Source organism: Diadema antillarum, unplaced genomic scaffold (genome assembly GCF_040938485.1).
Source record: "Diadema antillarum isolate AM-2024a unplaced genomic scaffold, OU_Dant_1.0 seq00001661_RagTag, whole genome shotgun sequence".
Classification (NCBI taxonomy): Eukaryota; Metazoa; Echinodermata; class Echinoidea; order Diadematoida; family Diadematidae; genus Diadema; species Diadema antillarum.
In genome coordinates, this window is record NW_027272361.1 from 191094 (window position 1) to 245661 (window position 54568).

Consider the following 54568-nt stretch of genomic DNA (forward strand, 5'->3'; position numbering starts at 1 on the left):
AGTGTTGAAGGGAGAACGAACATCATGGGTGATAGTAGCCGAAAATCGGACTCGATTTTCGCGTCTTTGGAGCAAACAGAAGAAAGAAAGACAGAAGAAATACAGCTGCCCCACACTTCAACCCTCCGACAAGTCGTTACGTCAGTGCACAGCTGCAGTCAAGATGGCAGGGAAAGGCGAGAGGAGGAGAGCAACCAGGCTTGAATTCTCTGTCTTGATATTCCTGTAGAAAGACTCTCCGTGACATGAGTGATGCGGAAGAAGACGTAATTAAAGGCGATAAGTACATCTCACACCAAACGCGAACACCTTGCACAGTCATTTTTAGCACCGTAAAAGCAGACAGGGAGTTTATGATAGTGGTGGAAAAGAATTGATTACGACGCGCACGTTGATGGTTTGCAAGAATAGTGGGGAGGAAAGATTTCAATCCATAATCTATAGCTGGACAACTTTTCTTTGACGAACCAGCAAGAATCTGATTGGTCGCTGTTGACTACAATTACTTGTGATCACGGAAAGAGAGTGGAGGATAGGTGATGACAACGGCTAGAAGTTCATTTCCTACATCGTCCACTTTGAATTAGCCCCAAGCTAGCACGCAGACGTTCCCGAGAGAGTTTTCACGCCATTTTCAGACATTGGAACAAGGAAGAAAGAGAGACAGAAAAAGAGGGGAGGGGTGGGGAAGAGAGAGGGGAGGGACGGAGTGGGCGAAGACAGCGATCAGTCTTTGACGAGTTCTTGATGAGATTGTGACCTAGTCGTGTGATCTGAATCGCTCAAAGTTTGATGCGAACGCACCGCCACTCGCTCTGTCACAACCAATCAGTGCACAAGGGTTACGAGTATTGAGAGCCCGGATGTGGTGATTAATCGACCCGCAGGTGATTGACAGACGGTAGTGCCGAAGCTCCGCCCACTCAAGCGGACCCTGCTTCTTTTTTCCCCTCTCAACTTCGTGCCTATTGTTGGCGCGTGAGTTTGTGGATACTTTGCACTGAGTGGGAACACTTTACCGTCTGCTCAGATCGTCTGCTGTAATGGTGTCTACTAATAAAGATCTCGCTAGCCAAGGATTCGGGGCTAAGTAGGCGCGAGAGAGGGCTGCCTTGGCACTAATCTTCAACTTCGCTCTGACATCACCTTGCAGGTTCTTGTTTGTTGTCATTTTCAGGATCCCCTTACTAATTTGTGTACACTCTTATACAAGGTCAGAATCGGAGCAGCTACCAAGCCGGTCGGTTTCCATTGATCAGGACCTACAATTTCTTCTTTAGGCTCGAAGGATTTTTTCCTCACATGTCTACCATCCAGTACGCCATGCCTACCAGCGGAGCGGGCTCGGGAGGTTTGGGGATGGTGAACCATCCCAGCCCGCTGGTAGCTCCAACTCCCATACAACAGCTACCTGGCCTCGCTGGACATCATCACAATCTCCTAACCCACTCACATTCACCTTCACATTCCAACGCTTCTCACACGCCGTTTTCTATTGACAATATTCTCGGACAAAGTCGAGCCGCTGCGCTCCAAAACATATCTGCCCTCTCACCTGTCGCCCACCCGACTACTCCAACGAGACCTACCCCGACGTTCCCCGGGCATTCATTTGGCCCGTCTCCATACGGACAGCCTCAACATCCTACCGGAGCGTACTATGATCCCGCAGCCGTGCCCGGCGGCCTGGCGGCGTCAGGACCACTCGGTTACAGCTCAGCTGCCGGATTTACCTCGCCCACGGCTATCTATCCGTACTCAAGGAGTGATTACACTCAGTCACTATTCGACCGAGTTGACCACTATCAGAAAGGTATGTTGAACCTTGCTTTCTCGGTGAACAAAATTGCACAATCATTGCTCATTTGGTATCGTTCATGCTATGTAAAACTGACGATGAACATCACTATTAAACTCCAAATTTTCACCAAGTACAATTGGCAATCTTACGTCCGTCGTTATCACACACATTATAAAGTTCGTTGATGACATGATGATAATCACGTATTGCATAAATTGGCATACATGGATTTTTACTGATAGTTAAACAAATTAAACAACGGATTAATTCACGTAATATGTTTCTTGCTAAAGAGTTAACATACTGTATACAAGTAACTAAGAGTCCGTTAATGACAAGTCATGATAATAATCAGGTATTGCTTGGCATGATTGGTATGCATGGTTGTTAATGGTAGTTAAACAACTTAAAACACGGATTAATTCGTGTAATATGTTTCTTGCTAAAAGTATAAACACATACACAAGTCATGAAATCCGTTGAATACATGGTAATCAGCAATATTTCATGAATGATAGGTGTAAACATGAATTGTTAATGATTATCAAAACAACTTCTAAAAGAGACTAATTCGCAAATTGTAAATTGAAAGTCCATGGAAAAACACAAATGCGAATGTTTTTCAGAGAAACATGGAAAAACAAGCTTAATTCCAAAATGCTTGCTTTGTAAAACTGGGTTGAAGAATCTCTTCGCAACGGTGATTTGATTTTGTGGTATAACTTAAATGTGACAGGTGTTTTCATGTAAGTTTTTATCAATATGTCTGATAAGATTTGTACTAGTTTCTAAGAAAGCATATAGTTTTATTGCACCATTGATGAATGTTTAAGGTTTCTTTCATTATTAGTTCATGGGGGAGTAACTGGCATTAAAAAAAGTGTGTGAAAATTCTTCGCCTACAGATTTACTTTCGCGAGAATCCTTCGTGAAACTTGAATATTTCCCTGCTGTGAACGAACTCTAGCTGTTTAAGCAGACCGAAGTATTAAGATGCGTTTGGGCATTATAGAGCTAACTGTGTTAGCATTGTTGTACTACCTAAGTTTAAGATTCAGACCAGGTCAACCGTCCACGGCGTGGGAAGAGGATAATATCTCATTTTCATTGTTTCTTTCTCAGAAACGCACCTCTGAAAGATCTGATGTTTAACTCATCCCAGCTAATAAGAAAGTTTAACTCTATGATAAGGAAACCTGATTCGCTGTGAAGACGATAATTTAGATATTCATGAATGTTTTATGATAGGTTCCTGTCATTCTGGGTTTTGTTTTTTCCTTTCTTAACTGTTTTGCCATCTTCTCATTGTCTTCTTCTGTTCTTCTCTAGCTGTAAGCTCATCTTTTAAAAAGAATATTTAAATTGCCCTGATTTATTTCTCTGTATGCCAAAAAGCGTGTCAAACATCTCATTTGCTATAGTTATCAGTTCACCCAACGTATCCCGCGATTATTAATCTTTTATTCTAAAGCTAAGTATAACTCAAGCACGCAGAGAGACACGTGTATTTCTCTACATCCAAGCATTTTAAATAATGTTTGTGGATACCTAAGATGAGTAAGTCATGGTTTACTTTCACCAGCCTGTCTCACACACAGATCACACGAGAGAAAAAGACATAAACAGAGTGTTACCGCAAAACGTGCCACTTTCCTCAGTGCTGAGATCATACAGGTCAAGTAAAACTTGTCAGAAATCTTGACATTAATTATTTCATTCAGCTTTTATAATTTCCATGCAAAAAAAAAAATGTCACTCCAAGTATTTTGCCAGGAACAAGGTAATAAGATGATAAGTTCATCAATCTTGTCAGTTCAGCCGTAGACAGAAGTAAGTAAAGGCAAAACTGAGTAAAGTTATTGTAACTGATTGACAAATTGCCCTATTATCGACGTAGAGCTCGAGTTAAAGTAAAGCTTAGTTGGTAAACATCGAGTAAAAACTGATGAAGTGTTATGCAAAGTGTTTAGCAAGTGATCGAATGAAATCTGGTATTTAAGGTCCTGAGTTGGTTGAGAGTTTGCAGAATTTAATCAGTGTCAGGAACAAATGGCATATTGTCAGGTACGCCTTGCTCCTGGTTCAGAAATTCCCCTGGCGGTGACGGTGTCCTGCACACTTACAAAATAGATTCGCAGGTCGAAGGGTGTGCTTTGTCTTAAGATTCCGTTTTCCGAAAGCTATATGCTCCCCTAACGTTTCATTGGTGGCAATTTTGTATCTAAACGACAGGAAATAGATTATATTGGCTTCAGTCAATTGCTGTCTTGTCTGGGTGGTATGATAGCCAGAGTATATGGAGTACGAGAGAGACAGTGTACCGGGCGCTGCGGGGACCATAGTGTGCAGCTACCACGCTAGATCACGCGGGATGTGAGGTTAAATAGTTCAGGATATATTTCTCGCGAACGATCGCTTCCTGATTCCCCTTATAAAGACATACACTTCAAAATGGCGATTATAGTATACTTTAAAGGCAATATAGCTGCCATGATTGCGCTAATGTTTGGCTAAATACTTCCGTTGCAGGTCTGTTAGCATAATAACCGACCCTGCGAAGTTTCCTGTATGCTGGCTACATCCACTATCAATTGCTCGTATCAATATTTATGTTGTGAACTGAGCGTGTCGCGTTAATTTTTCTTCGACGTGATTTGATTGCGTGCATTTATTCTCCCATTTCCAGGGCGATATTTTTCTTTCAAAGTGTAACCTTTAACTGTCACGCGAGCCTCCACAATTTCCTCTATAGCATTATTTGATGCAGTTTATCTATGGCGACCGCTTCCTCTATGATTCTGGAGCGACCAAGTATTTCCTCTTGTCAATAGTTTTTCATCGATATGTATACCAGGGTGCTGAAGCAGCAAACTCGACACAGGATGTGAGGTTTCATCGGGGAAATTAATTATTTGTATTATACGGTGACAATAGTTGTATATCCTGTATTTCGGAGTGTATATGGAAATACAAAACAAAACAAAAACTGAGCCATATGTTATGGCTACATCCACATCAAGTGTGGTTAGATAGATAAAGAGATAGATATTAGTTTATTTCGCCAAAATAAGATTGTTACATAGCAGCCCAGAGGCTGAAATGCATGCCATTGATGTAAATGCACAAACAAATCTTGGTACCGGTATATAACCTTTCATTGCATAGCAGTTTCTGCCATGTCCAACCGTGACACCAGCAGCGTCAGGTTGATACTAATTTATAGTTTAATTTTGTTTCTTTATGATAACACGAAGCTAAACAGAATACCCTGTGGTGTTAAGTTCAATAGTTTGCAAACATTAAGGGCACAAAATAAACATCACCCTTGCCCAACGATGAGGGCGTTATGACAAAGGTCGGCTTGTAATGAAGTTATGACTAATATAGAGTGAAGTGAATTCACGTTCAACGATATCAGTTATATTTCAAAGTCAATAACGGTCGTGATAATTAAATCGCATATTACTAGACTGTTGAAATTCTCCATTAAAGAGACTAAATGGATTTAAGTCATAAAGACTGCAACAGGAATATCACAGTGCTGTGTCTTTACCACTTATTTCCTGACAGTAGACTTAACCGAGTTTCCGTGACACGTTTATGTATTATTTCATATCAATCGTTCACGTCCCTGCCAGGAATCACGAGGCCCGGGTTATTCACCAGACACACACATGCACACTCGCATAGAAAAAGGTCCGAAAGAAATAAGTGAATTAAACGACTCGCCAACGAATCATAATACAGGCGTGATTCAGTCCCTATTTGATAATAATTCAATTCAATTCAACCATCAATTTGTTGGACCCCCCCCCCCAATATTAAACCGAAAACAAATGCAAACGTTTAACACACTTTCACCTTTCCTTTAAACGCCGTTTTAACGCAAGGCTCATAACACTGTACTGGAGTGAATCAGTTTCGCTTGTACCCGTGGGAGTAATTGTGTCTTTATCGCCAACCCGTGTCCCTTGCGGGGAGCAGCGGAAAGCAGCCCAAATTAACATGTCTATTTAGATTACTGGCCCAAATCAGTGAACATTTTATATTAGATTGCAGTCGATTTCGCAGTTATCTCCGCCTTCTTCGTTAAAAGCAGGGTTTAAATGTCACTGTTATCCTGAAAACTCCCCTGATGATTTTGAATTTCACCTCATGTGCATGCATAATGCCAATAACCGCGTCTTGTATCATTTCAAGTCCAGTATATGTTATTATGTTTGTCATTTATATGTATTTCTGTTGGATGGAAATAAAAACACAATTGAATTGAATTGAATTGAATTGAATTGAATTGAATTGAATTGAATTGAATTGAATTGAATTGAACTGAATTGAACTGAATTGAATTAAATTGAATTGAATTGAATTGAACTGAACTGAACTGAATTGAATTAAATTGAATTGATTGAATCATTGTAGATAATAAGACTGGTGTGGAAATCATCCCCACCCATGCTATTAACCATAAGAATCCCGATTAGGTATTATGTTTGTCAGTGTTAATGTGGAGGAAAAAGCAACGACAACATACAACACAATCAGAAAACCAAATGCATGCCTTGCGGTGCACATACCATTTTAGTCGTCGACAACATGAGATGAGATAGGAAATACAATAATAATGTTCTAATATCTGATAAACATCAAACACCAGTATCGGACAACGTAAAGAAAGTCAGTAGGTCGTATCCATTCGGTTTGAGGCTGAAAATGGTTTGCATACTGACAGGCAATTTGTGAATAACAGAGGGTATAGCGTTTAGCTACAAGTTTGTTTAATGCGAGTTTTAATATTTTATTGTTACAATAATGATAAACATGGAAAAGCGGGCATTTTTTGATCCCATAAAGATATGCAATCTTCATGTAGGAGAAAAGCAACAACAGGCAAAAAAAAAAAATGATAATAAACTGTTACGAGCAAGATCAAATCTTCTTAGCGTGCGACCAATATGTCAGCGTTGATACTGCAAGGCCTGGGTTGACATTCCGAACTGCGTGTGGCGGCGAGGATTATAGCAATCTATATTCAGCAATATTATTCGTCCATGACTGTTGGTGTTTCGACACAGCCCCCCGTGTGGGGATGGCCAATGTTGATAAGCGCTCGGTGGTGCCCTATCACACAGGAAATGGGCCATGAGAAGCACACATACAAAGTAGTGAATCACTTTCCGCCTGTAAGCTATCCTTTGTTTCAACTGTTTCCGGACTACACGCTATAGTTGGGGCTATTATGATCATCACCGAGGTTTCTGTGTAAAGCGCAAAATACATTCCAAAGTGTCTATCTGCGTCAGTGGGATACCCCCATCCCGCACGCCACCCCAGCAAACATCCCTGACCCCCCCCCCCCCACATGTGTATAGGAGTTTATTGTAAGTTCTTCATAAACTAGACCTAAATACGTGAACTTACTGTGTAAATTCACTTTCACAAAGACGTATGTCGGTTTACTGTGAGGACCGAGTGTTGTATGTCATTAACGCAGTGTGATACTGCAGGGCTCACGGTAACAAAGAGTCGAAAGTTCGTGGGGCGTATTTTCTTTTGTTTTGCTTTGCTTTTTGTTTTTGTTTTGATTCATATAATTCATAACCTCTCATCGTAGTTCATGAAGTATATAATTGCTGCTAAAGTCACTTCTATAATAGACGAGTGAAGGTCATTAGATACGCTATCGGATCTGTGCGCAAAAGCCGAAGTGCTATTTGTAATAGTGTGTAAAGTGTGTTTGTAATACGGACTATACGGTAAGCGCTTTATACGCCCATTTCATCCCCCTCATCTCCCTCCCCTTTCTCTCTATCTTCGATAATTCCTAATTTGATAATGGGTCGTCTGTGCCCTCCCCCTCCGATAGTTAATTCAGAAGGATCGTGTTGATCACATTTTGTTTTGCCACGATCCGGGAGAAAATCGTAAGAGAAGACGCGTCTGTTTCAGTAATCCCGCTTCATTACGAATCGTGCCAGTTTGGGTCATCTGTGCAACAGGTGGTTAGCTATATACCTCATGATGGCAACATTGCGCCTCGCGAGATTTTTTTTTCCGACGATCTATCAGGGTGCAGAGGAAAAGTGCAAATCAGATGGACATTGCAGACGATTTTTTTTCTTATCTAAATTCAATGCAGGATGAGGTTGAGAGAGAGATGCTGTATGTAACGCAGGAGAGATACGAAAATGTAATTTGCTAATTCCATGGCTTATTCATCGAGAGAAGAGAGGTACGATTCGAACAGAACAGGCGTACGACTACCCGATTTGAGTAGCAATATCGTTCTTGTTGGCGCATGAAGTGTAGTAACAAAATGGCGACGTCACGTGACAGTCATTTCTTGTGTTTATTTTGTCACATGTTACTGAATTATGCTTCTTTTTGGCATTGTCAAGTGCAACACTCGAGCTTCCAAAATACAATACAATTATTATGATCAAGAATTTGCTTTTCTGCGCAAGCATAGAATTTAGGATGTCATTCCCGAGAGTTTTTGCAGGAAAGAAAATGACAGTAAGAAAACACAGCAGAAATTCAATGTGTCATAACGCAGGCCCATGTTTTTATGGCGCACTTTACCGCAGCATCCGCATCAGCAACTTTAATCATCCACTTTTTGGCGCGTAAACGTTCATGCATTGTTTAGCGTTTTCCCGTCAAATCAGCCGGGAGAAAGAATCAACCAATATAACAGATATTTAGTCATCTTGTAGGAGGGTTCCTTACACTCGTCTAAAATCCTGTTTCGTGTTTTGTTCACCTCTGTTTTATTTGGCTTTTTTTTTCTCGCTTAATCAGAGGGGAGACGTGTGACGGAGTATATGAAGAAAACGAGGGAAACCGCTGTTGACGTTTATCTCAATCTCAAATCGAGTGGCGCGATATATAGAACCGACAGGGGGTATAGGGGTCTATACGGAAGCCAACAAGTCAGGTCTCATTATAGTATGAAGACATCAAACAACTTGTGCCAGTTGGGGAGAAATGTGGTCGTGTGACGTCACACCGTGGTGCGGCTGAGTGACAATGTGCACATATTGTTATTGTCTTTAGCATACCGGCGTGTAAATGTTATGATTTCCCCGTTCTGGTTCGTCGCAGACGCGCAGGTGAATTTAAGTCAGGATCGTTTAGAATAAATGTCACCAGCTAAAGGTCCGACGCTGCAGTCAGCGACGATTCTTTGCCCTGCTTCGACCCTGGAGAAGAAAAAAAGATGGCGTATGGAGTCAGAAATCTTATCTCCCCCGCAGTCAGGTTCAAGGTGGCTAGAGGCGAGGTGCGAAAGATTATCTTCCACTCTTTGATTTGATCCAAACTCTCACTGAATCTTCCACTGATGTTTCATAACTCAACTCGGACTCTGGGTGTCTTTTAAGTCAAAGAGGAACCCGATTTGAAATCGCAACAGTCCCGAAAAGACTTTAGCGCCATTGCTTTTCAACAACAGACAAAAATCATGTTACTCCCCCTCTATCTGAGTGACATGCTGGTGCACAAATCTGACAAACAAAAGTGTACAATGCAGAATGCTGTTTGTAAACTGTATCAGAAACGCAAACACATACTCTCACTTACAATCTTTCGTATAATGATAATAATACTTGTATTGACATCCTGATTTGTCTATTATTTCAGCTACATCGACCGGCTCTGGAACGATGATTATTTCATTAAAATTACAAGTCTAGACTGATCGTAACAATCAAGCTTCCCGTGGGCTGAAAAAAAGGGGGCTCTTCGCTTGACGGGAGGGTATTCCCCAGATAGCCGTTTCGTTGACACTGTAGGGTGACTCACCCCTCCCTACAGGTCCCGGGGACTGCGCCCGGGGCTCTGTCGGCCGCAAAAAGCCCCACCCGCTTATTTACGCTCCCCTTAGTCCCACACGCACTATTTTTCTACCGGCAATGGGTCGTTGCGGAAGCGACCCTTGCGAAGTGGGCTCAGCGATAATTTCCTGGATGCGTGTACAGCATCGTTAGTGAATGTCAAATTTACGTCGGGACCGACGGTTAAGTAGGGCTGGATTAAAGGATCATGCAAGAACAACACACAACCTGATTAAAGTAAAAATAATGGCTTATGCATTCAAAAGTTGTATGTGCACAATCCGCCAAAATTGAACAGCGTTGAAAGAAAAGAACCCTTGCAGTTTGAAAAAAAAGTAAACTCTCCCAGGCCACTAAATAAGCATATATTGTAAGCCATGTTCGTAGCATTAGCATCCTTTTGTTGTAGCTCCTCATTCTTTTCTTGAACGTTTCGTCATACCAAAGAGGTACTCTAACTACTTGAGTCTCTCCTTGGTCATACTAGACCAATTACACTCTGCCATGATTTTGACGCACACTCACACACCAAAAAAATAAAAAAATAAAAAAATAATAATTGTTTTTGGCAACCATTCCTTTCCCCTAATGCACCGTTGCTAGATCATTGCAAGACCACTATAGTTTGATGCGCAGAATACATCTTATTCTTGTTGATTCTTGTGAAATAGATTAACATTTACTGAAGCTTTTGTGTACGAATGGAAGCTTCGATGACGTCACCATCTCCTCTGCCAATTCGAGCGCTGTGATCACGACTCATGTCACTGATTCCCAAAGACTCAGGGAAACTTTAAAATTACATAACTTTCTTATAACATTTTACGTTTGAATTTGTTCGACTTTTACAACCGACTTTTGTTACAATGTTTCTTGACAAGAATGTTTCGGTATTGTTTCAATATACTTTGTTCATATCCACGATGTATTGTTTACATTATTCTTTTATCACAATAGAGTGTGAAGTATATGTTATTGTGTTATGCCGAAAAATGAAAACACATTCGAATTGAATTTTATTGAATTAATGAAACCTCCACCATTTTGTGCGTCTAATTTATCCAATTAACTAAAAACCAACTCTAGCATACGTTGTGGAATTGCACATTTTAGATGAAAACGATGATGAAGGAAAGAGTTTAAAGATGCAATGATCAGAATGATGACGAGGAGCTGAAAGTTGATGATTAAGACAGTACAATATGCCTTGTTCAAATAATAGTTGAAATTAAGATTAGGATCATTTCAATTCAGGTTACCTCCATTCTCAACCGATATTATAAGGATGTAACTGCCGAAGTGCATTTTGTTTCAAACATAACCACAGAGCGCATTATTGTAATTTTCAAACTCGAACATATAGTCGACGACCATAAAAATGGTTTTTATCTTTCGCTGGAGAAATGTCAATGAATATCATTTCACTCTGTCAATGGTAGGCGACTTGTGTATGAAGTATTGGAAGATATGAACACAAGCAAAAATTATAGCAAGGTGGATGGTGGTCCCGTCAATAAATGAAAACTTTACAGCGATGTGAAACTATAGATCATTCGGCGTTATACAAAGTAATTGAGAAGAATGACCTATCTGGAAAACGTCCAAAAATCATTCTTCTTTGTACAAAAACTGCAAAAGAGGGACAAATTGTACATACAAACTGAATACGAAAGCTGTGTTCCCGGTTTTTCGGTTCATGTTCGCATGTTTTGCAGGACACATGCCATGTCACTTTTTTTTCTTTTTAGAATTAATCATCCTTAATGTAGTTGGTAATATCTGCTAGGTATCCATCATGATTTTGATTGATGAACCATGCAATGTTTATATGGTGGTTGAATGATAATTAAGCAGCATGCGAAAGTCACAGCGCGTAGCTTTTATACTCGTTAATTTGTCATTATGATATTAAAAGGTGAAACTGAAATTGTTCCATGCCATACAAATTGGCGCTTATTGTGGGCTATCTATTAAAATGACAAAGGTCTCGAAAGTATGCGTATGCAGAGAAAGCCACAACGCATCTTTGGAGAAGCGAGCTCGCAACTTGACCGCTCTTGATTTTAGAATTGAAGTCAAGCGCTAACGCTTTTGTAAATAATGTGTGCCGCGGAAAGCGTGAGTCTCTGCCTACTAATAGCTCTGATTTGAAATAAATGGTAATGACATGTTACTCTCAAAGCGAGATTTAATTCGCAGGGTGACGTAAGTCTGTCTCAAACTGGTCTTGCAGCCAGCTGAAATAGCCGGAGAAGTCATAGTCTTATCACAAAACCGAAACTGTCTTCTCTGGTATGAGGTTATTAGAAATCGATCCAATTTATTGCCTGTGATATAACTGCAATCTATTTGATAAATACATAACCTACCATGATTGTAATGAGGTACTTAGTCACAATGGAGTAAGGATTGGTACTCTACTGTCATTAATTTTAAGTAAAACTTTCTTCACTCATAGCGTGGTGAGATGTAATTGCACGCTGTCACGAAATTGAACATGGTTATCAAACATGATGATAGTCGTTATAGGTTTTTTTTTTCAAGTTAGTTTGCTGCGATGGTGTAAACGTTTCAGCGTCACCTCATTTCATCCAAAATATTATTCTCGTCAGTACTGACAAGTAATGCAAACATTTTCAGGCTGGACAAGCCATAAAATCCGCTTGTATTGATCGCAAATCGAAATATCAAAAAGACCTACTTTGGTATTCTATATGATTTCCCCAGTCCGAATGCTGGAGGTCGTGGCGCATGGCACACGAGGTCTGCGTATATAACTTGGCATGCGCTCATGCTCATTATTGGCGGATAGATAACACATGGATTGATGAATGGCTGAAGAGTGAAGAGGTGGAAAACGAAAAAAGTTAAGGGGCAAGGATGTTCGGACGCAACAAGACCTCACGGCCAGTCCTCGCCTGAGTGCACAAACTCGAAGACACCAGCTGGCAGTTGACTGGTGAGCGAAGCTTGTTAGGCGCCACAATGCGTTTCGTCATAATCATACTAGTTATTATATCACCAGTTTAGATGTGTCACTCAGTGCTTTGCTCCAAGATGATTGTCTACCAATGTCTCTGTTGCAGTATACATCAACGATGGGATGAGACAAGTCAAATGTATGCCTCGGTTTATTTTAGGGGCAATATCGAGCGGAAATGGTCCGTCAATTAGCTATTCAGACTTGACACCGACAAGGGGAAGACTCCAACATTTCGAGGGACATGCGGCATGAAACGCCCCCTAAATGTAAACTTGTTTGCCCTTAAACAAACCACATAATGGCAACTGGCAAAAAAGAAAAAAAAAAGAAGGAACGCACAGAATTCGGAGAATGATTGGCATAAGATTGCGGCAATTATACAAATTGGAGAGGTTCTGCTTTTCCGCGCTGTTGTTTTTCATCGTCGGCAGGTCGACACACGAGTGTCGTCAGCGACTCGGCTCTGTGTTGACGACTGAGGTCCGGGCGAAGACGTGTCCCCAACGAGATCGGAAGTCTGACGGGGAAAAGCCGTCAATCAGTCGTGTCGCAGGGGCTTGAATGGTGCGAGAAGCGACTCTTCCCTCCATTGTGTGGACGCCGTTCGCGCTCACGACTTTTATGTGTTTGCTCCTCCTTCTTTTATCATAGCCATTGCTTGGTTGGCAATCTCAATATTTTCGCGGCGGGGAGTCGGCAGGTCTCATGCATTGTGTGATTGAGACCGCGCGGTGTCTCGCAAACTCGTCTCCACAAACACGCCCATTGTTCATCCCCCCAATCCAAACTCGCCTGCCTAATCAGGCGTGCTAAATGATTCATTTAAATAATTATATCATAACTAGTTGTTTGACTAAGTGTATGTATGTGTGCATATGTGTGTGTACGTGTGTGTGTGTTGTCGCAGTATGGTCATATTTCTTATCTCTTCGTGCTTCTTGCGGTGAAAAAGAATTGAAGATCAAGCCATCAGCAATCTCATGAACACAACAGCTACCAATATTACTCATTGATAAGGTTTTTGACTATAACTACGTGTGCACTTCAATCATCATGCACTTGTACAAATCGAGTGGAAGCTCAAAATCTATGGCAGATTACGATATAGAAAAGTGTTTATGTCGCTCAAAAAAAAAAAACAAGAACAACGATCATTTTTGGAGCACACGGCGCGAATTGAAAGAGATAATGGTGGAAGCAGCGAATAAAGAGAAGGACCAGTAATAGTGTCGGTGCGCTTTTGAAAACCGTATCCTCATTGTCCGTGAATAATATTGGAACTTTTTTTTTTCCAGTGGGGGAAAAAGAGGACGTCGTTTCGCTTTGGATAATTTCCGCTGTTGGGCTTATCAGACGAGTCCAATAGACACGATTATCCTCTACAATAACAGCTAAAATCGACGGCTAAATGGTATTTGCAAATGTTCAGGAGATACTTGTTTTGGGGTATCATTTCCTTGTGTACGAGCGCTTTACTGCCCGCTTCCGTAAGCGCGCCGTTATCTGGTCCTAGCACGCGGGTCGCGGCACGCTTTGGGGACTGGAAGGCAGAAACAGACCAAGGCAAAAGAGGCCAGGAGACAAAAAAGAAAAAAAAAGTGGAGGAGAGTTTCTCTCTCCCCACCCCCTTTTCTCTCTCCTTTTTACTTCCTGTTGAGTTAGGGAATCATAGACCGGAAGTTGCTTCATGGTTTCTTTGTTGTTTGACTCGGATGCTCAGCGCTCCCTCGAAACGAACAGAATGTACCCGTGTCGTCCCATGAGCCTACTTGCATCGTACCCAGTTTTGCTTTAGTTTTTTTGCCCTCATAGGAGAGAAGGAGAGAGATGGAATATCACGTAATTACCATAATGCTAATGGAATCTCACAAACTTTTTCACTGATTACGAGGCAATAAACTAATATGTTTCCCAGCCTCATGAAAATAAACTAGTGTTTTTAGATACTTTAGAAGCAAGAGGAAATTAAAATTGCAGACACAATAAAAATTCAAAACGTCGTTAGAGACACGACTTTTCTATAGATATATTGAAGGTCCTTTTATAATGCTCCCACGTTGCGTTTTTAGTTTTTTAGTTTTTTTCGCTCTTTTTTATATAGCTATCGTGCGCATTATTATATACCTTGCCAAAATTTATTTTGTTCCATGCATTTATTATGGAAGAGTTAAAACTTTATGATGGTAATCTTGAGAACGATGATAATGGTAATGATAGTAATAGTAATGATAATGATAGTAATAGTAATGATAATGATAATACTTCTACTACTGCTACATTTACGACTAATGATGATAATGATGATGATGATGATGATGATAATAATAATAATAATAATAATAATAATAATAATGATAATGTAGTAAACAAGAAGAAGGAGAAGGAGAAGACTATTAAAAGCCTGATTATATTAATCATTTTTATGGTTATTATAACATTTGTTCCATTCTCATGTCGAACGACGACGGTGGTTTTATTGGAGAGCAAAAAATATTCCTCAATTTTACCATCTTTTAAAAAGGGATGATCGTTGATCACAATAAAACTTCAGTGTAAAGGATATATTAGGTCTCTCCATTATAAACGAGAATATGTATCCCGTAAAGAACATCACCGATCAGTCACAAAATCCATTTACCTAATCAATTCCAAGCCCTAATTGTTACAAGCAATGTTTCACTGAGATTACGATGCCAAGTTCTGGAGAGAGAGAGAGAGAGGGGGGGGGGGGGGGGCAAGGAAGAAGATATCGATGGAAACTAAGAAGTGATTGGCGCGTACAATTGCAGGCACGATAAAAGCATTTAGGACTTTTTAAACGCTTTTCTGGTAACATGTATGACTCCAATCTACCAAGACGTTATGCTCAACAGACGAATTTTAACTGAAAATAACATAGAAAGAAACACTGTAAATTTGATTTATAATACAGCTCAATTTTTTTCCTTGTTTCGTTTTCGAATACATTGCACTCAGTATTGTTTGCAACTGTTTGTCCAAACCAATTACCACGTATAAAGCATGTCTGTCATTCTCTTCCAACTGCTCGCCAAACGCACCTAATAGTGTCATCTATCAATCAAATCAGGCCTGTAGATTTTTTTCTTTTTCTTTTTAAGTTGGTGTTCTGAGCAATATTTGCCAACTTTCGGATCGATTTCTCCTAAAAGAGATAAAAAGACCCTCGAAAATATCGAGCTAATTATAGGTTAATTAAAATTTGTTTTACCCGAAGATCATGTTAGACAATGGAGTTACGGAGAGTGCTTAATACAGCCGTGTTTCCGGTTCTGTCAATAATCATGAGCGGACGCGACAGTTTATAGTTAAAGACCCATAATGATAATTTTCCCCATTAATGATCTCTATTTGTTTGCGACAGTTTCTACTTCGCAACAGTCATTTAATTTGTGTGCCCAAGTCTGAGTGTGTTTGTGTGTGAATGTGTACCCGTCATCATCATAACACTCCTTGATGGTCGCCCCGCATGTCGGAAGAAAGAGAGAGGGGAACAAAAATCGATAGTTGATTGTTGTATACGCAAACACTAAGTAGGGAAAATGGGCGAGCTAGCAAAAGCCATCTCTTGCGCTGCGCTCCTAAAACTTCTGTGATATGGACAGTGGGCAAGTGGCAGTCGTTTGTCAATCTCGTTAGGATGGCCTTTGTCTTCATGTCTGCCTTGTAGAAAACAAAACAACAAATAGACACCGTTTGGTTCTTCACCGAAGATGGACAGTGGCTGTACAGAACTTTCGGTAGCGTGGTAAGAGAGGGAGAGAGAGACACATACAAGGATTTTATGTCTTATTATGGGTATATCACAAAGAGATAGCTCTTTGGGATATCACAATTATGTCATGCGCGTATGCGCGACCTTCTCGCGCATCCATATGGGGTGCAGTGCCGCGTGCAATAGACAATCATTTCACAGACACATGGACAAAAGAGAAGGGGGAATAAGACTATACTAGTATTTGATTGTCAATTTTCATTAAAAAGATAGTCATAAGATCAATTCAGTCGTGTTGAATCGTAGCTGAAACCACGTTTTAGTATTTCGTAAAAATGTGAGAAAACTTTCCATAATAGTCCGTTTAAGTCTGATTGAATTATTTGCCTCTTATAGCATCACAATGGAATCACTTTGCTTGAAATGAATGCGTTTGTCGTTAACATGAATAGAAGTTGGAGATATGAATGGCTACTAGACTTTCTGGCTTTATTTCATGCAATCAATCCATTTTCATCCATTTGGTGTTTTGTGCATTTGTAACACATATGCTTGCTCTTGATAACATAACTTGTGACAAGAGAGAGAGAGAGAGAGAGAGAGAGACACACACACACACACACACAAAGTTTTACTCATACACAAAGTCGATATTCTACTTATGGATAGACTTATGGCTTAGGTTTGAATCTCTTTAAAAAGTTTATGAAAATCGAGAAAAAAAATCCACTCGTGGTGTTAGCACTTTGAGAGAATAGGCAAATAAAGAACACATTCTATTTATCTGCTGGACATTGTTTTACTCAGGGTATTGTTTCAATCTAACCCGGGAGAAAAAGTTAGAAAACAGTCAAGCCCTGCATTCCATATACGATGTTATCTCCCAATGCGGGTAAAGAGTCTGGTATGACGTCATCCTTTGCATCGATCCCATACAGCAAGCTGAAATTGGCAACACAATGTTGTCTGGGATACTCTGAAAACAGTTGGGGAGAAAAAGAAAAACGACAACAGCTGTAACAGAAACATCTTGATGTTCACATTCTCCATGGTGTAACCTGGCATTTATTATTGTTCTGAGTCATCTTCAACCAACCAAACGTCACATTGCCTCCAGAGTTGATCGTGTGTTTTTTTTTTTCTCTTTCTCTCGAAGTGATGGTGATGTCTGGGAAAAGTTTGTCAGGTCACAGTTTTCAGCGATCTCGCTTCCTACACACTGAACCAATCCTGAGAGTTATTATCCAGAATCCGTTATTTCTGTAGTTACGCGAATGAAGGCGAGAGGAGAGGGGTGGGGGGGGGGGGGGGGGTGGGGCTGCTATGGTGAGGGGGTCAAGGGGGGCACAAGAAGTCTTATCAAAGGTTAATGGATCAAATTAGATTATTTAAAGAGATTTCAGATCCCGATGATACAGACTATCTGAGATCAAAACCATATCAAGCTTGATTTGATTTAATTAGATGTGATTTCATTAGATTAGATTAGATTTGGTATATTCACAAAATGCATATACATACATCATACACATAATATATGGTGTTTTATGATCACGCTGCAAAGTTTTCAAAAATGTCCCACTCTTTGACCGTTTGAAATGACTCGCCAGTATCTTCGGTTAGTCCAGTCGAAGACCCTGACTCTAGACGACAATCTTCGAGACCTATTCTAGCAATAGAGCACTACACTGGTCATTTAGACAATTGCCTTTAGAACCAAAGATAGTAAACATATTAATGGTCATCGATTTTCAACGCACGACGTTTACCCTCTGACGGCTCTGATAAATCTACAACTAAAAGAAGATGGACAAAGAAATCGCAGTTTTCGTTTTAAATGTTGGAATAACGATTTTCTTTCTTGGCTAATCCCCAAAGTGTATTTTCGACAAGCCACTTGCCCTGGATCGATACTGCACCAAGCACATTATTTCCTGGATTACGTAATTGGCAATTGTTCCACACGTGATGGACGTTTTAGCAGGATTGCTCTTCTGGCTTTCAGCCTTTTTTTTTTCTTTCACTACACTTTTGCTCTAAAAAAATTGATGCACTATATAAATAGTCATCCATGTTAGCAATTTCAGAAAAGGTGGATCTTTATAAATGTCTACCTCAACAAGACAAGTAAGTGGCAAATCGTGTAGGCAAACTTACGCTTTGAGAGCACCAATAATCTCCTGTTGTCCGAAGTATAGCATGTTGACCCCCCTTCTCTTTAGTTTAGAGTAGATTTTGATCAATTCTTGCGTTGCTGAAGATCAAAGCCCTAAAACGTATTTTCCCGTCAACCAGTCTTTTCAAGTCTTTATGATTTGAAATGTGTCTGTATTGTATTCATTTTGTAATGTATTTTTCTTCTTTCAATGAATATGCGAGTAGATCTCCTCTGTTTAATACCCTTGTTGATGTCCTGCATTACAATTACAGAATAAATGGGAAACAATCTGTCCTATATGTTGTAGATATTCACAAATGCTCATTTTTGTCATTCTCAACTGACTGTTTTATGGGGTGGTATTGTTGTGTGGGGGGGGGGGGGGGGATCTCACTTTCTATTTGACAGGACCGCATCCCTTCCGGCGCGTTCAAAACAGAGTGACTGTATGATTTGTTTAAGGTATTAGCTCCGAGATTTCTGGCAAATGTGCGAAAATTACACCACAAAGGATACAGACCCGAGAGGCTATAGAGCCGAAAACCTCTTTAACACTTATCACCTTCCCAGCAAATCTCGCATGAATAGGGTGCGCTTCTCCACCCATCGGATGACGAGCCGAGAAAGTTGGGTTAAGCGGTTGTACCCCCTTTGCGCGCTCATGATGTGTGTATGTGTGTCTATGTGTGCACAGTACTCTATTTGAGACAAACTGCGAAGTCAAAGTAATACAGTGTGAAAAGGATATAATGTTCCCCATGTGGTCACCGTAGGTGGCAACACGCTGACTATTTGGATTTGTCATCACTCCTCAATGGATGCCAGAATGTATGCATTGCTGTATAAAGTCACGTGCTTCACTCGAAAGGAATTCGACAGTCATTCGCTAGACGCCAAACTGATGTTTCTCTGACCACATATTCACTCTGGTCCTGTTTATAGTAACTGCTTTTGAGTGATAGCGCCTCCAAGCGGCATGTTCTAAAAATGGTTCTATAGTGTATACTAAGTAATAATCTCTGAAGAAAAAAAAAAGTTCAAGGTAACGTAGCAAATATGCAACTGAAATATTGATATATTTTCATATCACAATGAAGATACATTTGTTTCATATCCTTCTAATTGCTAAGAAAAACAAATATTTGAGGATGTTTTGGATGGTCTTCGTCATGTTGTATTCTCCAAGTTTTGAAGATGATTTTGTTTCTTTTCTAAGTCCTTGCTACAATGAACTAGGATCAATATTAATAGACACGATTTTTCTGGTATTTTTTCTTTTCTTTTGTGTGTGAGTGTGTGTAGTATTCGGAAACACATTTCTCGTCTGAACTAAGCAAGGTTGCCATTAAGTGCGTATTGGACACATAAAGAGTTAGGGAAGCTGTGTTGTTTATCGTTATACTATCAACTAGATTGTTGCTATAGGCACTGTTGTAACAGATTCATGTGGCCAAAGGACGTAGTTTTTTATTGTTATCATTCTTTCTTTTTCACGGTCACTGTTTGGACCCATTAAAAGGCAGACGGAGTGAAAAGTTGGCAAAATCGCTGACAATTATCCCCCAAATAAGTAGGCCGTTAATGCGATTCGACAAAAAAAAAGAAGTCATTTAAAACAAAGCAACAGCAGAACTTTAATGAACAATTTACGCCCGAAGGATAAAAGCCGCGCAATCATGCTCGAATAGCCTCAATCAAAGGCGGTTCTCCTTTTCATGTCTGCTTCGTTATCAAGATAATGAGATAATACGGGTCATCATTGACATGTTTGACGCAGTTAAAAACCCAAACAGTGGCCGGATTGGCAAATATTGCAGCCGCGTCGTTAACGTGCGACTGGGATTCGAAACAACTGGAAACGGTTGCTTGGAAAGGAGCTGTCGAGAAATCGGCAGAGCTTCTGTATTTGCCTTGGTAGGCAACAGTTTGTACGCCACTTCGTCTTCTTCTTTTTTTAAACGAGAATATACTCCCTGTGTTTGATCACCTGTGTTTAGGAAATATCAATCAATCGTTTGAGATAGGATTGCTTGTAAAGAAATGGGATGGCACTCTTAGAAATGAGAACGTTATTGGCAATAGCTTGGACAAAAATAACTATACCCTCCTTCACCAGGAGGCCAAAACAATCAGTTTTTCCAAGTGAACCAAAGAATTATCATCTTTTTTTTTCAACTTTTTGGAAAGTTTACGATGAATGATGGCAGAGAGTCAATTGGTGATTGAATTCCTTTTTTTTATATGTATCTCAGAACTTTCCCTGGAAAAATTATTTTAGGGTAATGATTATATTAATGACGAGAAATTACTTCATATAGTACAACAGCCAGCCATGGAATGCTTTGATAAAAATGAATTGTTCGACTAGATAGGGCAATAGTACATGAACCACCGTTCATTTGGGAACAAAGATGGGTAGCATCAATCTCCAGCTAGTTATTTGTGAACTTTTTTTTTTTTTGGGGGGGGGGTGTATACTATACATTATCGTACGCAGGTCATGCCTTCACTCACATTTAAAGCTGATGGAATACATCTCGATATAGCCATCTTGGACGATTAAGTTTGATCAATTACTTTCTTTCCTCTCGAAGTAGTTCGTTAGCGGTTCCATGGCATTGGTACCACTGATGCATATCTGACAGCAATTTCTTTGGCATTTCTAACCGAAAAAGTGTGCGAGACAGTTGCATCTCAGATTCCATCTCGACAACCGTTTCCTTTAAGATATGTTTCTCGGAAACTGTTTTAAATGTCATGCACGCAGAAAGCACATCAGCGAACCCCCACCTCGTATTGTGTTCCACCCACCCACCTCCTTTTAGCCTCAAAGCTGGCCACGTCCGTCGTGTGTCAACCCTATCCCCTAACAGACAATGCACTACATTGGCGTAGAGTTGCTGCGAGGATACACGGCCCACGAGTTCATCTCAACAAGTCATTTAAAGTGATATAGGAAGAAAGTCGTTAATTACTGGCCCTTCCTTCATTAAGGCGCGAAAGAAGTGATCTGAAATTATCCAAGCAAAGGGAGCACGCGCTATTGCCGAATCCACCCCTCCGTGTTGCCCCTGCGGCGGGACTTGAGTAACCTACTACCCAGTTTCCTTTTTGAATTAAAGTGGGACGAATTGATTTGCTTCATATGATTTTCTCCCTTTTATAACCTTGTCAGCAATACTGTTGAGACAAAAGAGAAAATATGCCTTGAGCAGATTTAGTGTGACTATTCCTCTCATTTCTTATAAATTATAACAATGAGGCCGTTCTTTTTTATTGTCGTTTAACTGGAAACACCCGCGCCATGTTAACCCCAGCGCTATTTTACCTGGCGCTTGTCATTGAAATGGCACTTGCATTAGTACCTCCTTGCCTGTACTAAATTTGGGAATCTGATTTAGGGATACAGGGCTGATGACGTCACAATGAACTAATCCGAAGTCTAGACAAACATATTGAGTCGACGTACAGACGTTCTCCCGACGTAAACATTCAAAAAATAAAAATAAATATGTCCATGCGTGTGATATGGAAAATTCTATTCAGTACCAGACGCATTTCAATCTGTTTCCTGCCGGTCACAATTACCTACAGTGCCATCACAACACCGATCTGAATGAAAACAACCGTCACAGTCTGCAACTGTTTACAACTTTACCCTTGGCTATTCACGCGATTTCTACACGTACTACATACAACTTCAATTGACCGGCAAGTAATTTCGTCCTGTGGCAATTCGCCCAGTCAGTCAATCGGCAACAACGCTTTGCACATCGTGACGTTGCCCCTGAAACGACTCAAAACGAGGTTGGACGAATAGGAGCAGACAGAAGAAAGGGAGATAGGTAGGGAGAGGGCCGCAGAGGATCCGCGCGTAAACTGTCACAGATCTGATGGTTTCATTCGGGAAAGCAAGCAATCCTGTTTCAAATCGGTGTATATCCCTCTATAATTCGAGAGTTTAGACACAATTTCCTGCGAGAAGCGGATAAATTTGTATTGCACTTGACAATCGATTCTGTCCGACTTTGTCTGTCTCATTTGCTGCCCCAAAATCCGACACGAGTTTCGCAAATTCGTCACCCTATATTTCGGTGGATGAACCCGACCATCCTGCTACTTGTAATTGAAAACACGCAGCCCGACGTCTTCAAATAATTTAGCCGCTACTCTACGCACGTGCTCCTCATACTTGTTTGATTTGTGAACTTTCATTGTCTCTTCGTTGGCATCCTCGATACATTCGATAAAGGCTTTCAGTGTTGGGGAAAAGGAACAGCATCAGATGTACAGATTACTGAACCGCTGTGGCTTTTCTTTCGTTTCGTAATAATTTCATTTTTTCCCCTCAGAGCAAGGTGCAGCATCCATATGCCCTCTTGTTAGAATATGCTAGACTTTCATTTTATTCGTTTGTTGTCACATTCCCTCTTTTTCAATGTTTGTTTTCACTCATTCTGCGAGTTTTAGGGCTCTTTATTTTGTCTCTTGGAAGGAATTTCAAAGGAAGCTAACAAAGACGTAATATAGACGTAAACTCACATTGCGCTCACGCTCTTTCAGCGTAGTGCATCGTGAGGCCGTGAGGCGTAACGTGTTGCTTTGATTGTATTTCGGCGTACTTATTCGGAATCTCATTTTCCTAATATATTTTGTCTTTCATTCTTACTCTTTCTCGGTCCAGTGTCGGGGAAGCAGTTCCTGTGGAACCCATTCATTCAGAGACCGATGCACAAACGTAAAGGGGGACAAGTCCGCTTCTCCAACGACCAGACGATGGAGCTGGAAAAGAAGTTCGAAAACCAGAAATATCTCTCGCCGCCGGAGAGGAAAAAGCTTGCCAAACTCCTCCAACTCAGTGAACGACAGGTACGTGATAGTGAACGATTGCTTGTGATCCCCAGTAGCACAATGAAATAATTCTTCAAAGTGCTTAAAATGCACTCATTTTGTTCATTTTTAACATCTTACCACACCAGGTACGTGGTAGAGAATTCTTGTTATTTCTGTTATTAGCATGAGGTCGTTCTTAAAAGTGTTTGAAATATAATCGTACAGTCAACCAGAAAGTACATGCTAAGACAATACGGTACTGATTACTTATCACCAAATCTTACACAAAATGTCTTTATATCTTTCATTTGTTCATATTTACCCACTAAATGACTTTGCTAGGGAATTGCTTTTCAAACTTCAAAGAACTTTGCTGATTTCACTCTCACAAGATAAAGTTGTATCGAGTAAAATCAACTTCAAAGTTCTATCAGGTTGAGGAAACTAGCGAGTCAAAATTTGAACCTCAAATCTTAGGGAAAGCTACAGTATCGTATGACAACGTGGTGCTTTTTTCGTCGTCGTCGTCGTCGTCGTTGTTGTTGTTGCTGTTTTTCTACGTCGGGAACATAATTAACCTAAGACTTAATAAATGATAATTCTTTGGTGGTCTTGATCATGTATTTCTCAAAGAGATGACAAAGATCAAATTCAGCGTAGACTTAAAACGATGTTTGCCTGGTAGAGAAGGCAATTAGAAATAGGAATTTTCTCCGTTTTGATCGCAGTATCAAGAGACTTCCTGTCTCAATATTAGTTTCAAGTTTACAACATTTTGATATGGCAACGATAACAAATGGTACTTTGTGCATAGTCGCTTCCCTTTTTTTATACACTCTCGAAAAAAAAAATCGATCTTATTATTTTTTTTAATGATGACGATAATGTGGATTCAGAGAAACAGGAATAATGTTGAGCAAATGAATCAGTAAAACTGCACTCGGACAAAGAAACCCCATTGGTTATAATCTCCCAAGCAAGACAAATATGTCAGTCTGGCACATAAAGTGCCTTTTTAAAAGTCGGTCGATTACCTCTTATCATTGCATGGTGATAAGGCCATGCATTATACAAACACATCTTCCCGGTAGGACGTTAATGTCGCGACTGTCATATTATTACCAGCCATAGCATTAAAAAAAAAACCAGAGACAGAAATAATTCAGTATTATTTCTATTAAAAAAAAGGAACAAAGATCCCCAGCCATTTGATGCGATCAGATATGGCGTATCTTCAGTCGGATATTCTCAGTCGGAAATTTCCTCCGTTCATTGTTTGAGACTTGACGAGAGAGGCATCAACGTGAGCTATCCGCAGACGTTCGGCACTGCAGATCTTTCTTCTCCACAAACCGATCAAACCTCCCGTAACTTTTTTTTTTCTTTTATAGCAGACGAGCAGCGGAAATGCGTGTAGTGTCCCATGGCGCATTACTGTGCAGAAAAGGGTCCATTTTTTTTTTTTCTAAACAGCGCCAAAGGGCGACGTATGAGATACATAAGTTCCATCACTTAAAGGGAGCGGCGCTCTCTCGCAAACACCCTCAACGTCCGCTACGTTTGATCACTGACCTACAACGAAAAGGTCCATAGATTGATCTGACGGTGACATTATCTTAGATACCAGTAACAGTATCGTACGTCAGACGCTCTAACTTAAAAAACAACAACACACACACACACATTGGAATTAATGTTCTCTGAAGTTCTCTGGTTTTCTTTAAAATTAATGTTAAAGCTTTCTTTGAGTCGCTCTAGTATAGAAATCGTGAAATCTGCAACTTATTATTTCTTACGAGTACGGGCGTGAGCGTTGTGGCATATGATATATTTACATAATCACGCGATAACCAATTTCCAGTGTTCAATAATGGTCTATGTTACACACACACACAAGCGAGCATGTATTAGGTAGCAACATTACTAATGATGACATGATATCAAAGTCGACGATGATTTTGCATACACATTAAAATAATTGAGAAATTTTGGCTTATTTTATGGGCAAATGCAAAGTAGAGTCGATCTCTCATCAAGACCCCCGACAATGTCCTCGCAATCATTGGCAATTAACTTTAAATAACCCTGAAATATGAACATTTATACCCTTCTAATTTCACCCCAGCGGTGTCTGATCATATATCATGATCACCTTTGCGGACACTTAAGCCGATGTGGCATAATCACTGTACCTATGATTTAGTATCGAATTTAACCTGGCATCAAAATCGAAGTAGACGTTTTACTTGCAACCGTTACTAAAAGCGAAACATAAAGGGGGAAACATGTGAGCCAGATAGAGCGAAATACAGATAAAAAGAAGGAAAAATTAAGGAAAGAAAGAAAGGAGGCGATGATCTAGGAGAAGAGGAGGGGGAAAAGGAAAATGTTTGGAGAGACAGAGAGACTAAGGATAAATGTCACACATCAAGCAATCAAAGCAAGATGATATCATTGAATCAGTATACACAAGATATATCTTCTGAGTAGATTTGTGGGAACAAGGACAAAATATTAATGAATAGAATATTAATTTTATCCCAAATATGAAAAGATGAGTAACGGAGCATCTGTGTAGAGCATTCATTTGCAAAATTCCATGACGTATAGGCCTACTGCGATTCGTAACAGCACCTTCCAAATAATCTTACAGGCGTGCATGTTTATGTTTCATACGTGTATTACACACACACGCACACACACGCACACGAAAAGATACCAGCACGTGAGTATCATACATTTTCGATAGTTTTAGTCTTGTAGATCGCTTGGCGTGATGTCAGAACTTTGTTGGGATGGACTCAAAACGAACGTAAACACCCGACTTACGCGTCGATCCAAAATGAGTGTACTCAGAAATGAGGTCATTTGAGGTTTTTCCCCTACAAGGGGTGTCCGTCAACACATTTTGAACGTAATTGCAGGACCTTACCACAGAACCTTAGCATAGGTACTTAAAACATATTCGTAGAACAAATCGTGGTGATGAATGCTGGTTGGATTTATGGCAAATCACAGCTTTGCTTGCTGGAATGGATTCCTCAACAAACAGCTATACCCCATTTTGGAGGTTTAGTAATGCCTTATTGATTTGATATAAGTATAGTTGCGGTGGGAAAATATACGTAACCACATCAATCTATATTATCTATGATATTGAACTTTCTATTTCTCTCCATCAATGTCAAATTCACATAATATTATATTTGATTGTCATGATGGGAGATGATCAGAGAGAGATCGAGAGAGAGAGGGAGAGAGAGAGAGAGAGATAGAGAGAGACCTCACAAGTTTAGCGTCATGTTTGTTATGGTCATGAAAGGTTTGTGATACCAATATTGACGGTCGTAACACGTCCACAAATTTGATTGATGGGCGGTTGAATTTGCGCGGTCCTGATTATGATTGCACAGACGTGTGTATGTATCTCATCATGGTTTAGCGTTATAAAAAATATATATATTTCCTAACGCGTCAGCTTTAATCAACAATGGACGATCAGCGGCGCGATTAAATTTACCGAGCCAGACAAAATTAGAAACCGTCTTGTCACTTTTCACCAACTTTTACCGACCATCATACCGTTATAAATAGATCGATATTTTCTTCAAGCAGCCCGCGTCTTTGTCTGTGAGAGTTCGAGGATACTCGTAAGAGGTTTGATGGGTCAAAGGTTTATGCCAACGATGTTATCAAAGACAGCGTCAAGGATCATAATCTATGTGGAGGATTTCTTGAGCTGAAACCGTATTCCGTGCTGTGCATGCGAATGTATCTCGTGTTGTCAGGGTATAATACTCCCTGATGGTACCGACACTTCAAAAACAATCACTATGAAATTAGATTGAACTGGAAGGCGGAAGAAGGAGCGAATGAGTGACGCAATGGGAGATACAATGCGATCATAGAGATGGGGACACGAAAGTTCTGTACTAGCAGAGATAACAAGCATTTTAGGCGCATGCACATATAGAACAATGCGCCCGGTGCGTAGGGCACAGCCCAGGACTGCTCTTCGCCGTGCACGCCGGAAGGCTGATGGCGGCCTATCGGAAGAACGAAGAGGGAAGTACGGCTAACGAAATTTCTTGTTTGGATGAGAAGTCCCCCAAGTTTCTTACGCCAGCGGGGTTTGGAGGATCAGAGCAGATCTCTTATCTGCTTTGGGGTGCATCTTGGGCATTCTTTAGCGAAACCAGCCAGCATTACAATACCAGGTCGATAAAACACGTATAGCCAGGTCCCGGGTGTTTGTCGAAGGCACATTTTTTTTTTCTTGTGAAATCACTCCAAAAAAAAAAGCTTATTCGAAGCTCTACTCAAGTCGTGTCTACGACATTCATGTCATATAGATAAGGAATCATTTCGGTGAAACAATAATTAAAAGATAAATGATTGTACGCGGGGCATTACAGAATTCTTTTCATTCTAGTTTAAAACAAGACACACATGTTTCAAATTCACGAGATATTTCTAAAATTCAGTAGGGGAGAAAAAATATTTCATTGATAAGTAAACACCACCTGTAATTGCATAACAGTTAAGGTTACAATTTGTAAACAGACATAAGAGACTTACTTTGCTATTACTTGATTGTTTTTGCTATATTACTTCATTGTTTTCAAAGTGCATCAAATATTGCTCCCCGTGTCTGAAAAAGTCAGATATTTTTGCGAAGCCCCCCTGAATTTACATTGCTTCGTTAACCAAACCGCCGTCAGCCGAAGATGTAAACTTATTATACATTCATCATGAGCAGATAATCGGGAGTGAAGATGTTCATTCAAGCTGGTTTCTCAAATATAAACTTTGCCCGCCAAAAAAACCCCAAAATTAAGGGAAGATACATAATGGGTTGAGATGCCGTGCATTTATCCTGCGATACGGTATGACACATTGTGCTGTTCTATGTTGGAAGTTATCGTTATGCAACTATGGTAGCTGATGTTGGTGTATATGTTGTGGTGTGTGTTGTTATGTTGTGTTAAGTTATATGCTCTTTTGTATTAGGCTATTTGCTTCGTTTTAGGTGATATCAGATCATGGTATGATGTATGATGTTTATTATTCATAATGCCAGATTATTTTCTTTTTGTTTTGCTGTTTTTTTCTTTGTTTGATTTTAATTCTGTGATGATCGTCTCATTACGCTCAGTATTCCATATTGGTGAGACAGCTCTGTAGTTTGCGGTTGTTTTCAAGCAACCGTATATCTTTGATTTCCTCCATTAATGGCTGGAAAATAACGAGGAAGGAAGTTGACTGCACATACCAGCCGTATACCGATACCAGTCAGAGAGTAATCCAACCGTCCAATCACAACCCACAACGAGTGAAATCAAACGGCAGAGCAAGTATCTTTATTGCCCAGATTACCTGGCAACAACATCCGCTCCAAACTCTAAATTACCGCGTTATCGGACCAGCCGTGTTTTTATTTGTAATCCTATCATATTCTTTCTGGTAGGCGTTTTATCATTTTTTCCTCACTCTCTCGCTCTTTTTGGCACATCCTATCGTAATCACGGTCACATCTGGCGACATTTACCCGGAACATGCACCTCAGTAGATAATTGCCTAATGACACTTTTTTCCTATTGAGATGTATCTATTGTTTATATGGCGGTGGCCCGGGGCCACTGAGAATTGGTGTCGGGCCACGAAATTTATCCTTTGATGGCTCGATCGGGCAACTAATATTCGAAATTGATTGTTACTTTTCGGGGGTTTTTTTTTACATGGTCTTTATTTCGGGGTGTAAAAATGTCAGATGTACAGATTTCAGTGGCCAAGACCCGAACTGGCCACCAGACAAAAAAAAAAAGATAATAATGAAAATGAATATTGATGTCGAGCCCTGATGTAGGCCCTATATACATAATTAAAGGAAAATGTGCAATAACTTTTAACAATATATTGCCCGTGATCCGTCCTTCCTTTACTAATCCGTGGAGAGACTTCGGTCAGTCTTTACGCAGATTTATCATGCTGAAACGTTTTCTCTTCCATCGATACAGAAAGAAGGAATTAATCATACATTTTAAATAGTAACATTATTCTGCTTACGTGACCATTAGTGTTTGCGTTCAATCATCTCACTTGAAAAGATATAATTGTTGGACAACACCAATGTAGAGGTTGTTTGGATTGTTTGAATGACGCAAAGATACATGAACTATATAGAACTTATTTTCTCTTCCGAGTGTGTGGGAGGGGACTGGGAAGGGACTCCATTATTATTGTGATCTTATTTCTGCAAGATCATCTTCGAAACAAGGAACTAGCTTACACATCTATCCTTTCTTTAAAAAAGTTATTTGAAGAACTGAAATACTGAACATCGCATGATCGTGCAGTCTCGTATGCGGACTTCCACGAAAAGGCGTTCCGAACACATGACATTATGATGCAATGTCGAATGTCAAAGCATTGCCTCCACATGGGCGAGCGTGCACATCATCAATACAAAGGTCCTTGTCTGCGTCGTTTAGATAAATACGCAGTGGTGATCCCAATAATCATGATATCATTGATATGAATGAATAGGTGTCTGCATATAGCTGAATTTTGATCTTGTATGAAATCTACTGGTGATTTGGAGTAGAAAACGACTCCCACAGTGTTACTGCATTCACTGTGTTTGTTAACTACATCAAACTATAATGACTTGAATTCATATCAATGTAGTAATCACATAATATGTGATTTCTACATTGATATGAATTCGATCGATACCTAAAATGGTTTCATTCGATGCTATATAGTTTATCATATCTCCAACGAGTAATTCTGACACCATAAAGTGTGTTGGTGTTTAAAATGATTTCACGCGCCATTTCAATCTTGCATATCAATTACACTACGGAGCTACCCGTTGTAACTCTATAATTACACGATACCGAATGCCAGCTCAAGTGTAGCGAAAGTTGAAAAACAATGTATTCAATGTGTATTGGTATAATGACGGAGTGTTCCTGCGGTATATTCCTACATCTACATTATGATTTTGTTTCCAGAAAGAGCACCCCCCCCCCCAAAAAAAAGGGAAAATGCCATCGGTGTTCAGGAAGAGATTAAACAGTCTAACAACACGCTGCCTTCCTGTCCCGCTGCCTCTGTGATCGATTTTCCCTCCTCTGACTCGGCCGCTACTTCCTGCATTTTGCCAAAAATGGCGGAAACGGTGGGCGTATTATTGTTATTACACCAGTCTGCGGGGTTATTGCATATACGGCCGTCATGGATATCTACTTTACGGTGTAGTGTAATCGCTGTAACATTTTTTATCACAATATTGGTCTCAGTAGAGATAAGTACTCTCGAATCAGGATTTTCCATTCGAACAGCCATTTGTTATTAATGTTAACAAGGGTCGAAATGCCTGCCAGCTTTACATGCTTTGCCACCCGCTGTCAGGCTGAATGTCTGTACGTGTGATTCAATATCGGCGAACTCTTGCTTTTGTTTGATTGGCTAAGATAAATATTACACACATAAATACATACACAGGTACAGGCACATACAGATACTTATCATATTATCACTCAATGTCATTATGATATGAATGATATGTACTTTGGTGAGTATGTTTATGTTTATGTGTCTGTGCATATGTGTGATCAGTTTATGGTTCTGGTAGATGTGTAGGCCTACATACTGGATATGGCAAAGATGTCCAGCATGTTGCACATAATCTTGACATACCCTCACTGCGAGTTTGCAAACACATAATACAGATAAAACATATACCACATGACGGAAGTTTGACACGCTTTGTACAGCCTTGGCAGACATCAATGTATATATATATATATATATATATATATATATATATATATATATAATACTCTGATTCATGTCAGCAAAAGTCAGAAGATGATTATGCTTTCACTTCAGCTTAGCACTGTGCACTCGCCATATTCATTTTTTCTCATGGTGTGATGTAGACGTCACCGAGTGTGGTCATATTGCAGTGAGATAATGTCAATATGATGTACAACTCATCTCGTTGCTAGGCAACCAGAGTAGAGTCCCATGTTGAAACCACACTGAAGTGAGAGACGGAGTCGGTCCGAGAGTTATAAAACTAATGTTCCGCCAGCATACATTCATGCGGAATATATTATGGCAAGATGTGACGCACGAGAGAAGATGAACACACACAAGGTTGTGGAAATGGGATGGCACGGAGAAAAGGAGGTTGAAGAAACGTCTCTCTTATTATAGAAGCTGGTTTTTAAAAAGGAGACGAGATTGTTTGCAAACTCACCCGTAAGAATTCCAAATCGGCTCTTATGGGCGACATTAGACCTTGTTAAAACAATCATAGCGGCATTATAGGCTACTGGTTCCCAAAGCTTTCTACCTGTCTACAGAGAAAAGAGCTAACAGACGAAAAGTTCCTTTCTTTCCCCCCTCGAAGACGTAGAACTGTCGCTGTTTAGCGTGCGCCGTCAACGGACCAACTTTCCCTGGTTTTTGTACGGTGTGTTGACCGAGCACTCCACGTAAAACCCTTAATCCTCGTAAGCCCGTTGTCTTGAAGAGGGAGCAAATAGGGGTAGGGTGGGAGGGGGTACCCATCGGGAGGATGCTTAGGGTGATCAAACATCATCATGGAGCCAAGCGAGAGGGGATTAGACCCCTGGTATAGAGGGGCAAGTACCGGGCCGAAGGGGTGATGAGGAGACAACGAGAGGTACTCGAGTTGTGGTATTTGAAAGTGAACAGGTTGTAAGAGAAGGCTAGAATGTATTGTGGTACAAGGTATTACGCCTTTTATCGATACCATCCCAAACAAAATAAAGCAAAGCAAAACAAAAACGACATGTATATACAGACCAGCAGACGTTCGGATTAAAAAAAAAAAAACGAATCATGTGACGTCTAAACGTTCTACTTCACTTCATCGTCAATGCAGTAAACATGGAACCAGAACACACATTTTCAACTTGTAGGCTATGCTTTATTGTTGTGTATATAATTATGTACTATGCTTGAATATGAATGATTGTGAGTTTGCGATGAAATCATTTGTATTCTGTGTTAATTTTGTATACATATCATTTTCTTCAACATATGTTTTCCCTTAATCTGTATATCAGCTTTTCATAAATGTATTTTCGTCAGGTATGTTGGATGGTCATGTTGTCATAAGCATTTTTTTTTTTTTTGGTGACAACCTCTTGTTATATAAAAGTTATAATTTCATTTTGTTGCGAGAGAAATCAGTCATTTACTTTCCCATAGTAACATGATAAATAAACGATTCAAGATATTTTTTTTTCTCTTAATCCGTATATTAACTTTTCATAAATGTATTTTCGTCATGTATGTTGGATGGTCATCTTGTCATAAGCTATTTTCTTTTTGTGACAGTCCCCTGTTATATAAAAGTTTTAATTTCATTTTGTTGCGAGAGAAAACACAGTTATTTATTTTCCCACAATAACATGAGAAATAAACGATTTGTTCTGTTACATAATTTACTTAGAACGAAAATCAATCATTAACATTTCTATATAATTATGATATTTTCATGTATCTCTTTGAATGTTTCACTGTATACTTCCTTTATTGTGAACTTACCTTATGTATTTCGCTCTTTATGATAAAATTTTTTTCTTTCGACTTTTGTATCATGAGAAAGTTACAGAAACAAATGATCTGGACTGAACTGAACTGAACTGAATAGATACCTTTAAAAAAACCATCATTTCCTTTTTACCTTCTTTTTACACGGCAGATTTTTGTTTATGTATTCTTTGAGGCTAATTTTTACATTCGGAATATTTACATCTTTGCCGTTTCATTTTGTCAGTGAAATATTTGAAAGCTGGTGGTATGTCAATGCACTGCATGTGTTCTTTCCCATGATGTAGAAATAGAAATTTAATGAAGTTGACTAAAATAGCAAGGGTTTTTCTTACTTTGATCTTAAAATGTATTGAAACTATAGGAAGAAGGCGGTCACTAAAGCATCTTATACGTTGAGGCAAGAGGTTTAAAGATCCAGAAACCGAATGCCTCTTGTAAACCTAGCTAATTATTGACGAAGACTTATCAGTGTGTTGATGGGGGAATACAGCTACTTCAGCTGTTCAATGAGTTTCAAGTCAAGTGCTTCCATATTTCAAACATTTGATACATCAGTATACGAGGAAATTCTATCCCTTCAAATCGCCAAGCCTGTTAGTCTCATTCATCTAATTTTAGTCAATTACTATCTCCTTTTCAGCTTTCGATACGAAAAAGAAAATACGAACAACGGCTATGGATGATCACGATATGATGAAGAAACTTTTCAAACATACATGTAGTAGGTACTTCTTCAAGTGGATGGAGGGCACTCCGCATCTAAACCGAAACTCCGGTGATCGTCGAGTTCATACGAGTCACATGCGCGCACGATAAGAATAAGAAGTGTGTATGCAGGCAGCCTAATGGCCTCTCGATTATCAGATGCTCATTATAGCTCGTCCTAGTCAGCCACACTTAAGAGGAACATTGTGTGCAGCTACTCGACATTTTGAGCACAAGTGATAAGAAATCAGGAAGTTTTGACAAAATGGATCGAGAAAGAAAGAATGACACTGCTGTTTTGTGCTTCTGCATATATCGTCCTGTTCTTCGAACGCTTTTGCGAAAATGCGGAAATAGATACCACATGTTTCTTTTTGAGTTACTCGTAGCAGCGATCGAATTACATGAGGATCATTTGATTTAGTGATATGATAGCTTGCCATCGGTGCATAATTTATTTCATTTGTGAAAACAAAGAAGGGCCGTCAGGTCAAAGTACTGTTCTGTTTGAAATGAAATCATTATAATAATGATGAAATCATGTTTGTAGAAAACATCATACCGTTATTAATCATCAATCTTGTTCAGCCCTCTTTGTGAAATATCATGAATAACAACTCCATTTCTTGTGCCTATTTTTGTATTCCCATCCAGGTCAAAACGTGGTTCCAGAACAGGAGAGCCAAGTGGAGGCGATTGAAACAGGTATGCACATCTTTTATATTCCTTACCCTGTTTTAAAGACATCCTCTTAAGAATGGGATAAATTACGACATTTTATTAAGAGTTTGCGAGCAGTGACTCCTTGTGTTTGCCGTTTTGATGGCGGCGCTTTTTTTTTTTCGAGGTCGGTGGCTTAATTTAAAGTGACTGCTTGTGAAAAGCGCAATTTGTCTGATTAAGAAGGAGGTGTCACTTTATAAGCGATATTTTGATTGCCACAGGTGAGAGCGAGATACCACGGGGTGTAAGAAATGCATTAACCCACTCACGATTGCCACCACATAAAGCCATTTGACAGTCAGTGCAAAGAGTTGCAGATGGCAATGGCAGGGTTAAATGGATCTGTTGGCGCGGTACTCATCAGAACGGATATGAAATAACAGATTAATTCTGCTTTCATTAGCGTTCGAGAAGGTGATAAGTAGCCGTTACTCGTAAATGCGGGGAAAGCAGACATTAAGACTCGTAAACATGATGGGCTTCGGAGCGCCCCATCTACCAGCGGGGATTTGCCGCGTTTATGGTGGTAGTGTGAGTGGTGGTAGCATATACCCTTCTCAAGGGCGCGTCAAGTGCTTTTCCATCAACCACTAACATCGGGGAAGATGTGTGTCTCTTTTCCTCTCTCTCCCTGTGTCTCTATTCGGTATTTGTCTTTCTCTTTCACTGTATATCTCTGTGTTTAGACGCCCCTCTTGCCACTTTATACACACCCTGAGACTTTTCCGCCGTGGCCAATCAAGGAGCTCACAACGCTGCCGAAAGCAGACGAGCGAATCGACTTCCACATCAATTTTAGACGAAAATGGGGGAAAGTGACTGCGACGCCTTGAAATGCTTAGTAATAAACTCGCATTCACATGGCACTTTTGCTACTTCAGCATCAGGTAGAGTCTGAAATTAACGAGAAAGGGATGCAGTAATCCGCAGCAAATACCATAAACTTAGAGCACCCCCTCTACCGTGTATCCATCCCATTCCGTCGCTCTCAAAACCCTGAGGATGGTGTCGACAGCTCTCAGATTGGGAGAGTCGCAAAACAGTCATCAACCCATTGAGAGAGAGAGATAGAAACCGAAAACAAAATTAGCTATCGCGTGTCGAATGGCCTGACGATAATGAACAGGAGCGATTTAGAGTTTGAGAAGGAAGATGTACCTTTATTAACCCCTTTTAAAGAAAAAATGAAATAAAAAAGAGAGGGGTCACAATTGCTTTCTTTAAGTCACGACCAATCTCAACTCGCCTTTTCACAAGAGTTTATGCGTCTGAAATGAAATAAAATCGAGTGGATCAATAACAAGAAGTCATGGTTAAAGTGCGCTCCGTGCCCTGCAACGAAAGCAATGCATATCACGTGATAATCGACCCAATCATAAATCAATTTATGGTACACTGTTTACCGTGCAGTTTTGCTTCACGAGAGCTAATTTCTGGATGGTTGACTCTTTCCATTGAGTGTCGAAGTTTGATTTATTTTAATCATGTTAAAATCTCCAAAGCGATGAAAATTGGACCCAAGTGAAAACCTGTCGGAAACTAGGCAACCTGATGGTTTAGCAAACAAGGTGGGAGGGGGAAGATGAGAATCGCATGTCTACGTTTCAACCAGATTTGCTCAAATTTCAGGCGGGGGTAAGATGAAAGCTTCGTCATGACTTAGCACGCGGGTAGAACGGGGGTCCCGGCGATATGATACACGCTTAACCCACCACCTCCCTCGCTTGGGGACCGAAGCTAGAGGTGCGGCACGTCCTGAATGACAGGCGGTAAACCCCACGCATCACTCGCCTTGTCGCCGCTGACCTTTCGCGTGTACGATGAAGACATCACGTCGCGCTCCAAACGACACGGTCCACCAGCAACATGGAGAGGACTGGTAATTTGAAGCTATTAATCACAACTCCCTTTTGCTCCCGCTTTTCCCTCCTCTCCTAATTTGACGTAGAAAGGAGGGGGAATGACAGACGTGGGCTAGAGCAAGGGGAGATGAGGGCTAGATCGGAATTGTCGAAGTGACAATGTTTGTTTCTCAACCCCGTTCGAGGGGTGCGATTTCCCGCCTTTAGGGGGTAAATGATGAAATTTGGGGCATCGTTTGAGAAGAGTACATGTATTAAACGTACGACAAGTATTGGAAGTCCTCTCGTACGAATTGATCCACTTTCTTACAAGTGAAAATGCCTAATACCATTTCAGTTTATGTTGGATATTTCGAATCATGGCGATATACTCGGTATCTAACTTGATCACTCATTGATCATCCATGAGATATTCGATACTCGAAAACCGTTTTGTCAGAAGATGCTTTGCTACGCTTTCACCTATAATGGAAATGAGCTCCTGGGCCCTAGTTCCTATAATAAGCTAACAATCAAACGCAATTCCGATATCGGCCAATCAGAATTGAGTATTCGGAGACTTATGTCTGATTTTCTGACTTATGTTTTATCTCAATTTTTCTGTGACAAAGTCCAGGACTGATTTCTGTCAAAGCGATTTAAGTACGGTCAAAAACATGACAAAAGCGAGAAAAGCTGTCTCATAAATTTGGGAGGAGCTGGCTTAACATCAAAGAGCAGGTACGAGGGTGTACCTGTGGAGTACCCGTAGTATATATAGTACAAGCCATGATGATCGTTTCATTGTGGCAGTCAAACTGGACATTCTTTTTAAGCGAGAGAGAATAGGCCATGATGGTTTAAGAGGGCGTTGCCCCATAAAATTTTGAGTGAAAATTATCCGTATACCCTTAACGACGGAGTATGTGTAACCAACATAAAAATATCAGCACTATCCTCATGATCAGCTTGTAGGGAGTTAAACACTTCACCTCTATCTAAACCAGTCAAAGGTATCACGCTGTCGGGTGAGGTTTTATTTTGAGATGAGAAACTCTGTGGTGGCGCTTGTAGTACTCCTAAGACGCGGGTATTCGATAAATATCTTGAGCTGGAGATGCGGCGTTTTGAACGAGGGAAAATATCCGCATCCGCATTGCACGCACGCCAAACCGGGGCAAGGTTACGTCTGAACTGTTTGACAGAGGTGATTACGGCGATGATTTGGCAAAGATCGTTGGCGAAGATACTCAAGTTGTTTTAGGAGGCTGTAGAAAAAACATTGGTTCTGGGTGTGAGCTTGTGCTGAAAGGGTACAACCGCACGATAAAGGGTGCCATCACTCTGCAGCTACTCCGGACTGTAATGACAGCAGTCAGACGGGAGAGACTGCAGGCGTGTTGTATTTGACTAGGAAAAAAGATGGCTGCCACATCAAACTAGGCTCCTACAGAGGAACGTTGTTATGGCGCCAATTAGAAGCGCCAGTACATGCTCTTTCTCCTCGCTCTCTTTTCAAATTTTCGTGGCAGAGACTAATCACCCTTTCTATCTCTCTTTTTTTCTTTGTCTCCTTCTTGCAGGAAGTGCCAACGGGCAAGGGAGAAGGTGAGGACAGAGATAGCGAGTCACGTGACGAGATGAAGTCACACCACCAGCCAGGTCACCAGCATCACCAGTTGGGCGACAGTAGGAACGGATCCCTGACCGACCACGAGGACGAGCGACGGGACCCCGGCTACTATCGGATGTCCAACGGCGATTCGCTCGACCATGACAGTGACTTTGACAGGGACGCCTGATGAAGACTGACAGTGCTTGGGCCGAACCCGATGGACATTTTTGCCCTGTCGTACTGTAGTCGTTGTATCGGTCAGGGACCGTTGCGCGCGTGTGTAGGCATCCCGATTCCTTGTAGAGGCTGCCTCCGAGGTGGCTGGAGTGTCCAAAAACAACCTGTAGAGCCCATGCACATAGTGGTTCTCTTGTGGAGGCGGTGAATGTAAATCGTGCGGACACAGCTGTGTTGCCTTCTAAAGGTCGTTGTAGAGCTTACAGCCTTTCCTCACTGCTCAAAGAAGTGTGATCAAAGGCACCTGCAGAAGCAAGAGAAGTGCGTTGAGGATCAGGGTGAACATCCTCCTCTCAGGAATAGAAACTGTTGACCGACCATTAGGGAGACGTGCAACGACAACACAGAGGTCGCCTTCTTTTGCATGACGACATTGTGACCACTACGAGTTTTTCCGTGTAACCATGGTAACATTGAATCTCACCCAAGGAAGAGACAATGGTTGTTACCCTCGTTCTCTTTAGAAGTCCCAAGTCAACGTTTGGACTTATTTGGATCGAAACTGTTATGACATACTATCATTGCGCATATCTCGATAGATTGAAGATTCATACCTTCAGATGTGCATTAATACCCTCGTCTACCTTACGAACGAATATTGTCCTTAACTAGATTTGACCTCAATGACTGCGTTTCTTCTTTTTTTTTATTTACCACGTTGCTAGGTATGTCTAAAACGACTTTACATTTTACCGTACTAGCGCACCATACTACTTAAATCGATAATAAACCCTCAGCATCAGTAATAATTCAGCGTTTCTGTATTTTTTTTCAAATCTTCAACTTCTTATTAATGAAGGGCTAGAACAATATGATGTTTTTCCAATCAAATCATTAGGAAAATATCACACGGATGAATGCGGGTACAGGAAGAGGTCCAGCTTCAAAAGCCATAAGACATCGTTGATTAATCAGGCTTTAGGTATTTGTGTAGTGTGACAGAGTACTAATTCTATCTGCTGTGACTTTCACCCGTAAGCCAAGAAAAGTCTTCATCGCAGCATCGCTTCACGCACGACACCTGCTGCTCATGCAAATCCACGTTACGTGATAATCCTACCATCACTTTCCACGGAAGCACACTCTTCGTGTTGTCATAATAAAGTCAATTGTGCCGGGTTTTTGACACAGTCTTTCAAAATTCAAAGTTGCTTTTTTCTTTAAATCCGTGATTTATGATGCCTGAGTTATTGTTCATTCGAATATTTTCTAGTCTCATGTTAATTTGCGTTCATGACTACTGTCAGCTTTGCACAGATATCGAATCAGCACGAGTCAATCTTTTCGTGCGGATGAAATCGTCTTTTGTACAGAGCTATTGGGTTTTCTGTGCTAATCGGCACTCAAAGTATGCATAGGGTTAATTATGATTAGCATAATGGCTCCATGGTTGTCTCTCTAGATTCAGCAGTCCCAGGTAATAATCTGTGATACGAAATCACACCATTTAATTTCGTAAATGCCTTATAGACAAAGCACCTTGAATTCTACGTGTTGTTGATCATGGCTGTGTGGATTTTTTGTTTTTGTTTATGAAATACGTCACTGTTTGATTAGAAAGCAAGTTTAACTCAATGGATTCAGCTGGGGTGGTATATTACCTTAGTGTGTTTCCATAGGTCAAAAAAAAATAGTCAGATGAACTCCTCTAATAGTGGTGTGTTTCAACGATCACTTGGCTTGTGATAATGAGAATTGACGTGTCATTTGAAATACATGAAATACGTTTAGTTTTCCTTGAAATAGATTTTCATTCGGCAGTGACAATCTATCATTGCGAATGGAGATATGCGTGGTAGAATATTATGTGTTCATGATAAGCACTGGCATTAACTGGTGTCTGACCCACGATGTGTCAAAGTTTGAAATGTCGATTTGAGTCAAAGCTCTACCCTACGATTCAAGAATTTTCAATGGAACTTTACGCCAGACACTACTTCGCAACCACATTCTTCGAAGAGTTCCGTCAAGCACTTATTGAGTTTGTTTGTTGTTGTTTTTTGTCTCGCAGTGATGCATTTTTTTCTGTACAAAGCTACTGTTCTGTAAAAAAATTGTAAAATGACAATTTTCGTCCTCTTTTTTTTCTCCTGTTTTTACACTGATCGACGAATTTGCGTAGTGGGTGCAATCAACGACGGAAAAAGAACTTGTGTATAACGCGGATGTTTTATGTACAGTGACAACTTGGTACTATCTTATAATACACAATGTGACTCTTTCAATAAATATGTGAAAACAGAACGAAGTGGCTGTACGTTCCTGATTGCTGTTGTTTTTGTTTTTCTAAACTGTCTTACTTTCTGCACACAACACAATGACTTCACGTGAGTGCAGTGAGAGAGGGGGAGGCAGAGGGGGAGAGATGATTGGTAAATTAAATATTGACCAACAAAAAGACAGGAAAGGAATATATGAATGGAGTAATATATATATATAATTACATATATATATATATATATATATATAATTACATATATATATATATATATATATATATATATATATATATATATATATCCGTAAATGCCCTTGTCTTCTCGCACTGAATAAATAATGAAGGAGCTACACTGGTTCTGTACAAGGTCGGGACCCCTTCTCGCACTCTATAGAAGAGCTTGCTAAAGGCGCTAATTCCATCATTTTTCAATGGATTTAGCGCCTTTTGGAAGCATGCTCTTCATACATATATATGTATATATGAATTTCAGTTTATTTCTCTCTTTTTTTTTGAAGAATACAATGCACCAACGAGCATACAACAATAGATCTGAGATTTGGTAAATTATATTTTCTAAAGAGAAACAGGTTTTGCAAACAAGTTCAATAAATCACTAACGTGATTTATCATATGAAAATATCGATAATAAATCATTATGATGGTTTCTTGAAAAGAACGTAATATAAGAAGGTACAAGGGTATAGATGACGGCTGCATGGATGTGGGCTTGTACACGTGGATATGATGGAAGGTGTGGTGGTTGTTATTGAGTGTTTTGTTTTTTTCTTTTTTTCTGTTCGAACATATTGATTTATGACGGAATGATGGAGAAAAAAAGGGAAAAACGTATGCTGACCAATCAACGCTGCCTAAGATCCGACAAAAACCTTGACGTGGCGAGTCCACGCAAGATCACTTCAATTCCAGAAGCAGACGTGATAACATCTACGGCTTAAATTGCACAAGACGTTATCAATTACCTTGGTGTCTAATTGAATGATATATCCCATCATTGTGTACATGATTATTACTCATATTTCCTCGCAGACTCTTTAAAAAATTGCTTAATTGATACACCTTGTCATCGTTAGCGGGTATGCCTCAGACACGATGAAAAGGAGTTTCGCAGTGTGTCGGTGATTGTACATAAGGGAGAAGGAGAGAGAAAGAGCGAGAGAGAAGGGGATGAAAGATCGGGCCGAGTATGTATAGATGATCAGGCCGAGTATGGGGAAGATAATATGGCCGAGATGGATGGCTCGAGGGAAATTGTATCAATTTGCCCCGCTGCTCTTCTTTCAGAGTTTCATCGTGAGTCACTGCTCCCTGCTAAAGATCATCGAGACAGGTGAAGGCGATACTCCTTGCCCCCCTTAAGAGCCTCTACCCCATCACCCCTCCCTCTCACTGGTTTCACTCAACGTTCTCCGACTACCATCCATACCCCCCCCCCCCCTAGTGGGGATCCACTGAGACTTGCAAAATATGAGATCAAAACTTTAAGGAATAAGGGATCGAACATATTGTCTGAAGAATGACTATGATTCTCTTGCTCTACCAGGTCTACAAAAGGCATAGAAAGCATCGATTGTCCTATGACGCCGTAGTTTTGAAGTTCACGTAACTTCACCCATTTTTTCTCTCAATTTTTTTTTTTCTGGAAATGTCTGATTTTAGGAACGATGATACTTGTAACTGATGACATCCTCTTCATCGAGAGCTTCTATTGCCAGAGGAGGAGCCAAGGTTGCCCCGCTCCGGCTGTTGCGGCTACTGTTGTTGATGACGAGGCCTCGGGAACTCGCGTGCTGTCGGAGCCAGGAGAGCACGCGCTTGGTCGGTTCTTCAGAAAGAAAAAAAAATAATCAATGACTCGTTGAGAAAAGCTGACAGATCCGGTTATGATTTGCCGTTTAATGTGAATTATCGGCCAAACAGCCAAACAATTGTTGCGTATTACGTCCCATGAGCTGGCAGACGCAAGAGATGTTTTCTCGTGGGAAAGGGGGAGGGATGTGCTTTTTTTGGCGGGGGGGGGGGTGAGGTGTGAAAATCTGTGTTATAGTGTGGTGCTTGCATCAATGTATGATATGCACGCTATAATATATGGTTATATGCGCATATATACATTGTTATCATACATGTATATTAAACCAGCGTGTGTGAATGTTTGCGTGTGTGTGCGTGTGTGTGTGTGTGTGTGTTTGTTTGTGTGTGTGTGTGTGTGTGTGTGTGTGAGTGTGCGTTTGCGTTGTAGGAAAACTGAGATCTTTGTGAACCTACTTTACTTAGAGGGGGGGGGGGGGGGCAAATTTAACGCCACCGCAAAACAGGGGAGAAACATTTGTGCAAGTCGCGACAGGTTGCTAAATTCAGACCGTGCAGTGGCGCCCTAAGGTTATTATCTCTTTTTTTTTTTTTCGTTTTATGACAAAAATGTTACAAACACCATGTTCGACTCATGTCACAAGGCCAATGTTTATGAGGTTGAAATGAAGAATAAGTCTGAATGGAAAGAGGGAGAGAGAGAGAGGGGGAAGCAGCCAGATTGAGTGAGTGGTTGTGTGTGTGTGCATGTGCGCGCGCGCGCCTGCTTGCGTATGAGGATGGTTTCTTGAAACTAGTGACAATGCATCTACGTGAAAGGTATTTGAATGTATACAAGAAATGTAAAATATAATCATAATAAAAAGCACGATGATTTAAAACAAAAAATACAATGATCATGATCATGACTAACATAGAGGATTATAAAGATCTACTCACTTTCCGTTATATCGTTGTAAGAGACTATACCATCTTTCTTTTTCTTTTTTTTTCATTTTCATTATTTGTTTTATCTTATCTTTCATTGTGATAACATGGACGCTGATTTTTTTTCGCATTTTCAAATGACGATGAAACCTGGGGGGCGTTTCATCAACGAGTTCGTCGGAGTTTTCACCGACGAATTTGCTATCAGCCAATCAGACCAAGGATTTCATTAGCTTTTAACAGTTGTCAGTGTAAATCCTTGCGTCTGATTGGCTGATAGCAAATTCGTCGGTGAAAACCCCCGACGAACTCGTTGATGAAACGCCCCCCTGTCCTTCTTTTTTTTAAACATACCAAGAGGGAAGAGTTACACACAAAGCAGTCTTGATTAGATATGAGTCTTTGTCGAGCTGACAAAGATGCCAGTGATGTAGGCCTAGATTGTTGAGAAGGAAATGGAGGTGTGAGGAAGTAGGCTGAGGAGTAGGAGGGAGAACAGGTTGGTGATATCATCGGTGTTTCCCCTGCTTTATTCGACCGTGGTCTCGCGACATCCAACGCATCCCTGGATAGCCGTGGAGCAGCGATGCCCCCTGAGTATCGGGGACTGCTGCCGCTGGGTGCACGCTGGCGTCTCCGTGTCGGCAGCGTCTTCGTCAGTTGCTCGGTTACTCAGGGGCTGTGTTTAACAAGTCAATATTTCAATTATTCGAATTAGCAGCGTTTCCGGACGACCATGTGCGGTGATTAAAAAGCCTGGCATGGCTTGTTCACGCAGACGACTCTGAAAGAGGTAGGCCATTTAGGGAAGGGAGAGAGGAGAGCGCGGGAAAAAAAGTTTACTTTAGTACCAATTACAAGTTTCCTGTACACAACGCTTGTGATGCGGCAAGAACATATGCACTGTCCGATCAGAGAGAGAAAGGTGAATTGGGATGGGGGTGGGAGAAGCTATAGTTAGAGTCATGTGACCTTTGATGACTAACACCCCACCCCCTTCGAAAATCTCTCATCTACCTGTTATTCGAATTCGCTTGTATCTCATCACGCTGTTGTATTGCCTCGTAGCTAGTCTCTGCTCAATGCCAACTACGCAATAATCATTTCATGAGGTGGCAAACAAGTGTTGGAGCAAAGGGTTTGCGGCAATCCTGTTTGTGTTCGACTCTGGCGCTTTCTCCTTGGCTGTCGCTCAAGTTTGCCCCTTCTGTTCTTGAAACCTGTCACATTAGATCATCTCTTTATCTTCAGAACAAGGGGAAGAAACTATGGATGTAATCAATGAACTGTTTAAGACGTTTGTTGGTAGCTGTGAAGCTCAGGTTCCGGGAAAGTACTCGTCTCCAAGTCATGCCAGGTTGACGAAAGCATGGCACGAACAAAACAGACTGCTTCATATTGCCCTAATCATAACGTTGTTGATGTTTACACGTTAGCCAGATCGCATGAATTCCTTCTGGATGCCCAATATAACTGTTGACGACGTTTCATGGTGCACTATAGCCATAAAGTAACATGACACATTTCATCACGTGGTCTGTACTGTAACAGCTTTCAGTCACAATCATGACTACATTTCGTCATTCCGGAGGTTCAGTAATCTGAAAATGAAATAAGGTCCGTTATTATGAAGGTTCATTGATCCGAAAATGAAATAAGGTTTGTTGCCTCGAAAGTTCGTTAATACGAAAATAATCTAAGGTTCCTCATTTCGAATGTTCGTTTATCCGAAAATGAAATAAGGTTTGTTATTCCGCAGGTTCGTTAGTTTGAAAATGAAAAAAGGTTCGTTTTTCCGAGGGTTCGTTAAACCGGAGATGAAATAAGGTTCGTTATTTCGAAAGTTTGTTGATACGAGAATGAGATAAGGTTCGTTATTCCGAAGGCTCGTTAGTATGCACCTTTCCTTCAGTTTTGGATTAACAAACCTTCAGAATAACGAACCTTATTTTATTTTCGGATTAACGAATCTTTGGAATAACGAACATTCGGAATAGCTGCAGAAATGTTCAGATTATACGAACCCTATTTTATTTTCGGGTTAGCGAACATCGAGGTATACGGCTGTTAAGTGTTTCGGAACAACGAACCTTCGGAATAACGAACCTCATTTAAATGATTAACAAATCTTCGGAATAACAAACATGACCATGTAATCATATCCTTCAGGATGGGATTTTACAAGAAAACACGCTGTTGTTTCAGAGTGGAATTGAATCAAGCGATAACATTTTATGACAACTAGCCAAAGCTCTGTTCAGTAGTGATTTCACGTTTCATTGAGTTCTTGATTGGCCGGAAATGTCGGTCATACCAATTCATTTTCACCCGCCTGTTTATTCATCAGTGTTATCTATGGGGAGAATTGAGATGAATTATGTTAAGGACCTACTCAGAGTTTGCATCATAATAAGGATTTGGCATTCTCATTCATTTTTCTTTTTTTTTCACATCTTTATTTCAAAATAAGGAAAAATATAGCATATACAGGTACAATTAGCTCAGATTTTTTTTTTCATTAACCAGAATGTGTTGAATTATATACAATTGAGATCATACATAAGACAAATATGTGAAATATTTCTAGACTTGGTGAGAGTAGTTAAATGGCAAAGGGAAGATCGAGGAAATGTTGACTCCCTGGCACCATTCGGTTGTAAATTCTGTTCTTTCAACATTCAAATCCATAAAGGAAAAAAAAAAAACAAGGAAGAACGAAAAGTAAGATATTATAGATAATAACGGTGATATCATAAGCTTTGCATGAATGCAATCAACTCGTACACTGAATTTTGTTGTGAAGACTTGTGTTTATGTGTGTGTATGTTTGTGTGTGTGTGTGTCTGCAACACTGGCAGTATTGACGCCAACGGATGCGCTTTCAATCTCCAATACGCCATCTGAAGAAAGTCTGTCAAAATACGACGAATATAATTAGCCAGGTTCGCTACGACAAGGACAGAGAACAAATCTCGCTAGGTGTCATATAACAACAATGATTATCTCATTACGCCTGACGTGTTATGTAAGAGTGACGTTAAATAGTTTACGGGTAGTGCTTCTTTGTAACCCATTCTCCAATCATTATCAATGTTGATATTCTCCTAGATAAACACTCACAGATTTTGGAGTGATCCATGAGGTCACTCTAAAATGAGTGAAAATGAAACATTTTCACCCAAAATTCACTCCAATTTCACTCTAAATTCACTCTTTTCTGTTATTCACTCCTTCAAGAGTGAACATTTTCACTCAATTTTTTTTAGAGAGTACGGGTAACTAGACGTGGATTTCATCGACATATAAAAGATAAAAAAGCAAAACAAAACAAACAAACAAGCGCACACACACACACACAGACACACACTTGCTCGCATACACACATACGCACAGGCATGCACAAGCACACTTACGCAGACACACACACACACACACACACACACAGCAGTCCCTGTGACAAGCGTATACCACTTCCATTAACCCTTTTCATCTGCCACAGGGTTACTAACCATAGGTTTGATTTATGCTGCATCCGTTCCCATACTCAATGAGTTAATAAAGACACACGCAGGTAGCCGACACAAAACATCAACAATGTAAATTTCTTTCGAAATGTGAACCTTTTTTAATGATCGTATCAATGTCAAATACTGTAAAACGAGGAATTTTCGCGTGCATTTTAATTTCGCGAATTTCGCGAGCGCCAAAATTCGCGAAATTAAAGTGCACGCGAAAGTTTTTGTCTACACTATATGCATTGAACACCAGTGGCAATTCGCGAAAATTTCATGCCACGAAAAGGGCTGTCGGCTCCAATTCGCGAAAATTTCATGCCGCGAATATATCATGTTTTACAGTAGTAACAATATGAATAAAAAATCGAACAAGGAAAATGCCATTAACAGTACTGACGATATGATGATAAAAACTCACGAGAATGCAACATGAAAATATCATGTCATGTGCAACTTTAGCATCAGTATTGCTAAGGAAAAGATTGGCTGTTACTGTGAGAACCAACAATGATTTTGATTTTCACAATAATCGAGATCAGATTAAGAAGTAAAGAATAAAAAGAAGGAAAAGAATTCAAAAGGAATATAGTTTGATTAGTAATAACATGTACTTGCGTCGTTAAATGTTACTGCATACATCACTTTTATCGATCATGTGCAAGTATACTCATCGGAGGGATAGCGTTCGCCAAAGTTTGAAATTGTTACTCCAAGCTCCCTGAAGATAGACTAGGGGGGACGTTGGCTAGGAATACTTGGCTGAGATCTCGGGCAGACTGCGAGAGGAGGTGACTCTGGATTGCTCAGTGGAGGAAGTTTTTCAAAGGTATTCCGTCCTCGTCGGGGGGAAATTCAGAATTAGTCTCAACTACCCCGTTACATAAAGACACCGACAGGCTCAATGTATAAAGCCTTCATTACGGCGGTGACGGCTCATTAGCGAGAGCAAAGAGACCGCCGAGTACGACTAGGAAGAGGAGAATAAAAGGTGAGAGAGATGATGATAGAGGAAGAAGAGTTGAAGAGACAAAGAGAGAGAAAGACACAGAGAGAGAAATATAGAGGGAATACATAGTGAGCGGGAGAGAGATAGTATATAGAGGGGAGAGAGAGGGGGAGAGTACGTGGAATGGTATGTATCCCGCCAAAGTAGCAAGGTAAACCCTAAATTAAAAGGATGGCGGGAGCCTAATTGAGACATGGTGAGTATCGCTTTCAACACTGATTGCATTATGTTAAACCTAACACAATCATGCCAGCTTCCCCTCTTTAAAAATGAAATTTATACTCGAAATCATGTCATCAATCACTAGTCTAGTTAGATTATAAGGGGTCCCAACAAGGCCCTGTTGCACCCTTTCCCCCTCCCTTTTGGTCTCCTCCTCCCCCCCCCCCCCCTCCTTGTGTCTGGCCTTGTCTCCTGTCTCTTCATTTCATTTCCTATCGAATTTTCTGTAACTTTTTTTTTCAAGAATGCAATGTCCAAACGAAAATACAACAATAACAGTGATTTTGATAAAATAAGATTTTCTACGAAAAATCAAGCTTTACAAACAAAGTCGATTCATCATTTAGATACGAATTACAGGAAACTATTGCATTTTCTCTTCCCTGACATGGTCCATGTTGCAGGGGCATTCACAATAAGCATACATACTGATTCTTGATGCGATAACATCCATTTCCTCGTGAAACTATTCTCAATAATTTACTCACAAAAAAAGGGGGAAAGGTGCAAGTGCGGGTGGAGGAAGGATTCGTAAATGGCTTGGTTTAATTTTACTTTAAAAAGGTATTTTTAAAAAGGTATAATTGTGCTTATAAAGGGACCGTAAATTAACATAACTTAAAATCTTTATTCTCCATTGTAGTAACTTGTCAATACTATACTTGTGTATATTTCAAAGTATTCTTATAAATATGGTTACGTGTATTTATATTAAAAAACAATATTTATATATCAATATTTATTTACCTTCTTTTAAAAGGTTTTAAGGATGTAAATTGCTTCATGACAAGGGAGAACATTCCATACATCACATTCATAATGTCTTAAGGATTTGTCAGCCAACAGGAATCTTGGGTTATTCAGAATGTCATTGCAGTCACCGGTTGGATGTTAATGAATGTTTTGTTGTATAAAAAAATAATCGTTAAAAGCTTGAGGTAGTAATTGTTTTCGTCTACTTGAATATAAATGTTCCTATTTGAAAAGCATTAATGTAATCTAATTTTTAAAAATGTTTTATTTTTAAAATAAAGGATCCGTATGAAAGGTGGAATTAGTAGAAATTCTAACAGTCTTCTTTTGTCGATTTACCACACTTTACCCATTTGAGATTACAGCATGTTAGTCAGAGTATCAGTAGAGTGTTAAAAAGCATTAAGCAAGGTGTTAAGATGGATTTTTGAGTCAAGAGATGTATTACCCTATACAATATTCCTATTCCTTCGGATAATTGTGAAGTATAATCTCTATGATAATTCCATCTGAAATGATTATCTATTTTTACTCCCAAAAAATTTAGTATTATCCTTTTTCCAATGATAAACCATCACACTTTATATCTTAATCAATCTTCGGATTAACAATTCAATGTGCATAGCTTGAAAATGTATGAAATCTGTTTTACCAATATTCAGCAATGATTTGTTGCCTTTAAACCAAAACGAAAATTTTCCGCAATTCTAAATTTGATAATAGGAATAAGATTGTGATGGTTTTTATGAGAAGCTAAAACAGTAGTGCCATCCAAAAACATTAAAACTGAAAATCGACGATGAATCTATTACACTATCTATATATATCTTAAAAGCATTTTGTGTGTTTGAGTGTGTGTGAGTGTGAGGGTTTTTTTCTGATTGAATGACTTAAATAAAATAGTCATATCATATAAGAATCAGAGTGTTAACCAGGAGTGAGAGAGAAATTACAACTTCCTGAAAACGAGTTTAAAGCTGACCACACTTTCCGGCACTACTAAATCTTCCATTTCACGTAATATAACAGAAAGCAAAACTTAATTGGCTCGGAAATTCAGGGTTTTTTTGCCTTTGAAAGATTACATCGACAAACAATGATCCTTGTACATAAAAGGAAAACATTAATTGCCTTTGTATTCCGTCATAGTCATCCTTTTAACATGTGGTTTATTTCTATGGTCTTGTTAGGATTTTGTTCAAGTGCTTTGCCACCGCATAATTAAGTTAACATTGATCTACAGGAAAAGCAAAAATCACGTGCAAACAGAATGGTGTAAATTTACTAGTAATATATATCAGACTTCGTGATATAAAGGAGATGAACTTTAGAGCTTCAAGAGTTTTTGCCGAGTAAATATATTTGACGCCATTTTAAAAACTGTGACTGTATAATTCCATAATCTACATAATTTATGTCCGACTTCAAAGACTTAACTTCTATCATTCTGATTTCACTCTCTGTTTAAAACAATAATATTCAACGGGGTGTAAAATTTATGCACTTTATCTCACGGTCATCGAAATTAAGTTATTTCTTTCTAAAGAAAGCCTTTTCTGTCTACCTCGTCTATTTCGGTCATAAAGTTAATTAACACATACAATTTATTGTTGAATCTGATTGCCCTTAGACTTGATTTCATTTTGATGGCGATGTTGTGATCTTCTATTGGTTATTGCATTCTCATTGCAGATGTACACAAATTGTTGGTATAAGTGTAATACATGAGTTGCTTACAAAGTAATTTTGTCTCCGTTGGATTTACAATGTGTATGCAAAAGCGTTTAGCGATTGATACAGAAGGACTGCAGCCTTATATATACGCTCTAAACATTACACTGACAACAAAATCATTCTAATTATACACTTATTACATTGCTTTTTTTACATGCTTCACATTAATTGTTAACACTCATTCAATTATATCTTTTCGTGTAATGAGTGCAAATTATAACTTCCCCATCTTACTTATATTATTTCTAATCTTTATCTTATTTCTATTTTGTATTTCTTCCACAGCTACGGAAATTTCTAAGTGTCATGTCACGTACAGGTGTCATCAATTAGCTTAACACCTAGTTTCCAGATTTAAAAGTTTTCTTCCTACTTTTTCACATCAACGCTCTTATTTCCGTAGGCTTTTTGCCCAGACATGGCATCTCTTTTGTTTTTTATTTTCTTTTCCTTTTCTTTTTTTTTTAGATCAAGCTGCATTCACCCAGTGAGGGAAAAAGAGAAATTCGTGAAATCAGAAACCTTGCGGGAATCTCTAGAATTTGTTTGTAAACCACAAGCTTATATTTGCACCTATCCAATGATAGCGAAAAGTCGCATCCTTTAGAGAATCCAATCACCGCATAGCCCAGCGGAAACGATTGATTTGAAATTTCATTTGTGCGCGATCTCTACTCCTGTCAAAAGTATTATTTGTTATTATCCTCCCCAAGCGCGAGGAGAAGACGGGGGAACGGGGAGGGGCAGCTTGAAAGCAGGAAACGTAGCGATGTAACAGGGCTCGATTAAAATCAAATGTTTTGTGTCTACTACGACCCATCATCGCCTTGTAAAGAGTGTTTCGAAGGCTTGTGTCTGATTAATTAATGCGCCCACCTGCTCAAATGTATTAGACTGTCGGTAAAGGCAGCGCGTTGTTTGAGTTGTCTCTGGATGTGCCACGTATTAACCCGTGATCCGTGGCGCCTCGAGTTCGCGGGTTGACTCTCATCGGGCCACGGTTTAAAGGACTCCCTCCTCAGCTCCAGGGGAGTCTCCAAAGTTCATAATAATGATTTGATATTTCTTATGTATACAATGTAATATATTCTATTTCTTTATACATATCATATTTCTTATATACGGTGTCACATATTCTATTTCTTATATATGATGTCATATAGTATACATAGTCTTATAATAGTTTATGCAGTGTCATTTATCATATTTCTTATACACATGTCATATATCTTGTATACGGTGTCATAAATTATAACAGTGCCAGAGAATAAAGTGAATATTTTCATATGTTCTAGCTGGTGTAATTCAATCAAAATCTTAACCATCTCTTTCTTTCAATGGTCATTTAAGTGATTCATTCCCAAATAATTGTAAACTCTAACAGCTGTAGGCTGCATGTACAGACGTTGATTCCGACAGGAATGCGAAAGAAAGAAAGAAAAATTGAATTAGACATTTTATGAAAGTGATCGATCTGTGCATTGAATGCAGTTATTTCTTTATTTGTTTATTTGTGTTTTTTGTGTAGCTACGTTATTTGTGTGTGTAGATACGTCTAATACTGCTATTCAGGGCCTAAAAAGATACGCTCTTTCTTCTTATAGCTGATGTCAAAATGTGGATGATACTCAGAAAAAGACACTGATCTGCCCGTGAAACAGAAGACTTTGAATTGTTTTGAATAACTGCTTGTGACTGTCCTCTACGTCTTTTCACAAAATATCACTTCTGATATGAATTTTACAATAGACTTATAGTCATTTTACATTACGATATCTTATTGAAAGTTATTGTCATGATTAAGTGATAAGCAGTTATATGCCTTCACTGATGATCGTTGATCTATGAATTTTATTTCGTTCAATTGAAGTTAAAAGTTCATAATACTCAACTTCTCCTTTCCATGCAACGGCCTTTAAGTGGCTTAGAACTCTTCTTTTGGCACACTTAGCCAAAGCCGCCGATTAAGATCCGAGCTCCAGCTTCAACGCCCGCTAGCAACAAGACGCTCTTCATAGCGGGAGGAAGAGGGCGAGAGGGGGAGGGGACCCCCGATGAGTCTTAATGGCGCGCCCGTCATGGCTCCATGCTAAGCACCAGGCTAAGTCGGCCATCGCAGCTTACCTCCGAAGTGCATTGCACATGTCGTTGGGAGTCCGTGTCGCTTCAGAGTTGGCATTAATTATCACCGCTTCCGCGCCTTATATCCTAAGCGACAAGCCTAAGATGTAACGCAGGGGGTAATCCCCCGACAGAAACAAGGAGATAATGCCACTTACTCATCACAAACACTTGTTTTAATTAATTAGATGAGCGCTTAGATAATGGAGTAAACTTATTCACGACCCTCCCCCTCCCCTCCCCGCACACACATGCCCTCAGCCTTGATAAGTCTTGCACTCTTCTCTGCTATTTCCTCAATTGTAAACGTTTAAGTATGCAGTGTATGTGCATACATTGCTTGGGCGAGGATTATGTTCTCCATCTTTATTTTGTCTACAAACTGTTTAATATCTTGGACATGATAAGGTGCATCTAATATTCTATACCTATTGCTCTTTTTACCTATTTGACTCGATTTCCCACGCTAGTTGGTGTCTGTAAAATGCGTAAAGTCGACGATTACGAATTCCGGTAAACTGTGCGGAGCAGACGTTCTTCGATATCTGTCGACCCGGTCTGTCGAATAACAAAGCACAGCCCTGCATCGTAATCGGCGCTCAGCAAGCACAAAACCTTGCAAACATTTAATCACACATTTCGTCGCATGTTTAACGCACTGATGCATCGCATGACCCCGAGAGTAACAGTGCAGAGCGGTTGGTAAACTATCAGTTTTCAGCCCGCTGAAAAAGATGACGCCAGGAATTGATCCTCATCCCTCTGCTGAAGTTACAACCCGAACACGGCGGAAACTCTCCCCATGAAAGACGCACCCTTCCTCCCTTTTACTTTTTCTTACGCTACAACATTACAGATCATTCAAGGAAATTGGTCTTTAATTAGAAAGCTGCGAACAACCTAATACTAAAAACTGAACTACACCTCGTTTGCAGACGACATAGTAAGTCATGACACTCCCTTGTTAGCAGCATCTGTGATGGCGCGAACGGAGATGATTGGGCGAGCATTAAGTTCGCTTTCCTGAGATTACCTGAAAATTTTACAGGAATGTCAGGTGTAGAATGCTCAGTGCAATGCAAACCTCGCCCTGAACTCCAGCAGCGCACAGTCATGACGACATTATCTTCATCGGCACATTTCAAACTTTAATCGTAGCTCAAATCTTGTTGAAGATGTGAAAAAAGCACACACACACAAAACCAAAAGTTAACACTTAACACTACTAAAGAAAAAGAAACGAATACTTTTAGATCTGTTCTAAAGAAGAATGTCTCTTGTTTCCGCTCTGACCCCACCCACTTTATTTGGAGAGTGTATTTCTTTTGAGAAATCAGCTGACAACACATAACCATAATTTCAACTCCACACATCAGTAAGCATCAAACGACACCTTATTCCTATATTGGCCGGCATGCTTAAATTTCCGTACATCGTCATTTCATATATCATATATTGTATCTTCATTAAGACTCTTCTCGGTAAGAAAATGCATAAGGGAAGTCATTGGTCCAGTATAAGTAGTAAGTTAATAGTCTGTTGAGATGACCACATACCTTGTACTCTGATCCTGTGTCGATGTGAGCCACATTGTTGCATCTTAAAAAGAGATGTAGTATTTTTTTTTCATTAGCAGGTGATTAGACGATGCGTTAAGGCGTAGAGAGTATAAGTGAGAGGAGAGTTAATGAAGAATTTCATACTGTTGCTTTATAACTAAGCTCGCTTGTAATTGTCCAGTAATATTAACTTTTCTGCCGACAACATCCGTTCGTCACCAAGTTTCGCGAATGGGCTGCCAAAAAGGACATCCCCTTTAAAGCAAAAGGAATATGCGAACTATTCAAACTTGAATAGTAGCCAGATCATTTTAGAATTAATCAGTACCCTCGTTTTACAAGCAAGAGTATAAGGAAGAGGGGAAAATATTATCTAAGAATCGCAATTGTTGGTTGACCATCGATGAGTCTATTATGACGTCATTATGATCGCCTGTCTCGAATCTAATTGGAAGAATGACCAATCAGAGGATAGTGGTCTTAGCTTTCAGACCTTGCACACGTCTTCTGAGCTGACACAATGCCAGTTTGGACTTCTGCAACGGACAAAATTTTGCTGATTTGGGCATTCAAGTTTTGCACCAAATAGGCTTGACTGGAAAGGAACGGCCGCAAACTTTTT

The 54568-nt window shown here is 39.9% G+C and overlaps 1 protein-coding gene across 1 annotated transcript; it reads left to right on the forward strand.

The window, feature by feature from the left end:
• The first annotated feature begins 999 nt into the window (after positions 1–999).
• LOC139711491 (hematopoietically-expressed homeobox protein HHEX homolog) lies at positions 1000–38855 on the forward strand. The gene is made up of 4 exons (XM_071623369.1): positions 1000–1813; positions 23195–23379; positions 34300–34350; positions 37793–38855. The coding sequence occupies exons 1-4, from the start codon at positions 1303–1305 to the stop codon at positions 38009–38011; spliced, it is 966 nt and encodes a 321-aa protein (XP_071479470.1). The 5' UTR covers positions 1000–1302; the 3' UTR covers positions 38012–38855.
• Positions 38856–54568: the final 15713 nt, after the last annotated feature.

Coding starts and splice junctions, on each gene's coding strand:
- LOC139711491 (XM_071623369.1), top strand. CDS start 1,303: ATGTCTACCATCCAGTACGCCATGCCTACCAGCGGAGCGGGCTCGGGA. Junction 1,814..23,194: donor AGTTGACCACTATCAGAAAG/GTATGTTGAACC, acceptor TTCTCGGTCCAG/TGTCGGGGAAGCAGTTCCTG. Junction 23,380..34,299: donor TCCAACTCAGTGAACGACAG/GTACGTGATAGT, acceptor ATTCCCATCCAG/GTCAAAACGTGGTTCCAGAA.